Genomic DNA, 51,174 nt, shown 5'->3' on the forward strand with positions numbered 1-51,174 from the left:
TGTCACCTGGTCAAGTGACACCCCAGGTGGGTCTTCCGGATGAGGAGCATTGGGAGAAGCCAGCCCTCCTTGGTGAAGTGCCGGAAGAGTGAGTGACCGTGATGATCAGAGTGACCACTGTCCCCACTACCTCCCTACTCCAGCAGGGATTCCAGCCTTGACTTTCTCCCCAACCCTCAGCGGCTGTGTGAGCCATCAGGCTCTTGCACTGTTCTCTGCAGCATGAGGCAGGCAAGGATTGTGCAAGGCCAGCGCTGGGGGAGACAGGGCAGACACCTCGGGCAGATGGTCTCACTGCTCGCCCGGCAGCCCACCCACTAGTTCAAAATACCTTTCAGTCTCACTGGGGGTTCCCACTATTTTCCCTCTGCGGTTTCTCCAGGGTTGATTTGTAGGGGTGGGAACCAATACACATACTAATTTATCCCGGCTGGAAACAGGTTTCTCCACTGTTTTGTTTTTTTTGTGGGGGGGTTTTGGTAATATTTACACATGAACATTTTTTCCAAAATAAAAATGTCAAGGAGTTCTGGTTTATTGAACTCTGTGATACAGCCTCCCTTTTCCCCAAATGCTAGCACAGCATTAAATAAATGCTTGTCAGCCTGGCTGGTGTGGCTCAGTGGTTGAGCATGGACCCCTGCACCAAGAGGTTGCTGGTTTGATTCCCGGTCAGGGCACATACCCAGGTTGTGGGTCAAATCCCCAGTGGGGGCATACAGGAGGCAGCCAATCAATGTTTTCTTTAATTGATGTTTCTATCTCTCACTCTCTTCCTCTCTCTAAACATCAATAAAGAAAAATAAATAAATGCTTGTCAAATAGGCAAATAGATGACAACAAGAACTTCAGAGGAAAGGGAGAAGTGGGGGCAGGAAGAGATAAACCGAAGAACTTACCTGCATATATGCATAACCAATGAGCACAGACAATAATGTGGTGAAGGTGGGAGGGGGGCTGGGAGCAGGAAGAAGGGGGTCAATAGGGGGAAAATAGGGGACATCTGTAATACTTTCAACAGTAAAGATAAATTTTTTAAAAAAATCTTTATTTTTGAATATACAATGTATTACAGATGTTCCACATTTTCCCCCCATTGACCCCCTCCTCCCCACTCCTGCCCCCCTCCCACCTTTTCCCACACTATTGTGTGTATCCATTGGTTATGCATATAAGTTCTTTGGTATTTCTTCCCACCTCCCCACCCCTTTCCTTTTGAGGTTTGTCAGTCTAGCAATAAATTTGTATTTCTTAATCTCTTCACCTTTTTCTCCCATTCCCCCAACCCCCCTCCCATCTGGCAACCAACCAAATGTTCTCTGTATCTATGAGAATGTTTCTGATCTACCTGTTCATTTTGTTTGTAGATTCCATTGTTGATAGATATGTATTCATTGCCATTTTGTTTGTTCATATATTTTATCTTTTTCTTCAAAAAGACCCTTCATCATTTCATATAATTATGGTTTGGTGGTGATGAACTCCTTTAACGTTTTCTTGTCTGGGAAAGTTTTTATATAGCCATCGATTCTAAATGACAGCTTTGCAGGATAGAGTAATCTTGATTGTAGGGTCTTGCTTTTCATCACTCTGAATATTTCTTGCCACTCCCTTCTGGCCTGCAAAGTTTCTTTTGAGAAATCAGCTGACAGCCTTATGGGAACTGCCTTGTAGGTAACTAGCTGCCTTTCTCTTGCTGCCTTTAAGATTCTCTCTTTGTCTTGAACCTTTTGCATTTTGATGATGATGTGTCTTGGTGTGGGCCTCTTGGGGTTCACCTTGTTTGGGACTCTCTGTGCTTCCGGGACTTGTATGTCTGTTTCCTTCACCAAGTTAGGAAAGTTTTCTGCCATTATTGTTTCAAACAGGTTTTCGATTTCTTGTTCTCTCTCTTCTCCTTCTGGCACCCCCAAGATGCAAATGTTGGCATGCTTGAAGTTGTCCCAGAGGCTCCTTACACTATCCTCATTTTTTTAGATTCCTTTTTCTTTTTGCTGTTCTGATTGGGTGTTTTTTGCTTCCTTATATTCCAAATCTATGATTTGCTTCTTGGATTTACGTACTCTACTATTAAATCTGTGTAAATTATTCTTTATTTTAGTTAATGCCTCCTTCAATTCTGACTGTGCATCCATAATTTCTGACTGGTCCTTTTTTATGCTCTTGAGGCCCTCACTAAGTTCATTGAGCATCCTTATAAGCAGTATTTTGAACTCAGCATCTGTTAGGTTGCTTATCTCCATTTCGCTTAGTTCTTTTATTGGGGTTTTGTTCTGTTCTTTCATTTGGGACCTGTTTCTTTGTCTCCTCATTTTGGCTGCCTCCCTGTGTTTGTTTCTGTGTTACTTAACGTGAGGTATGGGGCTATCTGAGACCAGATGCTGCTTGTTTGAAAGAATTTAGGAAAACCTGAAGCAGGATCCAAGACAGCTCAATCCTATGGTTAAGCAAGTGCCAACAACTTGGGTGGGCCTGAAAGTTGGGTGGGGCAGGGCAGGGCCTCAGGGAGTCAGCAGGGCGGGGCTACCAGTGTGAGCCAGGTTGCTGGAGTCCCAGATATGGCGGCTGTCTGCCCCCCCAGGGAAGGGCTCACCAAAGGAACAAAGGCCTCTGACAGCACGTTTGTCCTGGAGAAAGCCCCCTCTCCAGTCCTCACTCCAATGCCAAACAGCTCAGTTCTTCCCTGTATGTCTCTGGGGCCCCTCAAGCTGCCTCCCCGCCAAGCTTAGAGGGAGAGAGTCTGATAAGTTCGTGCGCGGGCCCTTTAAGAAGCTACCTGGGGCTCCAGCTGCTTCAGCTTCCCTGAGCCTCAGTTCTTCTGTTTTTTCCAGCCAGAAGTTATGGGGACTTCTCTTCCTGGCACTGGAACCCTGATCGGGGCGCCTGGTGTGGGACGGGGACCCCTCAGTCCTCAGGGAGGACCTTCCCAGGTGAGGTGTCCTCCTGATTTTTATCCGCCACATGTGGGTGTGGGACCAGCCCGTCCGCCTCCGCCCTCCTACCAGTCTGGATGTGGCTGCTGCTTTAATTTCGTAGTTGTAGGACTTCCATTCAGCTTGATTTCAGGCGGTTTTGAATGATGGGTGTTCTGTAGTTTAGTTGTAACTTTGATGTGGTTGTGGGAGGACATGATACCGCTTTTACCTACCCTCCATCTTGACCGGAAGTCAAGTCATGCTTTCTTATCCATTCAGCTACTCTGTATCTTTTTTTTTTTAATTGTATTTCTTTGTTGATTTTAGAGAGATAGGAAGGGAGAGGGAAAGAGAGACAGAAACTTCAATGAAAGAGAACATTGATTGGCTGCCTCCTGCATGCTCCCCACTGGAAATCTGGCCCACAATCTGGGCATGTGCCCTGACCAGGAGTTGAACTGGTGACCTCTTGTTGCATGGCTCAATGCTAAACCACTGAGACACACTGGCTGGGCTACTCTGTGTCTTTTGATTGGAGTGTTCAATCCATTTACATTTAAGGTTATTATTAATATGTACATATGGACTTATTTATTGCCATTATTTATTATGGCTATGTATCTCTCTCTATTTCTTCTGCTTATTACAGCATTCCTTTTAACATTTCTTGCAGTGCTGGTTTGGTACTAATATATTCCCTTAGCCTTTTTTTGTCTGGGAAGGTCTATTTTTCACCTTCTATTTTGAGTGACAGCCTTGCTGGGTAGAGTAGTATTGGATTCAGATCCTTGTTTTTTATTACCTTGTATACATCATGCCATTCCCTTCTGGTTTATAGTGTTTCTGTTGAGAAATGAGCTGATGCCTGGCCAGTGTGGGCTCAGTGGTTGAGCACTGACCCATGCACCAAGAAGTCACCGGTTTGATTCCCGGTCAGGGCACATGTCCAGGTTGTAGGCCAAATCCTCAGTGGGGAGCATGCAGGAGGCAGCCAATCTGTTTTCTCTCATCGATGATTCTATCTCTTTCTCCTTCTCCCTTCCTTTCTTTCTAAAATTTAAAAAAAAAATTTTTTTTTAAAGAGAAATCAGCTGATAACCTTATGGTGGCTCCTCTGTAGGTAACCTATTGCTTTTCTTTTACTGCCTTTAGGATTCTCTCTTTGTGTCTCATTTTTTACATTTTAATTATGATGTGTCTTAGTGTGAGCCTCTTTGGGTTCTTCTTGCTTGGGGCTCTCTGTGCTTACCGAACTTGTATGCCTTTTTCCTTCACTGAGTTAGGAAAGTTTTCTGCCACTGTTTCTTCAAATGTATTCCCTAACCCAGTGGTTCTCAACCTTCCTAATACTGCAGTCCTTTAATGCAGTTCCTCATGTTGTGACCCTCAACCATAACATTATTTTGTTGCTACTTCATAACTGTAATTTTGCTACTGTTATGTCTTAGGTGACCCCTGTGAAAGGGTCATTCAACCCCCAAAGGGGTCACAACCCACAGGTTGAGAACCGCTACTCTAACCCTTGTTCATTTTCTCCTTCTTCTGGAATTCCTATGATGCAGATGTTGTTATGTTTCATAGTGTCCCACAGCTCTCTTAAACTGTCCTCCTATTTATAAATTGTTTTTTCTTTTTGGTTCTCTGATTGGGTAATGTTTTCTACTCTGTCTTCTAATTCACTGATCCAATCCTTGGCTTCCTCTAATCTGTTAGTTATTCCTTCCAATGTGTTCTTTATTTCTGCTATGTCATTCTTCATTTCCACTTGGTGGTTTTTCATTTCCATTTGGTTGATTTTAATTGTTTTTATATCTTTATTCATGCTGTTGAGCTTCCTCATAATTATTACTCTGAACTCTACCTGTAATAACTTACTTAATTCCATTTTATTTATCCCTTCTTCTGTAGAATTTTCTTGTTCTTTCATTTGGGATTTTTTTTCTTTTCTTTTTTTCACTATTTTGGCTGTCTCCATGGGTTTTGTAGCCTGCCAAATTTTCCCTGTTGGTGTTGGTGTTCTGTGATTGTGGCTCCCTCTACTGGGTTTAGATGAGTATGGAAGGAACCATGTTAAACACCGATGTCTAGTCTTACTTTCCTGGGTAGAGTTGCAGGTCAAGCAAAGATTTTATTATCCTAGAGCTTTTGCCTGTAGACTGACTATTAATGTCAGTTACTTAATGAGCCTCAGGTTGTATCCCTTAGCTGAGTGAAAAATCCCTAAGGTGGACAGGGTAAGATTTCCAGTGGGTATGGCAATTGCTTTCTCCTGGGTTAAAGTTGCTTTGATAAGAATTTGGTTTCTGCACTGTGGGTTTTTGGCTCAGCACATGGGTCCAGGCCTCAGCCTTCACAGTTCAGTCCCCAGAGCCACAACCCCTAACACTGAGAGTCATGTCCAAAGCTCAAAGCTTTCAGTGACCTTTCTGGGCCTACTGGCTGGCAGGTAGTCTCCAGCTGTTAATGTGCCTCAGATTGCACTTCTCCATGCTGGGTGATGTTAAATTGTTAAATTCCATCGGGAGGGGCAGTTGATTCTCCCACAGACTAAAACCGAACTGATGGGGCCTTTTTTTTTTTTTTTTTTAGATTCTTCAAGTTAAACAAACTTCTGGCCAGGGTCCCAGGTCCTTTCCTGTTACTACCTAGAGATTCCACCAGAGGGCAATCGTACCTTTCAATGTTTCCATTTTAGACATCGATTTTAGATACAGGGAGTGGGCATAAGTAGGTTTACAATTGTGAGTATGTGACACAGAGTTAATAAAGCTATTGTGACTATCATAACCTGCATGTCTTTCCATACAAACAACTGTAAACCTACTTTTGCCCACCCCTGTGTATATGTATTTGATTATTTTGAGTCTATTTTGTCTGGCACTATACAAGGCTCTGGTATCACAGTTATGGCTCCTTCCACCAAGGATCTTTCAACTTATCATAAAAGGCTGTGCACAGAACTAAAAGTGTTGTGGAAAAGAAAACTCTATACAAATGCACAATATAAATGTCCACATGGTCAACTTCCTGAAGTGACCCTTTACTTAGTAATTAATTACATAGTTTCAAGTGCTGAACCCACATAACTGTGGTCGAGAGCTCTCCCCAGAATTTCCTGGACAGAGAAGTGATGCTCGTGTGTGCTTACATATGACAGGTGATCTGCGTCATCTCTTGCTCAGCCTCCTGCAATAAGAACACTGCTTTGCTCATCTCAAGGCAGCTCTCTACCTCAGCAGGTTCATTCTTGGTCATCACCTTTCCAGCTCCGGACTTCTGCCCAGGTGCCAGAAGCTGCTTGCTTCCCTAGAACTTGCCCCTCCAATCTCCTGACCTCTAAATCTCAGAGCCTCAATCTCTATCTCCTGGGAAGAAACTGAAAATATTTAAGCTAAAATCACTCTTCCTTTGTATCCATAGATAGTTTGAAATTTACACTTTAAAACTCATATGTGAAGAAAGTAACTTTGAAAACTATATATATAACTAGTCTCATTGTTACCGGACAGATCTGCCTCAGACCAGTCTATAGTGTGTGGGTTCTTGACTTCGTGTGGGAAAGATTTTACAAGCCCACGTGGATTTGAGCATATGTTTATTAATACCGGGGACAGTGAAACAAAGGAAGAATTGGGGTGGGAGAAACAACAGGGGAGAGCCTATGCGGAGCTCTGCTCTGGCTCTAGAAATGTGATAGGAAATAAGTGAGCCAAGATGGAGCTGCTGTGGCTCACTAGGAAGTTAGAGAAAAGGGGGCCTTGGGGACAGAATTGGGGTGAGCCCAGGTCAAGCTCCCCTGGGTGTAAGTCTTGGAACCCTTAGAAATAAAAAGTTCATACCTAGGAAGGAGCATGGGTGTGCTTTAGAGCAAGCCCGAATTGGGTCTTTTATCCTTTTTATTTTTCTGAAGGTGAAAATCTTAGGGGAGAGTTTCAGTAAAATATTCATTAGCTTTCCAGGTGCATTTTTAATATGCTGAGGCATCAAAATGGGTGAATCGGGGAGTTTTGGATTATTCTTTGGTCTGTCTTTCTGTTTTACTTTATCTTAGGTCTGTCTGGCTTTAATGGGTTTTTGTTATTTGTTCTCCAACTTCATCTATCCTTGGGTTTAACTAGCACAAATAGCATTAATTGGGTCTTTGGTCTCTATTTTCCCAGGCCAGGGTGAGTTAAGCCTTGTATTTTCTTTGTATTAGAGAGCAGGCTATGAACAATTTGCTCTCAAGTGTCCTTGGTTAGAGTAGGTAAGGTCTTTCAATTCATAAGCTGGCTGTAAGTTGCCCAAACTGTTTTTCCCTTTTTCTTCCTTGTCTCAGTTTCCCCATTCCACTTGCTGAGGGATTTTTCTAGCTTCTTACTGTTGTGGATGAAAAGAGGCTAAATGCTAACCTGACAAGCTCAGGGAAGTCCTTCGTGGCAGCCTTGCAAACTTAATGACCTAAAATAACCACAAAGGATGGTCTAAAATTAAAACTTTTTAAACTAAAAGAAGTTTGTGGTGGGTAGCCATGTCTTAGGCTAAAATCTTCCCTGACAAAGCTCAACTTTCACCTTAATTGAGCTTATTGTCTTTTTCCATCTATGATAACACATCTTTGGAATATCAGAGTAACTCCCTATTTTCCAGATCCCTGGGGCACAATCAATGCACCAGGGCAGAGAACACAAATCCCCTCATTGTTATTATTATCTTATTAATTGTTGACTGTTAACTATCCTGTATCTACCTACTTAAAAGAAGCATGGGTCTATTATTTTACTTTTTATTCAGTCCCAGAAGTTTTCCCCATTTTGTGTTCTCCTACCTCCCTAATCTATCACCAATGGATTTCATGTCTCCACTTTTGATTATAATGTATAAAATAAAATGCAAAACTGCTATTCTCCAGACCAATATCTCAATCCTTTGAGAGTTTGCTTCCCACCAACTGTCAGTTTAGCTCAAATAAATTTGCAAAACTTTTTCACAGGTTTGAATGTTCCTGATGTTGACATTATCAAGAGCTCAAAGAGGCCCACACCAAGACACATCATAATTAAAATGCCAAAAATTAAAGACAAAGAGAGACTCTTACAGGCAGTAAGAGCAGCCCTGGCCAGTTAGGCTCAGTGGTTAAAGCATCAGCCTGAGGACCAATGAGTCACAGGTTCAATTTCAGTCAAGGGCACATACCTTGATTGTGGTGCATCCCTGGCCCTAGTCAGGTTAGCGCAGGAAGCAACCAGTCAATGTGTCCCTCTTACATCACTGTTTTCTCTCTCTCTTCCTCTCTCACCCTTCCTCCTACTCTATCTGAAAATAAACAGAAAAACATGCCTGGGTGAGGATTTTTTTAAAAAAAGGAAGTAAGAGCAAAGCAACGGGTTACCTACAAAGAAGTTTCATTAAGGCTTTCAGCAAATTTCACAACAGAAACACTACAGGCCATAAGGGAATGGCATGAGTATTCAAGGAAATGAATAACAAGGATCTGAAACCAAGACTACTCTATCCAGCAAGGCTATCACTCAAAATAGAAGATGAAATAAAGAACTTTCCAGACAAAAAAGGCTAAAGGAATATATTAGCACCAAACCAGCAGTGCAAAAAGTGTTAAAGGGACTGCTGTAATAAGCAGAAAAAATAGAGAGAAAAACACAGGCATAATAAATAAAATGGCAATAGATAAGTACATATCAATAATAACCTTAAATGTAAATGGTTTCAATGCTCCAATCAAATGACACAAAGTAGGCGAATGGATAAGAAAGCATGATCCCTCTCATTGATGTTTCTGTCTCTCTCTCCCTCTCCCTTCCTCTCTCTCTAAAATCAATAAAGAAAAAATATAAAAACAAAAAACCCAGCTGGTGTGGCCCAGTGGTTGAAAATCAACCCATGCACCAAGATGTTGCCGGTTTGATTCCCGGTCAGGGCACATGCCCAGGTTGTGGATCCGATCCCCAGTGGGGAGCATGCAGGAGGCGACCAATCAATGTTCTCTCTTATTGATATTTCTATCTCTCTTTCCCTCTCCCTTCTTCTCTCTCTAAAATCAATAAAGAAAAAATGTTAAAAAAAAAAAAAAAAAAAGCATGATCCATATATATGCTGTCTACAAGAGACTCACCTCAAAACAAAAGATATACAGGATGAAAGTGAATGAATGAAAAAAGTTTTCACAAGCAAATGGAAGCAAACAAACAAAAAAACTGGAGTTGCAATACTCATGTCCGATTGAAATAGATTTCAAAATAAAGGCCATAACAAGAGACAAAGAAGGCCACAACATAATAGTAAAAGGATCAATCCAGCAAGAAGATATATTCTTGGTAAACATATATGCACCCAAAACAGGAGTACTAAAATATACTTTAAAACTTCTGGAGGACTTCAAGGAAGAAATTGTCAGCAATGCAATCATAGTAGGGGATTTCAACACCTCACTGACATCATTGGATAGATCCTCTAAACAAAAAATTAACAAGGATACAGAGACCCTAAAAAATACACTAGAACAAATGGATTTAATTGATATTTACAAAGAATTATATGCCAAAACAGCAGGATATATTCTTCTCAAGTGTACATGAAATATTCTCAAAGATAGACCACATGTTAGGACACAAACTAAGTCTCTAAAAGCTCAAGAAGATTGAAATCACATCAAGCATCTTCTCAGATCACAATGGCATAACACTAGAAATTAATTACAATAAAAACACTAAAAATATTTAAAAACATTGAGGCTAAATAGCATGTTATTAAACAATGAATGGGTTACCAAGGAGATCAAGGAAGAAATTAAAAACTTGCTGGAAATCAATGAAAATGAATACACAACAACACAAAATCCATGGGATGCAGTGAAAGCAGTCCTGAGAGGGAAGTTCATAGCATTACAAGCTTACAAGTAACAAGAAAAAATGTCAATAAACTATCTAACCTTACAACTTAAAGAACTAGAAAGTGAATAAAAAGAAAAACCCAATGTAGAAGTAAAGAAATAATAAACACCAGAACAGAAATAAATGACACAGAAACTAAAAAAAAAAAAAAAAATTAAAGATCAATAACACAAAGAGCTGGTTCATTAAAAAATTTTTAACAGGACTGATGAACTTTTAGCCAGACTCACCAAGAAACAAAAAGAAAGAGCCTGAAGAAATAAAATCAGAAACAAAAGATAAGTTACAACAGAAATACAAACGATTATTAGAAAAGACTATGAATAATTATACATCTGCAAAAATTGGATTACCAAGGTGAAATGGACAAATTCCTAGACTTATACAGTATTCCAAAACTCAACCTGGAAGAGTCAGAAAACTAGAACAGACCAATAACAACTAAGAAAATTGAAGCAGTAATCAAATAACTCCCAGCAAACAAAGACACTGGTCCTGATGGCTTCACAGGGGAGTTTCACTGAACATTCAAAGAACTAACACTTATTCTCCCCAAACTATTCCAAAAAATTCAAAAGGAAAAAAGACTTCCAAGCTATTTTTATGAGGTCAGCATAATTCTAATTCCAAAACCAGGAAAAGACACTGTGAAGAAAGAAAATCACAGGCCAATATCCTTGATGAACATAGATGCCCAAATCTTCAACAATATATTAGCAAATCAGATCCAGCAATACATCAAAAAAAATTATTCACCACAATCAAGTGGGATTTATCCCAGGAATGCAAGGCTAGTACAGTATTCACAAATCAATAAATGTGATACACCACATAAACAAAGTGAAAGATAAAAACCATATGATCATATCAATAGATGCTGAAAAGGCATTTGTCAAAATTCAGCACCCATTTATGATAAAAGTGCTCAGCAAATAGGAAATAGAGGGATCATAAGTCAACATAATAAAGGGCATACATGAAAAACTTACAACTAACATTATACTCACTGGGCAAAAACTAGAAGCATTTTCCTTAAGAACAGAAACAAGCCCGGGTAGATTTTGCTCAGTGGTTAGAGCATTAGCTTGTGGACCAAAAAGTTGTGGGTTCAAATCCAGTCAAGAGCACATACCTCGGTTTCATTTCATCCCCCAGCCCTAGTTGGGATTGTGAGGGAGGTAACAAGTTGATGTGTCCCTCTCATGTCAATGTTTCTCTCTATCTCTCCCTCTCCCTCTCTCTTCCTCTGTTTCCCTGCTTCCCACTCTATTTGAAGATAAATAGGAAAATATCCTCGGGTGAGGATTAAAAACAAGACAGATGTGTCCACTTTTGCCACTCTTATTCAATATAGTACTGAAAGTCTTGGCTACAGTATCATACAAGAGGAAAAACTAAAAGACATCCAAATGGGAAAGGAAGAAGTAAAACTGTCATTATTTGCAGATGACTTGATATTGTACATAGAAAACCCTAAAGACTCCACCAAAAAGCTACTAGATTTAATAAATGGATTGGGAAAAATATCAGGATACAAAATTAACACCCAGAAATCAATGACATTCTTAAACACCAATAATGAAACCTCAGAAAGGGAAACTAAGAAAATAATTCTATTTACCAGTGCACCAAAAATAATAATAAGATACTTAGAAATAAACTTAACCAAGGACGTAAAAAACCTGTTCTCAGAAAACTACAAGATATTGAAAAAAGAAATAGAAAAAGATATAAAAAAGTGGAAGCATATACCATATTCAAGGATTGGAAGAATCAACACCATTTAAATGTTCATACTACCCAAAGCAATCTACAGATTCAATGCAATCCTTATTAAAGTACCAATGGCATATTTCACTGATTTAAAACAAATACTCCAAAAGTTCATTTGGAACAAAAATAAAAATAAAAAAAGACCCTGAATAACCACAGCTAACTTGATAAAGAATAATAAAGTTGGAGGGATCACCACAGCAGATATCAAGTTATACGGCAAACCATTGTGATCAAACAGCCTGGTATTAACATAAGATCAGGCATATAGATCAATGAAACAGAACAAAGGATCCAGAAATACACCCAAAACTTTATGTGTAATAAATATTTGACAAAGAAGGCAAGATAGAATAGACAAAAGACAGTCTCTTTAATAAATGGTGCTAGCCTTAAATGTAAATAGACTGAATGCTCCCATAAAAAGACACAGAGTAGCTGATTGGATAAAAAAGCATGACTCATCTATATGTTGTTTACAAGAGACCCACCTCACAACAAAAGACTCACATAGATTGAAAGTGAAGGGATGGGAAAAAATCTTCCAAGCAAACGGAAAAGAAAAAAAGGCTGGGGTAGCAATACTCATATCTGATAAAATAGATTTCAGAATGAAGGCCATAATTAGAGATAAAGAAGGCCACTACATATTATTGAAAGGATCTATCCAACAGGAAGATATAACCTTGATAAACATATATGCACCCAATATAGGAGCAGCAAAATATATTAAAAATCTTCTGGAGTACTTCAAAGGAGAACTCGATAGCAATACAATCATAGCAGGGGACTTCAACACCCCGCTGACATCAATGGATAGATCCTCTAGACAAAAAATTAGCAAGGAAACAGAGACTCTAAATGAAGCACTAGACCAAATGGACTTAATAGATATCTACAGAGAACTACACCCCAAAACTACAGAATTCACATTTTTCTCAAGTGCACATGGAACATTCTCAAAGATAGACCAAATGTTAGGGCACAAACTAAGACTCTACAAGTTCAAGAAGATTGAAATCATATCAAGCATCTTCTCAGATCACAATGGCATGAAACTAGAAATCAATTGCAAGAAGAACATACAAAGACATTTGAACACATGGAAGCTAAATAGCATGTTATTAAACAATGAATGGGTCACCGAGAGGATCAAGGAAGAAATAAAAAACTTCCTGGAAACCAATGAAAATGAAGACACAACAACACAAAATCTTTGGGATGCAGCGAAAGCAGTTCTGAGAGGGAAGTTCATAGCACTATAGGCCTACCTCAAAAAAGAAGAAAAATCTCTAATAGACTATCTAACCTCACAACTTAAAGAACTAGAGAGCAAACAAAAAGAACCCCAGAGCAAGTAGAAGGAAGGAAATAGTAAAAATCAGAGCAGAAATAAATGACATAGAGTCCAAAAAAAAAAAAACAATTCAAAGGATCAATAAAACAAAGAGCTGGTTTTTCAAAAAGATAAACAAGATTGATGGACCCTTAGCTAGTCTCACCAAGAAACAAAGAGAAAGAACCCAAATACACAAAATCAGAAATGAAAGAGGAGAGATAGCAACTGACACCACAGAAATACAAAAGATCATTAACAACTACTATGAACAATTATATAGCAACAAATTCGACAATCTAAGCGAAATGGTCAAATTTCTAGAAACACATAGTCTCCCAAAACTGAAGCAGGAAGAGATAGAAAACTTGAACAGACCAATAACAACAGAAGAAATTGAACATGTAATCAAGACTCTCCCAGCAAACAAAAGCCCAGGCCCGGATGGTTTCACGGGGGAGTTTTATCGAACATTCAAAGAAGAACTAATACCCATTCTCCTCAAACTATTTCAAAAAACTCAAGAAGAAGGAAGACTTCCAAACTCGTTTTATGAAGCCAGCATAATTCTAATTCCAAAACCAGAAAAAGACACAACAAAGAAAGAAAACTACAGGCCAATATCCCTGATGAACATAGATGCCAAAATCCGGAACAAAATACTAGCAAATCAAATCCAGCAATACACCAAAAAAATTATGCACCATGGCCAAGTGGGATTCATCCCAGGGATTCAAGGCTGGTACAATATTTTCAAATCCATAAATGTGATACACCACATAAATAAAATGAAGAATAAAAACCACATGATAATATCAATAGATGCCAAAAAAGCCTTCGACAAAATCCAGCATCCATTTCTGATAAAAACGCTCAGCAGTGTGGGAATAGAGGGATCATATCTCGATATAATAAAGGCCATATATGAAAGACCTACAGCCAACATCATACTCAATGGGCAAAAACTAAAAGCATTTCCCTTAAGAACAGGAACAAGGCAAGGATGCCCACTTTCGCCACTCCTATTTAACATAGTACTGGAAGTCTTAGCCACAGCAATCAGACAGGAAGAAAAAATAAAAGGGATCCAAATTGGAAAGGAGGAAGTGAAATTGTCATTATTTGCAGATGACATGATACTGTACATAGAAAACCCCAAAGACTACATCAAAAGTTTACTAGACTTAATAAATGAATTTGGCAAAGTAGCAGGATACAAAATTAACATCAAGAAATTGATGGCATTCTTATACACCAATGATGAACTCACAGAAAGAGAAACTAAGCAAAAAATCCTATTTACCATTGCGGCAAAAAAATTAAGATACCTAGGAATAAACTTAACCAAAGAAATAAAGGACCTATTCACAGAAAACTACAGGTCATTGAAAAAAGAAATAGAGGAAGATATAAAAAAGTGGAAGCACATACCCTGTTCATGGATTGGGAGAATTAACATCATTAAAATGTCCATATTACCCAAAGCAATCTGTAGATTCAACGCAATCCCCATCAAAATACCAATGGCATACTTCACAGAATTAGAACAATTACTTCAAAGGTTTATATGGAACCAAAAAAGGCCTCAAATAGCCACAGCAATCTTGAAAAGGAAGAACAAAGTTGGAGGGATCACAATACCAGGTCTCAGGTTATACTACAAAGCTCTGTAATCAAAACAGCCTGGTACTGGCACAAGAACAGGCATATAGACCAGTGGAACAGAACAGAGAACCCAGAAATGGACCCAAGGCAAGATGCTCAATTAATATTTGACAAAGGTGGCAAGGGCATACAGTGGAGTAAGGACAGCCTCTTTAATAAATGGTGCTGGGAAAATTGGACAGCTACTTGCAGAAAAATGAAACTAGACCATCAACTTACACCCTACACCAGAATAAACTCAAAATGGATAAAAGACTTAAGTGTAACTCATGAATCCATATAAATCCTAGAAGAGACTGTAGGCAACAAAATTTCAGACATCATATGCAGCAGAATTTTTACTGACACATCACCTAAGGCAATAGAAACAAAGGAGAAAATGAACACATGGGACTACATCAAACTCAAAAGCTTCTGCACAGTGAAAGATACAATCATCAAAACGGAAAGGCTACCCACTGTATGGGACAGCATAATTGCCAGTGATATATCAGATAAGGGGTTAATTTCCAATACATATAGAGTGCTCATACAACTCCACAAAAGGAAGACAAAGAACCCAATTAAAAAAAGTGCAGAGGACCTAAATAGACACCTCTCCAAACAGGATATATAAATGTCCAAGAGACAGATGAAAAAATGCTCAAAAACACTAATCATCAGAGAGATGCAAATTAAAACAACAATGAGGTATCACCTCACACCTGTCAGAATGGCTGCCATCAACAAATCACCAAACAACAAGTGTTGGCAAGGGTGTGGAGAAAAGGGGACTCTAGTGCACTGCTGGTGGGAATGCAGACTGGTGCAGCCACTATGGAAAACAATATGGTGTTTCCTCAAAAAATTAAAAATTGAACTGCCATTTGATCCAGACTTCCTAGGAAGCCTGAAACACTTATCAGAAAGAATATGTATACCCCTATTATCATAGCAGAACTATTTACAGTTGCTAAGATCTGGAAACAGCCCAAGTGTTCATCAATAGATGATGAGTGGATAAAAAAAAGCTGTGGTACATATGCACAATGGAATACTACGCAGCTGTAAGAAAGATCTCCTATCTTTATAGATGACATGGAGGGACTTAGAGAGTATTATGCTGAGCAAAATAAGCCGATCAGAGAAAGACAAATACCACATGATCTCACTTATTTGTGGAATATAATGAACAATACAAGCTGATGAACCAGATAGACCCAGAGACATAGAAGTAGGGTTCAGACTAACAAACCTCAGAGGAAGGCAGTGGGGGAGATGGAAGAGATAAACCTAAGAACTTATATGCACATATGCATAACCAGTGACATAGACCACAATGCCATGGGGGCAGGGGACAGCACTGGGAGGAGGGTGTCAATGGGGAGGAAAGAAGAAATATCTGTAACAAAAATAAATTAATTAATACAAAAAAAATCTCAATCCACCCTAATACTCTAATGGGACCCAGTGAAAACAGAGCTAAGGGGGAAATTTGTAGTTTTAAATGCTTATTTTAAAAAAGAAGATATAAGGGGATGGAAAGAGATAATCCAAAAAATTTTTTAAAAGATCTCAAATCAATCACCTACAGTACAACTTCAGTCAGTAGCAAAAGAAGAACTACACCCAAAGGCAGTAGGTGAAAGGAAATAAAAAAGATACGAGAAAGATAAATAAAACAGAGAATAGAAAAGCAAGAGTGAAAATAAACAAAACCAAATATTACTTTTTTGAAAAGATTAACAAAATTAAAACCATTATATAGCTTTACTAACAAAAAAGAGTAGATTCACATAAAATCAGAAGTGAGAAGGGGGCACCACTACTGATTCCACAGAAGTAAAAAGGATTAAGAGAGAATGCTGTGAGTGACTGGATAACCAACAACTTGGTTGACCTAGATGAAATGGACAAATTCCTAGAAACACTAAACCTTTCAAGACAGAATTAACAAGAAATAGAAAATCTGAGTATACCTGTAACTAGTAAGAAGATTAAATCAGTAATCAAAAACCTCCTGATAAAGAAAAGCCCTGGAGCTGATGGCTTCACTGGTGAATTCTACTAAGTATTAAAGAACTAATACCAATCATCCTCAAATCCTTCCAAAGACTGAAGAGGAGAGAACACATCTTAACTTATTCTATGAAGCTAGCATTGCCCTGATACCAAAGCCAGACAAAGACACTACAAGAATGAGATCAATATCCCTTATAAACATTGATGCAAAAATCAACAATATATTAGCAAAGTAAGTCTAGCAGCATATTTAAAATATTATTCACCTAGTGGGGTCAACATATAAAAATTGATCAATGTTATATACCACATTAACAAAATGAAGGCAAAAAAAAACCCACAAATTATCATCTCAATAGATGCAGAAAAAGCTTTTGACAAAAGCCAGCATTCTTTCGTGATAAAAAACACGAAGCATTAGGAGTGGAAAGAAATGACCTTAACATAATAAGAGCCATATATAAAAATTCCATAGCCGACATCATACTAATGGTAAAAGACAGAAAGCTTTTTTTGTAATTTCAGGAAAAAAACAAGATGTCTGCTTTTACCACTTCTATTCAAAATAGTATTAGAAATTTAGCCAGAGCAATTAGGCAAGAAAAACAAATAAAAGGCATCCAAACTGTAAATGAAGAAGTAAAACTATCTCTATTCACATATGACATAATCTTATAAACCATAAAGATTCCGCACACACACACAAAACTGTTAGAATAAATAAATGAATTCAACAAATAGCAAGATACACAAGCAACACTCAAAAAATCAATTATGTTTCTATACATTCACAATAAACAATCCAAAAAAGAAATTAAAAAAACAGTTCTATATATAATAGCATCAAAAATAATAAAATTATTAAGAATTAACTTAACCAAGGAGGTGAATACTGTATGTATTGAAAACTATAAAACACTGCTAAAAGAAATTAAAGAAGGCATAAATAAATAGACATACATCCTATGTTCACGAGTTGGAAGACATAATATTATTAAAATGTCAATACTACCCAAAGCAATTTACAAATTCAGTGCAATCTATCAAAATCCTAATGATGCTTTTTGCAGAAATAGAAATATCCATCCTAAAACTCATGTGTAATCACAAAGAACCCTAAATTGCTAAAAGAGCCTTGAAAAGGAAGAAAAATGTTGGAGGCCTTACACTTCCTCATTGAACATTTAATACAAAGTTACAGTGCGGTGCTGGCATAAGGACAGATAAACAGACAAATGGAGGAAAAAGAGTACCCAGAAGTATTTGCCTATATGGTCAAATAATTTTCAACAAGAGTGTTAAGAGAGTTTAATGGGGAAAGGGCAATTGTTTTTCAATAAATGATGCTGAGAAAACTGGATATCCAGGTGCAAAAGAATGAAGCTGGGCCCTTATTTAACATCACACATAAAAATTAACTCAAAAATGTAAGTGTAAGAATTAAAACTAAACAACAAAATAAAACCAACAACAACAACAACAAAAACCCTTAAGAGAAAACATAGGGGAAAAGTTTCATGATACTGAATTTGGCACTGACGTTTTGGATATGACACTAGTGCACAGGTCAAAAAGAAAAAATGGAAGAATTGAACTTCATCAAAATTTTTAAAAACAGTCAAAAGTCAACTCACCAAATGAGGAAAAATAATTTTAAATCATATATCTGAGAGGGAATTAATATTTAGCATATACAGGAAACTTCTACAACTTAACAACAAGCACAACAACAATAAACAATTCAATTAAAAAATGGAGCTAACAACTCGAATAGTTATTTCTCCAAAGAAGATATACAAATATTCAATAAGTGCATGGAAGACTCAACAAAACCACAGTGAGATACACCTCACACCCATTAGGATGACTACTACCAAAACCAGAAAAACAAGTGTTGGTGTGGATGTTGAGAAACAGGAACTTGGCTTTTCCCACAGAAAAGAGATTATTTTTTTCAAAAACATTTATTTTATTAATTAATTTATTTTTGTTACAGATATTTCTCCTTTTTCCTCCATTGTGATCTGAAAAGATGCTTGATATGATTTCAATCTTCTTGAGGACTTCATAGGTGAAATTGACAATACAATCATAGCTTGTATTATTATAGTTCACAAATAAGTGAGATCGTGTGATATTTGTCTCTCCGATTGGCTTATTTTGCTCAGCATAATACTCTCCAAGTCCCTCCATATTGTCTCAAAGGATAGGAGATCTTTCTTTCTTACAGCTGCATAGTATTTCATTGTGCATATGTACCACAGCTTTTATATCCACTCATCTATTGATAGACACTTGGGCTGTTTTTTAATGTATTTTTGTGCTCCTAAATTGGTGCATATATGTTTACCAAGGTTATATACTCCTTTTGGATAGATCCTTTTCAATATTATGTAGTGGCCTCCTTTGTCTCTAGTTATGGCCCTCATTTTGAAGTCTATTTTATCAGATATGAGTATTGCTACCCCAGCTTTATTTTCCTTTCTGTTTGCTTGGAAAAATTTTTCCATCCTTTCACTTTCAACCTGTGTGAATATTTTGTTGGGAGGTGTGTCTCTTGCAAAACACATATATATGAGTCATGCTTTCATATACATTCAGCTACTCTGTGTCTTTTGATCAGAGTGTTTAATTCATTTACATTGAAGGTTATTTTTTATATTTACTTATTTATTGCCATTTTTGTTTATTATGGCTGTTTCTCTTCCTATTTCTTCTGCTTATTACAGCAGTCCTTTTAACATTTCTTGCAATGCTGGTTTGGTGCTAATATATTCCTTCAGCCATTTTTTGTCTGGGAAGCTCTTTATTTAATTTTCTATTTTGAATGATAGCCTTGCTGGATAGAGTAGTCTTGGATTTAGATCCTTGTTTTTCATTACCTTGATCACTTCATGCCATTCCCTCTGGCCTGTAGTGTTTCTGTTAAGAAGTCAGCTGATAACCTTATGGGGGTTCCTTTGTAAGTAACCTGTTGCTTATCTCTTGCTGCCTTTAGGATTCTCTCTTTGCCTTTAATCTTTGGCATTTTAATTACTATGTGCCTTGGTGTGGGCCTATTTGAGTTCTTCTTACTTAGGGCTCTCTGTGCTTCTTGAATTTGAATGTCTTTTTCTTTCACTAAGTTAGGAAAATTTTCTGTCATCATTTCTTCAAATATATTCTCTAACCCTTGCTCATTTTCTTCTTCTTCTGGAACTTCAATGATGCAGATATTGTTATGTTTCTGGTTGTCCCACAGTTCTCTTAAGTTGTCTTCCCGTTTTTTAATTGTTTTTTTTTTTCTTTTGGTTTTCTGATTGGTTGATATTTTTCTACCCTGTCTGCTAATGCACTGATCTGATCCTCAGCTTCCACTACTCTGCTGGTTATTCCTTCCAATGTGTTCTTTATTTCTGCTGGGTGGGTTTTCATTTTCAATTGATTGATTTTCAGTGTTTCTATATCTCTATGCATGCTGATGAGCTCTTTAGTCATGCAGTTGGGCTTCCTCATAATCATTGCTCTGAACTCTACCTCTGATAACTTGCTTAATTCCATTTCATTTATCTCTTCTTCTGTTGGATTCTCTTGTTCTTTCATTTGGAATTTGTTTCTTTGTTTCACCATTTTGGCTGTCTCGGTGAGTTTTGGAGCCCGCCCAATTTTCCCTGTGGTTGTTGTTGTCCCACTGATTGTGACTCCCTCTTTTGGGTTTGGGTGAGTGTGGGAGGAACCACTGAATGAATGTAGGTTAAACACCATTGTCAAGTCTTACTTTCATGGGTAGATTTGCAGGCCAAGCAAAGGTCCAGTTTTCCTCTAGCATTTGCCTGCAGGCTATTAGTCTAAGTTACTTGATGAGACTTGGGTTTTAGCCCACAGCCGAAGGAAAAATCCCTCAGGTGTATAGGGTAAGGAGATTTCCAGTGGGTGGGGCAATAGTTCCCCCTCCCCCTTAGCTTGCTGGTAGTCTCTAGCTGTAAATGAGCTTTAATTTGCATTTCTCTGGCCTGGCCTGGTGGTGTTAAATTTCTGAGGGAGGGGCTGTTGCTTCTCCCCAGGGCTCTGGGAAGGGGCTCTTTGAGTAATATGGCTAGTGTCCTATGAGGGTGTGTTCAGCACAAAACTCCCAGTATCCTCCTTCCCACCTCTCTCCCCTGTGCCATGAACCCTGGACTCTCTTTACACAGTTCCAGTCCAGTCTGCCCCCCTCTGCTAGAGCCCAAGGTGAGTGGCTATAGCTAATTTAGTGCTCTGGCCCTTCAGGAATGTGTTGTTTTCCCCAGCACATCTCCTTGCCAGAGAAAGCCTCAGCTCTGGTGATCTCAGCCAGGTGTTATGCTGGTGCCTTTCTCTGTCCCAATCTCTTTGCTGGGGTGCCACTCCTCTATTTCGAAGAGTCACCACTCTGTGTGGGGGAGCCGCCACTCAGTGCTGTGGTGCTGGCTTGGGACTTTAAGCCCTGACTTCTCAGAGGGAACTGCTCACAGCTAAAACAGCCCTCAGCTACTGTCCATGGGCTCCCAGCTTACCCTCCCTTGCTTCCACAGTTCCTGCCAAGCTTGATTTGTTGTCCTCTTTCTGTACCTGGTTACAGGGGTTCTCTCCAGCTGCTTTTCAGTTGTTTTTCCCAATGATTTGTTTTTATTTTAAGTGTAATTCCAGTTTCATCCTAGGTGGGGATCTGTGTAGCTTCCATTCACTCCACCCCCATTTCCCCCTCCCCCCTAGATTTGTAGGAAGAATGAGATGAGAATGTGTAAGTATGTAGAAGAGATTGAGGCAGGTTATAAGAAGTTTAAGGACAGAGTGACTACAGGATAGACCTCTTCTTTGTGCTGCCTCCCCATGGCTAATTTATTTATTTATTAATTTCTCTCTCTCTCTCTCTCTCTCTCTCTCTCTCTCTTGAAAATTCTCACCCAAGGAAATGTTTCTATTAAATTTTTAGAGAGGGAGACAGAGAGAAACATCAATGTGGGAGAGAAACAATGTGGCTGCCTTTTATGAACCCTGACCCAGAATCCACCAGGGATTGGACCTGCAAAGTGGGCAGGCATCACAACCAGGAACCAAAACCACCACCCTTGAGTACACGGGATGATGCTCCAACCAATTAAGCCACACTGGCCCAGGCCCTACAGCTAATTTAATATGATGGCTTCTAGGATCCTATGTTTATTGCTCAGAAGGCTTTTTAACTTCCTAGTTCAAATGTATACCCAACACCATGAGAGGAAGGGCTATAAACTAGGTATTCTTAGTTTCCCACTAACTTCTACTTTCCCTTTCATGGATCCTTCCTCTTTTAGATCCTCCACACCCCTGTCTCGGACATTACTGTCTTTATTTTGCTTCCTTAATTTCTAGGGGCGACAGCTCTTGAGTCTCCTGAGTACAACCCTTGAAAGCCCAAGGCCCTACTCCTATTCTGTTGGGACCATGTGCTGAGATGGGAGGGAGACCTTGCCACTGTTAGTCACACAGACGTGTTGGGAACCAACCAGCCAGGCAGTCAGTTGTGTGGCCTGTGTCTTCAGAATCCTGGGCTCAGGACAGGGATGACGCTGGGAAGAGAGGAAACTAGAGCAGTGTGCGGGTGATACTAAACGAGGCCCAGCAGGAGGTGAGGGATGCAGTGCCAGAAGCCTGTAAGAAAAGCTTTCTGTGGACTAATGGACAGTGGCACAGCTGTCAAACAGATGTGGGGTAAACAGAGAGCAAAAGGTAGAGGGGCGGCAGGTGCCTTGAGATTTGTAAGAGTGAGATAAGAATGTGCAGGTGTGTGGAAGGGATGAGAGTAAGTTACCAGAGCACCATACCCCAGGACAAATGTTCAATAAGGACCTGCTGGCAGAGGAGGTGGAGTCACTGGATGCTGTGGGCAGAGGGGGCAGGGTGATGCTACAATGCCCTTCCTGCTCTTCTCCCAACCCCAGATGGGGCAGACGGTAAGGCCGAGAGGAGGCTGGGGCTTCAGGGAGGGAGGCTGCCCAGTGAGCATGAGGTGAGGGGGCAGACCTGCTTGGAGAGACCAGACTCATGGAGGTGACAGCCTTTTAGTTCTGACCCTTGCAAATGAGCTTCCCCCACGGGACTTCCTCTTCACCACACTCATTACCCCAGAGCTTTCAGCCACAGTCCCAAGTCCTCCTTGTCACACCACTTGGGCAGTTGCAGAAAATGGTTGTGGGTTTGAGTTTTTGTATATCTACTCTTTTGTCATTCTTTTCTCCCAAGTAAGTAACACCACTAGAGAAACCGGGAAGTGGGAGGATCTAGCAGCAAATAGTCCCACAAAAACTCTTCAACCATGAAGGTTTGATCCAGAGGGCACCTCCTCTTGAGATTTCCCCAGAGCCCAGGGCTGCACTGGTCTGTCTCACCTATGAGCTCCTTCAGAGCTGTGCACATGTGAGAACAGATCACACATGGAAAGGAGGAAGGGAGCTGGCACACGCTACCCAATTCTCACAGGTAGTCCTTCGAAGTAAACAGTCTTATTGCTGGTTTACATTTTAGGAAATGGAAACTTAGGTTCTTCCTGCTCAAGATCACAGCTAAGCAGCAGAGCTGGGACTGAGCCCATACCTGTAACATGTTCCTCTTCTGTCCTATCGCCCCTATCACAGCCCCTGTAATACTTTTTCTAAATGCTCTGTTCTGAATCAGAGATGACTTTACCTAGATCAATCATCTTCAAACTATTCTGGGCAATTCAGACTTGCTTCAAAGGTTCCACAAACAGTATAAAATTGTTTGTATACCAAAAATGAAGATCTTAAATTGCCCAAAGAACACATTCATCGCTTATTATTTTGATGGTAAAATTCCATTTTGAAAAAGGTAAATATTGCCCTCAAAAGTTTCATATTATTTTCTACATGGACAAATATTCTCTGATTGATAAATATGGAGGAGAAGCAAGGACTGATTCAAATTACAGGAAGACAGTCAGAACAGGGCTGTTGGGTGGGGAGAGGCATGTGTCTGGTGGGAAAGGAGCTGTGGGCTCAGGGAATTGGGCCTCACGGCACCAGAAGAGGCAGGGCAGACATCTGAAGTGGAATCTTGCCTTAGCAATGAAACTGCAAACAAAGGCTTTGCTGGTGGCCCCTGAGGCTAGCCCCACCCCTTGTCTGTCCTCACCACCAGCTGTGCAGATTCTATGGGCAGCAGGTAGGACAGAACTCACCAGACGAACCAAAGTTATTCTGACCGTCAGTACAGTGACAGAGGTAGCAGGCAGGTCACCCCTGAAACAGTCTCTTCTTGCTTCTCAAACCTTCATCCTACTTTCTTCTACCCTCAAGAGGCTCCCAATATTTAGGGCTGGGGCAGCGGCGAAGCTTCATCTGGAGCTTTGCTTCTCGTGGTTAGCTGACCCTTTCCCAGCTCTCCCCCTGACAGGGTGAAAGACAGGTGAGCATCCTATTTAAAAATACATTTGCGGGCCTGGTGGGCGTGGTTCAGTGGATTGAGCATCGTCCCATGGACTGAGAGGTCCGGGTTTGATTTCCAATCAGGGCACATGCCCAGGTTTCAGGCTCGATCTCCAGTGAGGGGTGTGCAGGAGGCAGCTGAATGATGCTTCTGTCTCACATCGATGTTTCTATCTCTCTCTAAAAAAGTCAGTAACAATAAATAAATTAAATAAAAATCATTTTTTAAAAAAGATTATAAAATTTTTTTAAAAAGTAAATAAAAATACATTTGCTGCCCAGCTGGTGTGGCCCAGTGGTTGAGCATCGACCCATGCACCAAGAGGTTGCTGGTTCAATTCCTGATCAGGGCACATGCCCAGGTTGTGGACCCAATCCCCAGTGGGGGGCATGCAGGAGGCGGCCAGTCAATGTTCTCTCTCATCGATGTTTCTGTCTCTCTCTCTCTCCCTATCCCTTCTTCTCTATCTAAAATCAATAAAAAAAAATTTAATAAATAAATAAAAATTCATTTGCAACCCACCACATGTGTAATTAAATGACCTCTCAGCAGTAGTGTGATACATTAGACCTGGTGTTTAAATTTGAGATATTCTTTTTAATGACAGAGATAGCTATTTAATGACAGAGATGCCTCGCTCGGTTCTGTTCCCGCTGTGAGACTCCCTCCTCCCCAGCCCACGTGAGCTATCACGCCCTGGGGGACTTCCGTCGCCCCTCCAGCTGCAGCAGAATCCATGCTTTCTCCCGGTACGAGCGCCCCCCTGAAGATCACGGGGTCACAGTGCGCAGTTATGTACGTGTGCATGCTCGCTTCTTTACTTCTTTTCCCTGTGAAGGCCTTTCCACGATTCAACGCCAGAAAGGCCTTCAAAAGTCCTTCAGTTAAATCCTCTGGTTCACAAGTGAGAACATGGAGACCTAGAAAGTTTCTGTGACCTGCCTGTGGTCACCCAACTCACTGTTAGAAGAGCCGGGATGTAAACATCCAGCCCTGAGGCGAGAAGTTGAGGGAGGATGGCTGGAACCTTGTTCAGCAAATGTAACGCACTTACCTCCCACAAGTGCGGTGGCTGAGCTGAGGACCACAGAGCGGGGCCGATGGTTCGGGCACTAGGACCACGGGGCGCCGGTCCGCTCTCAGGCCCACGGGCCAGGGTACCAGGAGCCCCCTCCGCCTGGAACTGGACAGAGGCTCAGTCCAGAAGCGCCCCGCAGGGCTGCGGGAAGGGGGGTGGTGACGGAACCTCTGCAGCCGGCGCGGTAGAGAAGAAACCCTGGGGGGTGAGTTGGGTTTGACACTCTGCGTGCGGGTCACCGGTGGACTGTCCGATGGGCAGTTACAGGGAAGGGCCTGGGCTGAGAAGGGTCTGGATTCCGTGGTTCTCAGCCTTCCTAATGCCACGACCCTTTAATAGTTCCTCATGTTGTGGTGACTCCCGACCATAAAATTATTTTCGTTGCTACTTCATAACTGTAATTTTGCTACTGTTATGTCTTAGGCGACCCCTGTGAAAGGGTGTTCGACCCCCAAAGGGGTCGTGACCCCCAGGTTGAGAACGGCTGACTAGGGGATGAGAACCAGGGAGAGGAGAGCAAAAGACTGACTGTAGGAAGGTGGACAACTGTGAGGTTGGCTAAGAGAAAGTTCCGGAAAATAAAGAGTGGGTGTTAGGAGAAGGGGCAGAGAAGCTGAGGCTGAGACATGACCAAAGACACAGTTGACAAAGGCACCAGTGACTTAGCAGGTGTAAAGACAAGTTGAAATGTGGGCTTGGAAATCGGGGAGCCTTGGGGGAGCTGGTTGGTTGCAGCAGGGCAGCAGGAGGCAGACCAGCACTGGCTGAGAAGGCTGGAGGTGGGGGGCCATACGATCCTTGGGGGCTGAGATGGCATTTTATTTGTCTTGGATTCCCCATCGCTAGAATAGTGTTTGAGTTGAATTGCATTGTTCTTTCAGGAAGTCTGAATATAAAGGGAAGAAGAGAGGCGCGATGTGTGCAGAACCAAGAGAACGTTTGAGGCTTCTTCCTGTAAACTTGTACCTGGAGATGGGGTGCACCAACCCCAGGACACAGAGGGAGCCCGGGGAGGGGTGGAGAAGACAAGGACCCTACCACAGAGACAAAGCAAAGGGTGAAGGATGGGGAAGGGAGAGGCTGTGGGGGGTCACATCTTTTGTTTCCTCTTTTCTTGGGAAGTGGACAAGTTGGGTAGGAATTACAGTGATGTGTGTTTCAACAAGCTGCTAAGATAAGAGAAATGCCCAAGACAAGAAATAGGAATGGCAAACTGTTGAGGGCCATGCCAAGATTTTGTAGGGTCACTGATCTTCTATGTGGCACCATCTTCTCCAGCGGTAATCAGCCACCAGACTACAGAGAGCCCCGAGTGCCAGCCTAAGGCGGTTGGGTCTGTCCTCCTGACCACCAGGTCCCAAACCAGCTCTGCTCACCACAGTCTCCTGCAGATCTCACAGCACAAACTCCCCCGGAATCACTGCCCAGAGATTCAGATCCAGTGGGTGGTGAGGTCCAGAAATCTATATTTTTAATTAGCTTTCTATTGATTCCATGTGTTGGTAGACCCTGGAGATTTATTTCAACTTTATTGAGGTATAATTGACATAAAGGAATTATATGCCTTTAAGGTATGCAATTTGATGTTTTAATATATGTCTACATTGTGAAATGACTGCCAAAAGCAAGCTAATTAAAATAAATACCCATCACCTCCATAGTAACCATTGTCTTTCTGTGTGTGTGTCTGTGTGTTGAGAACACTTAAGATCTACCCTCTTGCCTGGCTCAGTGGTTGAGCATTGACCCATGCAACAAGAGGCCGCTGGTTCAATTCCCTGTCGGGGCACATGCCCAGGTTGCAGGCTTGATCCTCAGTAGGGGGTGTGCAGGAGGCAGTTGATCAATGTTCTCTCTCCTCGATGTTTCTATCCCTCTCTCCCTCTTAACAAATTTCAGTAGTTTTAACTATAGTCACCATGCTGTACATAGATTCAGAACTTTTTTTTTTTTTATCCTCACCTGAGGACATTTTTCCATTTTTTGTTCATATAGAGTGGGAGGGAGAGAGAGGAAGAGAGAGAGAGAGAGAGAGAGAGAAACATCGATGTGAAGGGACACATCGAGTGGCTGCCACTCGCACGACCAGCCAGGGCCAGGGACAAACTGCAACCGAGGTACGTGCCCTTAGCGGGAACCGAACCCGGGTCTCTCCGGACCGCAGGCCGACGTTCTAACCGCTGAGCCAAACCAGCCAGGGCGATTCAGAACTTATTCATCTTGCATAACTGAAACTTTGTACCCTTTGATAATATCTCCCCATTTCCACCTTCTCTCAGCCCCTAGTAACCAATATTCTACTCTCTATTTCTGGGAATTTTACTATCTTATATTTCACATATGTGAGATATGCCCTATTTGCCATTCTGTGTCTGGCTTATTTTACTTAGCATAATGTCCTCCAGGTTAATCCATGTTGTCACAAATAGCAGGATGTCCCTTTTTAAGGCTGAATAATATTCATGCGTGTGTGTGTGTGTGTGTGTGAAATTTTCTTTATTCATTTATATATTGGTGGACATTAGGTTGTTTTCATATCTTAACTATTGTGAATGATGCTGCAATGAGCATGGAGGTGTAGATATCTCTTCAAAATTCAGATTTCATTTCTTTTGGATATATACTCAGAAGTGGGATTGCTGGGTCATGTGGTAGTTCAATTTTTAATTTTTTGTTGTTGTTGTTGTTGTGCATGCCCCTAGCAGGAATCGAAACAGGGACTCTCTGGTCCACAGGCCAATGCTCAACTGCTGAGCCTAACTGGCCAGGGCTCGACTTTTAATTTTTTGAACAACTTCTATACTGTTTTCCATTGTGACTGCACCAATTTACATTCTCACTAATAGTGTACAAGGACTCCCCTTTCTCCACATTCTTATCAACACTTATCTTTTGTCTTTTGATAATAACCATTCTGACAGGTGTGAAGTGATGTCTCTTCTCATTGTGGTTTTGATTTGCATTTCCCTGATGATTACTAATGTTGAGAACCATTTCATATACCTGTTGGCTTTCTATGTCTTCTTTGCCCATTTTTTCATCCAGATACTTATATATTTGCTACTGAGTTGTATGAGTTCCTTATTATACTTTGGATATTAACCCCTTATTAGATAATAGTTTGAAAATATTTTTTCCATTCCATAATTTGCTTTTTTAACTCTGTTGTCAGTTTCCTTTGCTGTGAAAAGCTTTTATTTTTTTAATATCTTAAACTTTTTTATTCCCTACCAGACATTAATTTTGTCTTTTGTTTTCTTTGTTTTCTACAATTTCCAACTTGCACCTGTATTTAATACTGCTTTAATCTGCTGAAGACATTAACTGATTGCTTTCCTAAACCTAAGGATTATATAGATTTAGTAAAAATATATATCACATATTTTCATAAAATTTTGACAAAACCAAATAAGCATGCCTTGCTTTAAGTCCATGCTCCTTCCACTGTTTATAAAATCTGATTTAATGATCAAAAATTCTTGATTGTCATTCTTCAGTTACAACAGTCTTCCTTCTGAACTGCCACTCATTCTTTTTACATAATAACAAGCAATAGAAAAACCAAAGAAATTATCTTTTTTTTTTTTTATCCTCACCCGAGGACATTTTTCCATTTTTTGTACAGATAGAGTGGGAGGGAGAGAGAGGAGGAGAGAGAGAGAGGGAAACATCGATGTGAAAGGGACACATCGAGTGGCTGCCACCCACACGACCAAGCAGGGCTGGGGACAAACTGCAACCGAGGTACGTGCCCTTAGCGGGAACCGAACCTGGGTCTCTCCAGACCGCAGGTGGATGCTCTAACCGCTGAGCCAAACTGGCCAGGGCCAAAGAAATTATCTTAATCTTAGTTCTTCCGTTTGACACTATAAAAAAATGTGAACTTTAAAAAAATAAAACAAATACATCCAAAACTCAATACGTTCAAATGAGCTGTGTCTCCTTTAAGGTAATCACCTTGAAAGGCCACAGTTCATTCTCTTAACTATGCTACCACTGCTCAAAATACCTTTAAAACTCTTTTGGGATCGAGTCCAAGGCCAGCTGCATACTTCCTATGATTACCTTGAAGACTGATTTAATTTTTGGAAACTATCAAAAGTTATTCGGTGACAAATAATGGTTAACTATATAAGACAATAAAGCTTGGTAGTGCTTAAAAAAAAAAAACAATGTGTAATCATAAAGTTAATAGTTTGTGTGACTTAAATTAGCTATGAGTGCAATTCTAAAAAAACAAAATCCAAGATTTTGAGCAATAGTAAATTGTTGGAATAAGGAAATAATTTTCTGGGTAACATTCATTTAGCCGTTTATGTTCTGGCATATTTGTTTAAAGTGAACATTCTGAGAGTTAGAATGTATTCTTTTAAAAAGAAATATCGCCCTGGCCAGTTTGGCTCAGCGGTTAGAGCGTCGGCCTGCGGTCCTGAGAGACCTGGGTTCGGTTCCCACTAAGGGCATGTACCTCGGTTGCAGTTTGTCCCCGGCCCTGGTCAGTTGTGCGGGTGGCAGCCACTCGATGTGTTCCTTTCACATGGATGTTTCTCTCTCTCTCTTTGTTCCTCTCTCTCCCTCCCACTCTACCTGAACAAAAAAATGGAAAAATGTCCTCCGGTGAGGATAAAAAAACAAAAATAAATAAATAAATAAAAAATAAAAAAAATATCATTCTTAAAAAAGAAGAATTGTATTCCTTTAAAGCATCACTGTTAAAGTAAGTACTATGCAAGTATTCGGTTAGAAACTAGTTCTACTCACTTTATCAATAAAGACTTATTTTAAAAACATGAAAGCAAATAACTAACTTATTTGCTCCCAGGCTTTTTAAAATTAACTAAAGATAAAATCTGAAATTTCTAAGGTACTAAAAATATAAACAAAAAGCCCAAGAGTAATAAAAACTCATTAAGAACCAAACTACAATTTCTGAGCTGCAGTGTATTTTGCTGCTTGAGCCCTGAGTGACAGTGTCATGCAACTGCCATTGCAACTTTGGGGCTTCATCTAACCCTTTACTACACTGTAGGCACAGAATATATGGCACATTTTTGGAGAATTGACATTTTTCAAAATGCAGCAAACATTTCAATTTATACATGAAAAAAGGAAGTGTTCAAAAGGGTATGCCTTTCAAGTTATTGCAGGTTATTTGTGAGAGAATTTCTGTAGGTAAAACATATTTAAATTTAACCAACAGTAGCATGTCAGTGTATTTAAAATGACAAAAATCTTCTCTTTGGTCATGTTACCCATGACAAATTACTATGATGTCATATGTTTAGGGCAAGATGTCAATACAGCATAAATCCCATGGCATTTTAGTTTTCTTCTGGAGATTAAAGCTGTTTTTCTTGAGATAAATGCAGCAGCAAAACACAAACCAGTTGATCAAAACAAAAGCACTTCGGCCATAACACCAAAAATGTTCAGAACACATCAACCAACAGTAGTTTTGCCATTCCAGTTCTTTTAAGAATTACATCTCTGCATTGTTGCCTTAAGTATGCCTGTACAAGCTTGTTCTCTGTTAGGCCAGTTTACTGGCTGGAGCCGGGTTGAGAGATTTGGTTGGTTGGTCCATTTATCTAGTGCATATATCGGGCACCAGCCCTCTTCCGATGATCCAGTGCAAAGAGCTGGCTGACTTGATCAGTTTGGCCATGAGTAGTGTTATCCAGTATGCACTGCACCAGCAAGCTCTCCACACCAGCTGCATCTATATTTAACGCCTTAGAAATAAAAGCAACACGTATTCTTGTGTAGGTTTAATTAATTTTATGAGCACTTGTGTCCTGATGTTTCGCAAAAGCTCTTCAACGTGTTCCCTTACGAAAGGATCGTCCATGATGTTGCTGTGATTTGTTTTCAGAATCTTTTCAAATGCAGTGATGTTATTATTCTGAGAGGCACTTACTAAATTCATCATTGCAAGAATTTCGGGATCATTTTTGTACAGTTTGGACTCTTGTGAGTCAAATGGATTTATTCCCGATTTCATTAGCATATTTGTTAAGACCAAATATTTTAAGCAAGTGGTTCTTCTTGGACTTCCTGATTCATCATAATTCTTGAAGGCTTCAAAAAAATTGGTGTGTGCCTTTTCAAATTCACCTTCTCTCAAGTGCATTTTACCACCACGTTCTCTGATGACTCACGTGATCCGTGGATGAGGGGTGGTGGACTTGATGTGCAGTGACTGTTCATAGAGTGCTTTCAGTTTTTTTGTTATTTTTCTGTGCTGTGTACATTTGAATTTCTAAAGCACATATTTCTAATAACTGTGTACCCCTTTTCAGGTCATCTTCATTATCCATCTGATATAATTGGCATAAAATTTTTTGAAGCTTTCCATATGCCTCCCGTTCTAAATACAATTTTTCAAGCTTCGTGTTTGTCTTAAACCACAGTCTGTCATTCTTAGCATCTTTTAAAGCTTCTGGTGTTGTTTCATAGAATTCCTGCAGTAAATCCATCTGACATAACAAATCAGAATTCTCTTCACAAGTGGAGATATAATCAAGAATATAAGTAATGGATTTTTCAGATAATTTCTTGTGACTGCACTTCAAATATAGGTCAATAGTTGTTTATATCTGTTCATCATTTCTGGAATGTTTGTCAACTTGAAGTTCATTTTAATCATTGTTTTAGTGCTTCAAAGCATTCCATAATTTTCAGTATAAAAATTTTCATCTGTTTGGTTAAGTTTATTCCTAAGTATGTTATTATTTTTGTTGCTATTGTGAATGAGATTGTTTTCTTAATTTCCTTTTCAGATACTTCATTGTTAGTGTATAGAAACACCACTGATTTCTGTGTGTTGATTATGTACCTCGCAGCTTACCTGGATTCATATATTAGCTGTAACAGTTATTTTTGTTGAATCTTTGCATGGTTCTACATGTACGAGCACATCATCTGCAAACAGAAATAAATGTACCTCTTTCTCTCTGATTTGGATGCCTTTCATTTCTTTCTCTTGCCAAATTGCTCTGGTTAGGACTTCTAGTACTAGGCTGAATAGAAGCAGTGAGCATGGGCATCCTTGCCCCTTGTACCAGATCTTAGAAGAAAATTTTTCACGTTTTCTCCATTGATTATGATGTAACTGCAGATTTTTCATAAATGGACTTTATTGATCGAAGTAACTTCCTCTACTCCTCTTTTGTTCTTAGCAGCCCCCAGGATTCTAGGATATGACAAGTCCTGTCAGTGCCCTGAGAAACAGAAGCCAGTCCCTTGAGTAGCAGCTGGAGAAATGGGGGCACTACATGTGTGTGCAATGCCTTCCCTCCTCGGGGGGAAGCAGGGAGCTGGAGTTTGTCACCTGCTCATTCTGCACTGAGCCAGAGAGAGGACCTGTGTGGCCAATGCCCGCCTTCTCTTTCAGACACTCTTTTAGACCATTGTTTTGCTCTCTAGTAAATGCCAGGCTCTGTCAGCATCCAGAGATAGAAGAGTTAGAAGCCAGTCCCTCTGGTAGCAGTTGGAAATGTTGGAAGGCTAGGTGTATAATTCAACCCCTTCCAGGGAGAAGCTGGAGGCTTGTTTTATGGCTGAAGCAACTCAGGGGAAGGAACAACGGGAAGTGTCCACACACTAGGTCAGGTTCCCCAGGAGACTAGTGGAGACGGCCTGCTCCGTCAGCTCAGAGAGGCAGGAGAGTTAGAAGCCAGATTCGTGGCAGCAGAGGGAGAGGTCAGGGCGCTAGATGAGCAGTCTAACTAACTCCTTCCAGAGAGAAGCTGGGAGCTGGGCTTTATCACTGGAGCCAGGGTCAGTGAGGGAGGAGCCACAGGCCAATTCAAATCCACTGCTTTCTTCTGTTTCCCTAAGACACGAGGAATCCAGGCCCTGCCAGGAACAGGAGGGTTAAAAGCCAAATCCTCACCCAAACCGGTATGACTCACTGGTTGAGCATTGACCCATGCACTAAGAAATCACTGATTCGATTCCCAATCAGGGCACATGCCCAGGTTGTGGGCCCAATCCCCAGTGAGGGGCATGCAGGAGGCAGCCGGTGGATGTTCTCTCTCATCGATGTTTCTATCTCTTTCTCTTTCCTTTCCTCTCTCTCTAAAATCAAAAAAGAAAAAATATTTAAAAAAATAAAAAATAAATAAAAGCCAAATCCTCAGTCAGCACCTGAAAAGCTAGGATGTTTGAGGTGTAGTCTATTTCCTTCCAGGGAGCACGGGCGAGCTGGGCTGTACCACCTGCTGACTCTGCTGAGCCACGGAGAGGAGCCCCAGGAGGTGCTCGCTCCATTCAGCGCCGCCTCTCTGTTCCCTGTGGTCCCTGGGCAGCAGCACATCCTGGGCCTGCTGGCTCCAAAAAGGTGAGTTAGAAACCAGACCTCAGGTAGTGGCCAGGAAAGTTGTGTGTGGTCCAAACCCTTTGCTCCTCAAAGAAATGCTGAGAGTTGGGGTTCCCTCCTGGTTGTGCGGTGCTATGTGGGCGAGGGGTTTATGGCAAGCTTTCCTACCAGTTTCGTTGTGGGTATTTTCTCACTTCCCCTGTACGCAAGTGTCTCTTGAACAGTTTCTGGATTTCTCACCAAGAAAACTGATCCATGTGTAACAGTAGATTCAGTGTGTCCCTGGGGGAGGAGAGTCCGCAGCCTCCTTGTCCACCGTCTTGCTGGTATCACTCACCCTGAGAATGTTTTGAAATAGGAAATCGACAGGGTTGGAGCTGTGTTTTCAGAGCAATGTAAAGTGTGTTAAGCGGAGTAGGAACTGGAATCAGGGAGATGGGATAAGAAATTATTGTTATTATGTGAGGAGACATGAATTAGAATGATGAAGACAACGGGAGCAGGAAAGGGGGAACTGTGCAAATTCAAGGTGGAGGCCCAACCAAGTTCTAGAAGTACGTGGAGGGGTTCTGTGGGCACCCACGAGCAGCCGTGGAGCACACCGGAGCCTCCCGGGAGCAGCTCAGATGCAGCCAGCTGGCTTCCAGGGATCAGAGGAGTGGCCCCAGCAAAGGACCCAGTCATGGACGGTTCTGAGAGGGTCAAGGTCACATTCATGAGGTGCCCCGGACCCAGGGGAGAGAAACTGCGCCTGATCCACAACTGGGTGCACGTGTGGGCTGCACTGGCTGATGGACTGTCAGGTTCTGAAGTGGCTGAAGTCAGGTGAGATGGGAAGTGTCCCTAAATGAAAAGCACCCCGAATGAAGAAGGCTGGCAGTTGAACTAGTTTGAGCACAAGGCAGAAACATCGCAGGGAGCAAGGGGCGTGCGTATAGTTACCGTACCCTTGCCTGAGCCAGCCCCGCCTGAGGGAACGTGTGTACAAGGAAAGCAGACAGCAAAGAACTAAGTCATTACGGACCTACAGGCTCCGATTTGGGAAAGTCCTCTGAACAGGCTGTTCCCCCCCATGCCTCTCAATCCTCACTATGTAATTCAAGGTCATGCATATTCCATTTGAAGGTCTATTTCCATCTTTTCAACAGCACACTTTTCCACTAACCTAATTCTAGCATTTATACTTTAAATGTCTAGAAATAAATTCAATAATGAAAATATGTCTAAGAAATAAAAATTTCAAAGGCCGTTATCTTTTTAAAATCTCCAACCCTAGTTAAGCCTAAAGTAAATGACTCCCCTGCCAAGAAGGGGCCCCTGCAGCACCCCAACCTGCTTGCCTGCCACATGACAGATTTCTACCCAGGCAACATCCAAGACCGCTGGTTCCGGAACGGACAGGAGGAAACATCAGGGCTGTGTCTGCCATGATGGAGCCTGGACCGTCCAGATCCTGGTGGTGCTGGAAATGACCCCCAGCAGAAGGTCTGCCCCTGCCAAGTGGAGCTCTCCAGCCTGGCCAACCTGTCGTCATGGAGCCCAGTGAGTTTCTCCCTGACGACCCGCTGGGCCCACATTCTGGAGATCAGGAGGCACTCTGGCTCTGGGGTCCACTCAGCTTGCGTGTCAATAAGCTGGGATCATATCTACCCCCATTTTTTTCTTATACAAGCCCCTGAGAATAGTTCAGAGCTGGGAGCAATGCAGATGTGCCCAACCCTGGACCTAGGAGATACTAAGGATTCATAGATCTGCACCCTTGTCCAAATATCCAGGAAACGCCAACCCCTTCCTGAATTGCCCTCAGCCTGGGGCCTGTCCTCTTCCTTCCAGCCAAGTCTGGGGTACCTTGATAGGCAGCTGCCAGCATCAGCTCGGGAGCCTTTCTGAGGCCACACCCTAAGTTCCAGAACCTGGAGGTCCTTTCTAAATGTACTCCCTGGTCTCCAGCTGGGGTTTTACACCAGGCTCCAGAATCTCAGGCTGTACCTGAGGGGGTGCAGCAGGGGGAGGTGAGACTGCTCGGGGCCTCCGCCTGGACCACGATGCTGGCTGGCTCTTGGGCTTTGAGCCGGAGCTCATCTTCCTGTAGTGAGCACCTTCGTGCACCTGACAAGGAGAACGGTAAGAGCCTGAAAGGCGGCTAAGGTTTGTCTTTCCCTAGAATGACTCACCCATCTCCCATGATAGAGAACGAAGCAGAGAAGTCACGCAGAGAGCTCTGGAGGCCACTGACATCAGATTGTTGGGGAGAAAGGCGACCTGTAGGGAGAGTCCCCAGGCTGGACGCTTATCCCAGTCGGATGCAGGAGGTCTCCAGGGCCATGGGCTCATTCAGGGGTCATTCAGTTCAATGCTGGATTCATCTTTATGCACCCCCGCTGCACCCCCCATCCGCAACTCCCAGGGATAGGATCATGGGATGGAGAAGTTTGTGTAATTGTCTCATGTGTTTTTAATGGCTAAATACATTCTTTCCTCCTCGCATTTTCGTTCCATGAGGATATTGAAAAGCAGATCGCATTCCTGCCTTGTTTTTCCCGAGGGGTGGGTTGCAGCCGGGTGGAAGTCCCTCCGCTGTAGGCGACTGAGGCACCTAAGGGAGGAATCTCAGGCCTGAAGCTCTCAGCCCCAGCCCTCCGCCGGGTGCGGGAAACAGTAACTGCGCTGATGAAGGAAGCCCGGAAAACCCGTCTTCCTCAGGCACACTCGGTCTCCCACCGTAATTTCTTTCCTGGGACTTAGAGGGAGAAGGGTCAGCAAACAGACTGACTTTTTCTTTTTTCTCCACCGGCTCCGGGTCTGCCGGAGAGCCTGTGTGGTCGGGAGCGCGCTCTGCGTCTCTCCGCCTCGGGGGTTCTGGGCGCACCGGCTCCCGGGGCCCCAGACCTGCCCTGGAGCTGGCTTCCGCAGCCCTTCTGAGTCCAGCACGTTTCTCACCGGGCCTCCACCCAGCTTCCCTCTTAATTCACAGATAATGACGATTCAGTGTCATTGTCTGCTCTCCTGCGACGGTGCACCGCGGTCTGCATGGCGCTCTGCCGTGAGGATTTGGATAAACAGCAGGAGTTAACGAAGGTCCTTGTTGTTGATCCATAGGCAAGAAGGAAAACGTGACCGGGTATCTCCTGGCTATTGGTAAGGTGGCGAGCTGTCAGGAGCCCCTGGGAACTTGCTGTGTACCCTGTGAATTTGGGCTGCCCCGAATTCACCTTTTCCACTTTCATCCAGGTGGCTCGGGGACCGTCATTCTCAGTTATGGGAGGATGAGCAGACCTTGAATTCTGGGTTATCCGACCCGTATTCACACAGCACTGACTCAACATATAATTTATGAGATGTTTCACCATTACCATTTAGAAATCAAATTCAGATCAGAATTTAAAAATTAGAAACATAATGTAATAAACGCAAACCCCTTTCTTTGCACACAGTAACAAATGGTCCTTGACCAAAAAAAAATCAAAACCAAAAACAAAAAAGACTGAGTTTTAATGCATCATCATATAAAAGATACAGACGTGTCCACTACGCGGCGCTCACCTGACCACCCAGACCTCCGGTCCTAGGGGCTCACGCGGTGGAAATGCGTCCAGCTGTTAGAAAGAATCAAGGCAACAGACAAAGACACAGCGCTCTCTCCAACGAGGGCCCGCTGCCACAGTCCCAGCTGCTGGCAGGCTTTGTGTCCCCTGTCAGATGATCGGTCCCCAGTCTGCATTCCCACCAGCAGTGTACTAGAGTCCCCTTTTCTCCACACCCTCGCCAACACTTGTTGTTTGATGATTTGTTGATGGCGGCCATTCTGACAGGTGTGAGGTGATACCTCATTGTTGTTTTAATTTTCATCTCTCTGATGATTAGTGATGATGAGCATTTCTTCATATGTTTCTTAGCCATTTGTATGTCCTGTTTGGAGAGGTGTCTATTCAGTTCCTCTGCCCATTTTTTAATTGGATTCTTTGTCTTCCTTTTGTGGAGTTGTATGAGCACTCTATATGTATTGGAAATTAACCCCTTATCTGATATATCATTGGCAATTATGCTCTCCCATACAGTGGGTAGCCTTTCCATTTTGATGATTGTATCTTTCGCTGTGCAGAAGCTTTTGAGTTTGATGTAGTCCCACGTGTTCATTTTCTCCTTTGTTTCTATTGCCTTAGGTGATGTATCGGTGAAAATTCTGCTGCATATGATGTCTGAAATTTTGTTGCCTACAGTCTGTTCTAGGATTTTTATGGATTCATGAGTTACATTTAAGTCTTTTATCCATTTTGAGTTTATTCTCGTATAGGGTGTAAGTTGATGGTCTAGTTTCATTTTTCTGCAGTAGCTGTCCAATTTTTCCAGCACCATTTATTAAAGAGGCTGTCCTTACTCCACTGTATGCCCTTGCCACCTTTGTCAAATATTAATTGAGCATATTGCCTTGGGTCCATTTCTGGGTTCTCTGTTCTGTTCCACTGGTCTATATGCCTGTTCTTGAGCCAGTACCAGGCTGTTTTGGTTACAGTCGCTTTGTAGTATAACCTGACATCTGGTACTGTGATCCCTCCAACTTTGTTCTTCCTTTTCAAGATTGCTGTGGCTATTCGAGGCCTTTTTTGGTTCCATATGAACCATTGAAATAATTGTTCTAATTCTGTGAAGTATGCCGTTGGTATTTTGATGGGGATTGCATTGAATCTATAGACTGCTTTGGGAAGTATGGACATTTTAATGATGTTAATTCTCCCAATCCATGAACAGGGTATGTGCTTCCACTTTTTTATATCTTCCTCTATTTCTTTTTTTCAATGACCTGTAGTTTTCTGCGGATAGGTCCTTTATTTCTTTGGTTAAGTTTATTCCTAGGTATCTTAATTTTTTTGCCACAATGGTAAATGGGATTTTTTGCTTAATTTCTCTTTCTGTGAGTTCATCATTGGTGTATAAGAATGCCATCGATTTCTTGACATTAATTTTGTATCCTGCTACTTTGCCAAATTCATTTATTAAGTCTAGTAAACTTTTGATAGAGTCTTTGGGGTTTTCTATGTACAGTATCATGTCATCTGCAAATAATGACAGTTTCACTTCCTCCTTTCCAATTTGGATCCCTTTTATTTTTTCTTCCTGTCTGATTGCTGTGGCTAAGACTTCCAGTACTATGTTAAATAGGAGTGGCGAAAGTGGGCATCCTTGCCTTGTTCCTGTTCTTAAGGGAAATGCTTTTAGTTTTTGCCCATTGAGTATGATGTTAGCTGTAGGTCTTCATTTCACTTTTTAAAATTACTTTTGAGTAATGTTAGATTTACAGAAGAGTTACAAAGCTAGAAAACAGAGTTTTCACTCAGCTTCCCTTAATGTTAACATCTAACAAAATCGTGTTAGGACTAAGAAACTCAGCAACTTGGTGCAACATTATTAGCTGAACCACAGGCTTTATTTGGATTTCGCCAGGTTTTCCACTTCTGCGCTCCTTCTGTCCCAGGATCACACCCGGGCACCTTGACGCATCATGTTGTCCTGCCTCCGTAGTCGCCTCCGATCTGCGGGATTTCTTTACCCGTTCTTGTGGCCTTGAAAGTTCTGAAGTATACCAAACAGATAATTTGCAGAATGTCACTCACTTTGAATTTGCTTGATGTTTTTGTCTTGATTATACTGGATTGTGGGTTTGGGGGAAGAATACCATAGAGGCAAAGGGCCCTTCTCATCACATCTGTCAGGGGCACATGATATTAACATGACCTTTATCACCTGGTTCAGGTCGAGTCTAATGAGTTTCTCCACTGTAAAATACAGTTGACCTGTGAACAACATGGGGGTTAGGGGCACCCTGCATAGTCGAAAATCTTCATACAATGTTTGACTCAACCAAAATTTAACTACTAATAGCCTGCGGTAGACCACATGCCTTACCAATAACTGAGAGTCGGTTAACATGGTTTGTATGTTATATGTATAATATACTATATTCTTACATAAAGTAGCTAGAGAAAAGAGAATGTTATTAAGAAAGTCATAAGGAAGAGAAAATGCATTTGCAATACTGTATGTATTTATACAATAAGTCTGTGCATCAGTGGACCTGCACACTTCAAACCCATGGTGTTCAGGGTCAGCTGGGCTAACATTACCGTTACTGGTAATTTTTCACTTTCCATATTCTACTTTTTGGAAGCAAGTCGCAAGTCCCCAAGTCTAGCCCACATTCAAGGGGAGGAGTTAAGCTCCACCTCCTGAAGGGGATTCTCTTCATATACAACTTGGTAATCTAGTAGGGAGATTTGCCCCTACTTCCTAATTCAAAAATGTTTCAATCGTTGCACCCTGGCCAGTGTGGCACAGCAGTTAGAATGTTGGCCTGCAGAGCGGAGGGTCACAGGTTTGATTCTTAGTCAAGGCCAGGTACCTGGGTTGCAGGTTCAATCCCCAGCTAGTCAGGGTTGTATGGGAGTCAACCAATCAATGTGTGTCTCTCACATCTCTCTCTCTCTCTCTCTCTCTCTCTCTCTCTCTCTCCCTCCCTCCCTCCCTTCCACTCTATTTAAAATAGAAAAAAAAAAAAAGAAGAAGAAGGAAAAAATCAATGAAAAAATACCCTCAGGTGAGGATTAACACACACACACAAAAAAAAACAGTTTCAACCATCCATGCGAGGATGAACTTACGGCTGCTCACTTTAAGCTTTGGGCTGTGACCCAGCACTGGGTCCTGGTTGCTCACTGTCCCGGCTGTGCTTGGGCAGCTCGCAGGCTCCGGTGCCCTTCCACATGCTCACGCTGGGGAGGCACACTTCCTCTGCGGCACCAAGACGTTCCAGGCTCCCCTTGTCTTTTTATGTCTTACCCTGGAATCAGCTGTGTTTCTAAGGAGCCCAGGTTCCTTTTCCAGGAGAGTGACATCTCGAGACCCAGGTCTGGGCTCGGCTCACGGTTCACTTTTCTGAAGACGCAGAGGGCCCGAGAGCTGGCCAGGCTCTCAGGAGGACAGGCTCAGAGCGAGTTCGGGGCAGCCTTCCTGCCCCCACGCAGGCCGGTCCTCCACGCACACCTTCGTTTCTTAAAGCTTCTGTTGGCTGGTGTCAGGGCTCAGACATTAATAATTATGTTCCCTAATCTGTGGAGATTTTCCTAAAAGCAGTAATTTCAAGTTCCTTTTTTATTATTTTTATTTTATTTTTAATTTTATTTTTGTTACAGATGTTTCTCCTTTTTTAAATTTTATTTTTATTACAGATGTTTCTCCTTTTTTACCCCATTGACACCCTCCTCCCCATGCCCCCCGCCCCATCCCCAGCTTTCTTGTCCATGTCCATTGGTTATGCATACATGCATATAAGTTCTGTGGTTTATCTCTCCCTCCCTCCACCACCCCCTCTTCTGAGGGGTGTCAGTCTGTACCCTTCTTCCATGTTTCTGGGTCTTCCATGTTCATTATATTCTGTATATAAGTGAGATCATGTGGTATTTGTCTTTTTCTGCTTGGCTTATTTCACTTAGGATAATACTTTCCAGGTCCCTCCATGTTGTCTCAAAGGATAAGAGGTCTTTCTTTCTTACAGCTGCATAGTACTCCATTGTGTATATGTACCACTGCTTTTTTATCCATTCCTCTACTGGTGGACACTTGGGCTGTTTCCAGATCTTAGCTATTGTAAATAGTGCTGCTATGAACATGGGGGTACATATATTCTTCCTGATTGGTGTTTCAGGCTTCTTAGGGTATATTCCTAGAAGTGGGATCACTGGGTCAAATGGAAGTTCAATTTTTAATTTTTTGAGGTGACACCATATTGTTTTCCATAGTGGCTGCACCAGTCTGCATTCCCACCAGCAGTGTATTAGAGTCCCCTTTTCTCCACACCCTCGCCAACACTTGTTGTTTGATGATTTGTTGATGGCGGCCATTCTGACAGGTGTGAGATGATATCTCGTTGTTTTAATTTTCATCTCTCTGATGATTAGTGATGATGAGCATTTTTTCATATGTCTCTTGGCCATTTGTATGTCCTGTTTGGAGAGGTGTCTATGCAACTCCTCTGCCCATTTTTTAATTGGGTTCTTTGTCTTCCTTTTGTTGAGTTGTATGAGCACTCTATATATATTGGAAATTGACCTCTTATCTGATATATCATTGGCAATGATGTTCTCCCATACAGTGGGTTGCCTTTCCATTTTGATGGTTGTTTCTTTTGCTGGGGAGAAGCTTTTGAGTTTGGTATAGTCCCATGTGTTCATTTTTTCCCTTGTTTCTGTTGCCTTAGGTGATGTATCAGTGAAAATTCTGCTCCGTATGATGTCCGAAATTTTGTTGCCTACATTTTCTTCTAGAATTTTTATGGATTCACGAGTCACATTTAAGTCTTTTATCCATTTTGAGTTTATTTTTGTGTATGGTGTAAGGTGATGGTCTAGTTTCATTTTTTTGCATGTAGCTGTCCAATTTTCCCAACACCATTATTAAAGAGGCTGTCTTTACTTCACTGTATGCTCTTGCCACCTGTGTCAAATATTAATTGAGCATATTGCCTTGGGTCCATTTCTGGGTTCTTATTCTATCTTCATTATATGTTCCTGTAAAGGGCAAGGGAGGGTCAGGAATCCTTTGTATACTTCTAGCCCCTCTAGGTGGTACCATAGTTTTCCTTTTATCCAATAAGCTATATAAGGAAACCCTTGAACAGTGGGTAGGGGTCGATGCAATTTTCTTTTATTATCTTGAAATACTCTTTCTATCTGGGGAGGAGGCACAGGAGTATAAGGTGCCTCCATTAGTTCTATCTGTCATAATTCATACATGAATTATTTATTAGGGACTTTTGGGGAAAATTTTTTACCTAATTGAATTAGTAAATTATTAAGATAGTCTGGACATGCAGTGGTGACTGTTTCAGGGGAAGCTGGAGTTTCTTCAGAATTTAATTGAAGAGGCATGATTTCAGATACCTTGTTTGTTATTCCCAGGTTAGTCATATAGTAGAATAATAATTCCCAATATTATAATTCCCGCAATACCGATTAATCCCATCCCCATGCTACGTCCTCTTCCTAGAAGATGCATTCCTCGAAGCTTTGTTCTCCACATCTGGACTTTGTCAGACAATATGGTTGGAAGAGGATGTGGCAGGTGTGTCACATTTATTGATTTGCAAATATTGTACCAGCCTTTTATCCCTGGGATGAATCCCACTTGGTCATGGTGAATAATTATTTTAATATATTGCTGAATCCAATATGCTAATATTTATTTTGTTGAGGATTTTGGCCTCTATGTTCATCAGGGCTATTGACCTCTAGTTTTCTTTCTTTGTAGTGTCTTTATCTGGTTTTGAAATTAGGATAATGCTGGCAGCATAAAAAGAACTTGGAAGTCTTCCTTTCTCTTGAATTTTTTAAATAGTTTGAGGAGAATAGGTATTAGTTCTTTCTTGAATGTTCAGTAAAATATGCCTGTGTTTTATTGGACCTGGGCTTTTGTTTGCTAGGAGTTTATTGATTACAGTTTCAATATCCTTAATTGTTACTGGTCTGTTCAAGTTTTCTGACTCTTCCTGGTTCACTTTTGAGAGACTGTGTGATTCTAGGAATTTCTCCATTTTGCCTAGGATGTCCAATTTGTTGGCATATAATTGTTCATAATATTTTCTAACAATCCTTTGTGTTTATATGGTGTCAATTGCTACTTCTCCTCTTTCATTTCTGATTTTTTTTTTATTTGGGTCCCTCTCTTTGTTTCTTGGTGAGTCTGGCTAAAGTTTTATCAATTTTGTTTACCTTTTCAAAGAACCATCTCTTGGTTTCATTGATCTTTTATGGTGTTTGTTTTGGTTTGGTTTGGTTTGTTTTGTGGTTTTTTTTTTGTCTCTCTGTCATTTATTTCCACTCTGACCTTAATTATTCCCTTCTACTTGTTCTGGTTTTTGTTGTTGTTGTTCACTTTCTAGTTCTTTAAGTTTTAGGGTTAGATAGTATATTAGAAATTTTTCTATGAACTTCCCTCTCACAACTGCTTTCTCTGTGTCCTATAGAGTTTGTGTTGTTTGTGTTCATTTTCATTTTTTTCCAGGAAGTTTTTATTTCTTCCTTGATCTCCTTGGTAACCCATTTATTGTTTAATAACATGATATTTAGACTACCATGTGTTTGAATATTTTTTAGTGTTTTTATTGTAATTAATTTCTAGTTTCATGCCATTGTGAACTGAGAAGATGCTTGATATGATTTCAATCTTCCTGAACTTGTGGAGATTTAGTTTGTGTCCTAACATGTGGTCTATCTTTGAGAATCTTCCATGTGCACTTGAGAAGAATGTATATTCTGCAGTTTTGGGGTGTAATCCTCTACAAATATCTACTAAATCCATCTGATCTAGTGCACTGTTTAGGGTCTCTGTTTCCTTGTTAATTTTTTGTCTAGAGGATCTACTGAGTGATGTCAGTTTGGTGTTGAAGCCCCCTACAAGATTGTATTGCTGTCAATTTCTTCCTTGAAGTTCTCCAGAAGTTTTTTAAAATATATTTTTGTGCTCCTATATTGGTTACATATACGTTTACCAAGGTCACATCCTCTTATTGGATCAATCCTTTTAATATTATGTAGTAGACTTCTCTGTCTTTTGTTATGGCCTTCATTTTGAAGTCTATTTGATCAGATATGAATATTGCTACCCTAGCTTTTTTTTTCCATTTCCTTAGAAAAAGTTTTTTCATCCCTGCACTTTTAACCTGTGTGAGTCTTTTGTTTTGAGGTGGGTCTCTTATAGACAGCATATACACGGGTCATGCTTTCTTATCCATTCAGCTACTCTGTGTCTTTTAATACATTTAAATTTACAATTATTATTGATATGTACTTATCTATTGCCATTTTTATTTTTTATGCTCATGTTTTTCTCCCTTTTTCATTCTGCTTATTGCAGTAGTCCCTTTAACATTTCTTTTCTTTCTTTCTTTAAATTATTTTTATTAACTTATTTTTGTTACAGATGTTTCTCCTTTTTCCCTCATTGACCCCCACCTCTCCATCCCTCCCCCACCACCCTGTTCCCAGCTTTGTTGTCTATATTCATTGGTTATTCATATATGCATATAAGTTCTGTGGTTTATCTCTTCCAGCCCACCCCCCTTCTGAGGTTTTTCAGTCTGTACCTTAATTCTATATCTCCCTGTGGGTACTGGTGTTCCACAAATTGTGGTTCCCTCTGCTGGATTTGGGTGTGTATGGAAGGGACCAAGATGAACACCAATGTCTGGTCTTATTTTCTTGGGCAGGCCAGGCAAATATTCAGTTATCCCAGAGCCTCTGCCTGTTAGTCTCGGTCACTTAGTGATCCTCAGGTTGTAGCCCCCAGCTGAATAAAAACTCCCCCAGGTGGGTAGGGTTAAAGGATTTCCAGCAGGTGAGGCAATTGCTTCCCACCCCCACCTCCATCCCCAGCTAAAGCTGTTTTTAGAGGAAAACTCTGCCTGAAGAAAATGGTTTCTGCAGCGTGGGTTAATGACTCAACACAGGGGCCCTGGCAGCTGTCTTCACAGCTCTGACCACAGAGTCTCAAAACCCATTGACTGCCCCTGGCCAGTGGTTAGAGCATCAGCCCGTGGACCAGAGTCCTGGGTCCACTTCCCACTAAGGGCATGTACCTCAGTTGCAATTTGTCCCTAGCCCCAGTTGGGGTCGTGTGGGTGGCAACCACTCAATGTGTCTGTCTCACATCGATGTTTCTCTCTCTTCTTCCTTCTCTCTCTCCCACTCTATTTGAAGATAAATGCAAAAATGTCCTCAGGTGAGGAGGGAAGAAAAACCCAATGACTCTGACCCAGGCCCAAGAATCAAAGTGCCCAAAGACTCATCTTCACCTGCAGGCTTGCTGGTAGTCTCTGACAGTTAATGAGCCTTAAGCTTCAGTTCTGTGCTAGGTTAAATTCCAAAGGGTGGGGAAGTTGCTTCCCCAGTGGACTAAAACTCCTCTGATGGGGAAAGACTGCCTGACAAAAATGGTTTCTATAGCATGGAGGAATGACTCAGCATTAGGCTCCCGATGGCCTCCTTCCCAGCTCTCCCCAACACCATGAACCCCCGACTCCTCATGCAGCTCCAGTCCTGTCTGCCCTCCCACTGAGGGAACCCAAGGTGAGTGACTGTAGTGTAATTTAGTGCAATGGTTCTTCAAGCAAGCGCCCATATTCCTAGTGCCTCTCCCTGCTGGACAGAACCTCTGCTCTAGTATTTTTCAAAGCCAAGTGTCATGTGAGCACCTTTCCCTGTTCTGCCACTCTGCTGGGGATCCAGCTTGGGGTTTAAACTTCAGATTTCTCACAGGGAACTTCTCACAGCTAAGATAGCCCTCGGTGGCTGCCTGTGAGAGCCCAGCCAGCCCTCTTGTGCCTCCACACTTCCTACCAGTCTCAATTTGGGCTCCTCTTTACGTCCTTGGTTATAAGGGTTCTCTCTAGCTGGTCTTCAGTTGGTTATTCCAGATGACTTTTTTTTCAATTTTTATTAATTTATTTTTGATACAGATGTTTCTCTTTTTTTCCCCCTAGACACCCTCCTCCCCATCTCATGCCCCCCCCCTTGCCCCGAGCATTGTTGTCTATGTCCATTGGTTATGCACACATGCATATAAGTCCTTTAGTTTATCTCATCCATCCCCTCCTCACCCCCCTCCTCTGAGGTCTGTCAGTCTGAACCATACTCTTTTCTATGTCTCTGGGTCTGTTTTGTTCATCAGCTTATTTTGTTCATTATATTCCACAAATAAGTGAGATCATGTGGTATTTGTCTTTCTCTGATTGACTTATTTCACTTAGCATAATGTTCTCCAGGTCCCTCCATGTTGTCACAGAGGATAAGAGATTTTTCTCTCTTAGAGCTGCATAATATTCCATTGTGTACATGTACCACAGCTTTTTTATCCTTTCATCTACTGATGGACACTTGGGCTATTTCCAGATCTTAGCAATTGTAAATAGTACTGCTATGAACATAGGGGTACATATTTCTTTCTGATTGGTGTTTCAGGCTTCTGAGGATATATTCCTAGAAGTGGGATCACTGGGTCAAATGGCAATTCCATTTATATTTTTTGAGGAAACACCTTGTTATTTTCCATAGTGGCTGCACCAGTCTGCATTCCCACCAACAGTGTACTAGAGTCCTCTTTTTTCACACCCTCGCCAACACTTGTTGTTTGATGATTTGTTAATGGCAGCCGTTCTGACAGGTGTGAGGTGATATCTCATAGTTAATTTGCATCTCTTTGATAATTAGTGACGTTGAGCATTTTTTCGTGTGTCTCTTGGCCATTTGTATGTCCTGTTTGGAGAGGTGTCTATTTAGGTCCTCTGTCCATTTTTTAATTGGGTTCTTTGTCTTCCTTTTGTTGAGTTGTATGAGCACTCTATATATATTGGAAATTAACCCCTTATCTGATGTATCATTGGTGATTATGCTCTCTCATATAGTGGGTTCTCTTTCCATTTTGATGATTGTTTCTTTTGCTGTGCAGAAGCTTTTTAGTTTGATGTAGTTTCATGTGTTCATTTTTTCCTTTGTTTCTCTTGCCTTAGGCATTGTATCAGTGAAAATTCTGCTGCATATGATGTCCGAAATTTTGTTGCCTACATTTTCCTCTAAGATTTTTATACATTCATGAGTCACATTTAGGTATTTTATCCATTTTGAGTTTATTCCTGTGTATAGTGTAAGTTGGTGGTCTAGTTTTTTTGTTTGTTTGTTTATTTTTTGGTGGGTTTTTTTTTTGGCATCTAACTGTCCAATTTTCCCAAAATCTTTTATTGAAGAGGCTGTCTTTACTCCATTGTATGTTCTTGCCACCTTTGTCAAATATTAATCGAGCATAATGTCTTGGGCCAATTTCTGTGTTCTCTGTTCTGTTCTGTTGATCTATATGCCTATTCTTGTGCTAGTACCAGGCAGTTTTGATTACAATGTCTTTGTAGTATAACCTGATATCAGGTACTGCGATATCTCCTGTTGTCCTTCTTTTTCAAGATTGCTGTGGCTATTCGAGGTCTTTTTTGGTTCCATATGAACTTTTGAAGTATTTGTTCTAGTTCTGTGAAATATGTCATTGGTATTTTAAAAGGGATAGCATTGAATCTATAGATATTTGGGTAGTATGGACATTTTAATGATGTTAATTCTTCCAATCCATGAACAAGGTATATGCTTCCATTTTTTATATCTTCCTCTGTTTCTTTTTCAATGTCCTATAGTTTTCTGAAAATAGGTTGTTGTTTTTTACTTCTTTGCTAAAGTTTATTCCTAGGTACCTTAATTTTTAATTTTTTTTATTTTTATTTTTTGCTGCAATGGTAAATGGGGTTGTTATTTTAATTTCTCTATCTGTGACTTCATTATTGGTGTATAGAATGTCATCAATTTTTTATTTTGATTTTGTATCCTGCTAACTTGCCAACTTTGTTTATTAAATCTGGTAGATCATTGATGGAGTCTTTAGGGTTTTCTATATACAATATAATGTCATCTGCAAATAATGACAGTTTCACTTCCTCTTTTCCCATTTGAATCTCTTTTATTTTTTCTTCATGTCTGATTGCTGTGGCTAAGACTTCCAGTACTATGTTAAATAAAAGCGGTGAAAGTGGGCATCCCTGTCTTGTTCCTGTTCTTAAGGGAAATGCTTTGTTTTTGCCCATTGAGTATGATTTTGGCATAGGTTTTTCATATATGGCCTTTATTATATCAAGATATGATCCCTCTATTCCCACATTGCTGAGCGTTTTTATCAGAAATGGGTGCTGAATTTTGTCAAATGCTTATTCAGCGTCTATTGATATGATCATATTGTTTTTAGCTTTTCTTTTCTTTATGTGGTGTATCACATTTATTGATTTGTGAATATTGTGCCAGCCTAGCATCCCTGGGATGAATCCCACTTGGTCATGGTGAATAATTTTTTTGATGTATTACTGGATCCAATTTGCTAATATTTTGTCAAGGATTTTGGCATCTATGTTCATCAGGGATATTGGCCTGTAGTTTTCTTTCTTTGTAAGTGTCTTTATCTGTTTTGGAATTAGAATTATGCTGGCCTCATAAAACAAGTTTGGAAGTCTTTCTTCTTTTAAATTTTTTGGAATAGTTTGAGGAGAATAGGTGTTAATTCTTTGAATGTTTGGTAAAACTCCCCTATGAAACAGCCAAGCCTGGGCTTTTTTGCTGGGAGAGTCTTGATCACCTCTTCAATTTTCTGAGTTGTTATTAGTTTGTGCAAGTTTTCTATCTCTTCCTTGTTCAGTTTTGAGAGACTATATGTTTTTATAAATGTGTTCATTTTGCCTAGATTGTCCTATTTGTTTCCATATAATTGTTCATAGTAATTATTAACAATCCTTTGTATTTCTGTAATGTCAGTTGTTACTTCTCTTTCATTTCTGATTTTGTTTATTTGGATCTTCTCTTTTTGTTTCTTGGTGAGTCTGGCTGAGGGTCCATCAATCTTGTTTATTTTTTTAAAGAACTAGCTCTTTGTTCCATTGATCTTTTGAATTGTTTTTGTTCTGTTTTGTTTTGTTGTGTGTGTGTGTGTGTGTGTGTGTGTGTGTGTGTGTGTTGTTTTTAGTTTCTGTGTCGTTTACTTCTGCTCTGATTTTTAGTATTTCTTTCCTTCTACTTGCTCTGGGTTTTTCTTTTTGTTTGCTTTCTAGTTCTTTAGGTTGTAAGGTTAGATCATCAATTAGAAATTTTTCTTGTTTCTTGATGTAGGCCTGTAGTGCTATGAACTTCCCCCTGAGGACTGCTTTTGCTGCATCCCATAAGTTTTGTGTCATTGTGTGTTCATTTTCATTGGTTTCCAGGAAGTTTTTTATTTCTTCCTTGATCTCCTTGGTAACCTATTCATTGTTTAATAACATGCTATTTAGCCTCCATGTGTTCAAATGTCTTTGTGTGTTTTTGTTGTAGTTGATTTTTAGTTTTACGCCATTGTGATCTAAGAAGATGCTTGATATGATTTCAGTCTTTATGAACTCATGGAGATTTAGTTTGTGTCCTAACATGTGGTCTACCTTTGAGAATGTTCCATGTGCACTTGAGAAGAATGTGAATTCTGCAGTTTTGGGGTGTAATTCTCTGTAGATATCTATTAAATCCATCTGATCTAGTGCTTCATTTAGAGTCTGTGTTTCCTTGTTAACTTTTTGTCTAAAGGATATATCCAGTGCTGTCAGCGGGGTTTGAAGTCCCCTGCTATGATTGTATTGCTGTTGATTTCTCCTTTGAAGTTCTCCAGAATATTTTAATGTATTTTGGTGCTCCTATATTGGGTGCATATATGTTTACCATGGTTATATCTTCCTGTTGGATAGATCCTTTCAATATTATGTACTGGCCTTCTTTGTCTCTAGTTATGGACTTCATTTTGAAATCTATTTTATCAGATATGAGTATGGCTACCTCAGCTCTTTGTCCTTTCCATTTGCTTGAAAAATTTTTTTCCATCCATTCACTTTCAACCTATGTGAGTCTTGTGTTGTGAGGTAGATCTTCTGTAAACAACATATATATATGAGTCATGCTTTCTTATACATTCAGCTACTCTGTGTCTTTTGATAGGAGTGTTCAACCCATTTACATTTAAGGTTATTATTGATGTGTGCTTTTTTATTGCCATTTTTGTTTACTGTGGTTATATTTTTTTTCCTATTTCATCTATTAATTACAGCCATTCTTTTAATATTTTTTGGAGTGCTGGTTTGGTGCTAATAGTCCCTTAGCTTTTTTTTTTTTTTTTTTTTTGCCTGGGAAACTTGTTATTTAACCTTCTATTTTGAGTGATAGCCTTGCTAGATAGAGTAGTCTTGGATTCAGATCCTTGTTTTTCATTACCTTGATCACTTCATGCCATTCCCTCTGGTCTGTAGTGCTTATGTTGAGAAGTCAGCTGATAGCCTTATGGCGGTTCCTTTGTAGGTAATCTGTTGCTTATCTCTTGTTGCTTTTAGGATTCTCTCTTTGTCTTTAATTTTTGGCATTTTCATTATTATGTGTCTTGATGTGAGCCTGTTTGAGTTCTTCTTACTTGAGGCTCTCTGTGCTTCTTGAACTTGCATGCCATTTTCCTTCACCAAGTTAGGGAAGTTTTCTGTCACTATTTCTTCAAATATATTCTCTAACCCTTGCTCATTTTCTTCATCTTCTGGAACTCTTATGATGCAAATGTTGTTACATTTTCAGTTGTCCCACAGTTCTCTTAAGCTGTCTTCCTGTGTTTTAATTGTTTTTTTTCTTTTTGATTTTCTGATTAGGTGATTTTTTTCTACTCTGCCTTCTAATTCACTGATTCGGTCCTTGGCTTCCTCTACTCTGCTGGTTATTCCTTTCAATGTGTTCTTTATTTCTGCTATGTCATTCTTCATTTCTAATTGATTGGTTTTCAATGCTTCTGTATCTTTACTCATGGTCCTGAGCTCTTTCCGCATGCTGTTAAGCTTCCTCATTATCATCAGTCTGAACTCTACCTCTGATAACTGGCTTAATTGCATTTCATCTATCTCATCTTCAGTAGAGTTGTCTTGTTCTTTCATTTAGGATTTGTTTTGTTGTTGTTGTTGTTGTTTCATCATTTTGGCTATCTCAGTGGGTTTTGCCAAATTTTCCCTGTGGGTGTTGGTGTTCCACTGTTTGTGGCTCCCTCTACTGGGTTTGGATAAGTGTAAAAGGACCCACATTAAACACCACCATCAAGTCTTACTTCCCTGGGTAGATTTACAAGCCCAGGAATGGTTCAGTTATCCTCTA

General features: G+C 40.8%; 1 pseudogene; it reads right to left on the reverse strand.

Moving 5' to 3' along the window:
* Positions 1–30,613: 30,613 nt before the first annotated feature.
* On the reverse strand, positions 30,614–31,729 carry LOC118621881 (annotated as a pseudogene).
* Positions 31,730–51,174: the final 19,445 nt, after the last annotated feature.

Source organism: Molossus molossus, unplaced genomic scaffold (genome assembly GCF_014108415.1).
Source record: "Molossus molossus isolate mMolMol1 unplaced genomic scaffold, mMolMol1.p scaffold_m16_p_8, whole genome shotgun sequence".
In the NCBI taxonomy this organism is placed as follows: Eukaryota; Metazoa; Chordata; class Mammalia; order Chiroptera; family Molossidae; genus Molossus; species Molossus molossus.